This window comes from Patella vulgata, chromosome 8, assembly GCF_932274485.2.
Source record: "Patella vulgata chromosome 8, xgPatVulg1.2, whole genome shotgun sequence".
Classification (NCBI taxonomy): Eukaryota; Metazoa; Mollusca; class Gastropoda; family Patellidae; genus Patella; species Patella vulgata.
This window is the reverse complement of record NC_065886.2, coordinates 3,925,787-3,993,887: the sequence shown is the minus strand read 5'-3', so window position 1 is coordinate 3,993,887 and position 68,101 is coordinate 3,925,787. Positions and strand designations below refer to the sequence as shown.

At 37.7% G+C, this 68,101-nt stretch overlaps 4 protein-coding genes and 1 pseudogene across 4 annotated transcripts; 1 reads left to right on the top strand and 4 right to left on the bottom strand.

Moving 5' to 3' along the window:
* Positions 1 to 1,933: 1,933 nt before the first annotated feature.
* Positions 1,934 to 2,447, top strand: LOC126830590 (uncharacterized; annotated as a pseudogene).
* Positions 2,448 to 7,428: 4,981 nt separating this feature from the next.
* Positions 7,429 to 17,132, bottom strand: LOC126830134 (uncharacterized). Its single transcript, XM_050560396.2, has 4 exons — positions 16,957 to 17,132; positions 15,672 to 16,067; positions 14,089 to 14,454; positions 7,429 to 9,391 (listed from the first exon to the last, which is right to left on the bottom strand). The coding sequence occupies exons 1-4, from the start codon at positions 17,009 to 17,011 to the stop codon at positions 9,273 to 9,275; spliced, it is 936 nt and encodes a 311-aa protein (XP_050416353.1). The 5' UTR covers positions 17,012 to 17,132; the 3' UTR covers positions 7,429 to 9,272.
* A 7,138-nt stretch (positions 17,133 to 24,270) lies between these two features.
* LOC126831156 (uncharacterized) lies at positions 24,271 to 34,349 on the bottom strand. Its single transcript, XM_050561837.2, has 10 exons — positions 34,335 to 34,349; positions 31,630 to 31,936; positions 30,871 to 30,918; positions 30,438 to 30,649; positions 29,439 to 29,528; positions 28,304 to 28,631; positions 27,209 to 27,376; positions 26,418 to 26,546; positions 25,257 to 25,374; positions 24,271 to 24,566 (listed from the first exon to the last, which is right to left on the bottom strand). Exons 1-10 carry the CDS (start codon positions 34,347 to 34,349, stop codon positions 24,317 to 24,319), a joined length of 1,665 nt encoding a protein of 554 aa, XP_050417794.1. The 3' UTR covers positions 24,271 to 24,316.
* Positions 34,350 to 35,046: 697 nt separating this feature from the next.
* LOC126831157 (atrial natriuretic peptide receptor 1) lies at positions 35,047 to 55,061 on the bottom strand. Its single transcript, XM_050561838.2, has 10 exons — positions 54,774 to 55,061; positions 53,938 to 54,355; positions 52,806 to 53,183; positions 49,940 to 50,051; positions 48,849 to 49,041; positions 39,171 to 39,306; positions 38,379 to 38,470; positions 37,355 to 37,514; positions 36,479 to 36,526; positions 35,047 to 36,103 (listed from the first exon to the last, which is right to left on the bottom strand). The coding sequence occupies exons 2-10, from the start codon at positions 54,266 to 54,268 to the stop codon at positions 36,096 to 36,098; spliced, it is 1,458 nt and encodes a 485-aa protein (XP_050417795.1). The 5' UTR covers positions 54,269 to 54,355; positions 54,774 to 55,061; the 3' UTR covers positions 35,047 to 36,095.
* Positions 55,062 to 58,670: 3,609 nt separating this feature from the next.
* LOC126831158 (uncharacterized) lies at positions 58,671 to 65,309 on the bottom strand. The gene is made up of 9 exons (XM_050561839.2): positions 64,850 to 65,309; positions 63,885 to 63,932; positions 63,465 to 63,676; positions 62,870 to 62,959; positions 62,417 to 62,744; positions 62,024 to 62,191; positions 61,207 to 61,335; positions 59,526 to 59,643; positions 58,671 to 58,920 (listed from the first exon to the last, which is right to left on the bottom strand). Exons 1-9 carry the CDS (start codon positions 65,184 to 65,186, stop codon positions 58,671 to 58,673), a joined length of 1,680 nt encoding a protein of 559 aa, XP_050417796.2. The 5' UTR covers positions 65,187 to 65,309.
* Positions 65,310 to 68,101: the final 2,792 nt, after the last annotated feature.

Here is a 68,101-nt window from a genome sequence, read left to right as displayed (position 1 = left end):
TTCTGACGGATTCTTTTCAAATTTGATGTGAAGCGTCATGAGTGGATGAACTCTAGCAATATGTCGTCACCCTGTCCGTCTGTCCGTCAACAATTGGCTTATGAACGCGATAGGAACTACAGTTTTTGGATTGATTCTTTTCAGATTGGATGTGAAGCATCATGGTCATGAGGGGATAAACCCTAGCAATATTCAACGTTCTGCGATTGTCCATTCCAGAGTTATCCTCCTACTGCCATAAACCACGTGAATGCGATCGAGGCGTCAGGCTGATTTACCCAATGCTACCCAATATCTATTCAATACTACCAAATACTACCATATACCTTATTATTGTCCAAAACTGGGGGAATTCTGCAATTATTTCAATATTAATGTCCATTTATAGTATCAGTGATAAATGAAACGGCTAAACATTGAATGAATAATATATTTTTAACAAATAATTGTACTATTGTCTCATGTTTTGGTAATATTTTCCCATTATGTTACAGAAATTGAATGATTTCTCATAATATCGGTTAATATTTGTTATTTTTGGGTGGTTAATGGAGCTGACTGGAACATCGAGACATTGGCCTTAAACTTTTAGCCTACAAGTTTGCAAATTCTCCACTTGTTTTATATATAATTAAAGTATTCTGTTATTTTTTCACAATGCTGATGTAGTATGTGGTGGTATTTGGTAGTATTTGATGGTATTTGATAGTATTTAGTTAGTATTTGATGGTATTTAGTTAGTGCGTGATGGTATTTGATAGTATTTAATGGTATTTGATAGTATTTAGTTAGTATGTAATGGCATTTGATAGTATTTAGTTAGTATGTAATGGTATTTGATAGTATTTAGTTAGTATTTGATGGTATTAAGTTAATAATTTCCTTAGAACTACTGACTGTAAATGATACTTTATGGAGTATATCTTGGTGCTTCTGCACATATTTAACGTGCGGCAACATTAGCAATTCATCAAAACCGACGCAAATTCCTGACCAAACTACGCAAGAACATTAACTAGTTTCGTGACCCATGAAAGTACCGCACTCGTATTCAGGGGAAAGATAATGGAAGGGCGTTGATGATCCCCCAATTTACGCGGTCCTCCAGGTTTTTGAACATGTTTTCAGATGGAACAATGTGGGTTGTGGTGCTGTATTAAAAAATCATTGGTTTTCACTTCCAGCTTCTAATAACTGGTTGGATTACTCCATTACGTACAGAGAGTTGTTGCCTATAGTAATCGCAGTCCAGTTTTGGTCGTCAATTTTGCAAAACTCCAGAATTTGTTTTCATTGGGATAATTTAGCAGTGGTGCACCTGCTTAATAAGCAGACATCTAGAGAACCTAATATCACGAGACTTATTCGTTTGTTCGTTGTGAAAATTGTGGAATTTAATATTTTGTTTACTGCCCGTCATGTTCCTGGAGTGTGTAATATTCAATCTGGTTGCAGGTCAACGAAATTCAGCAAAGCTTTCCACACATGGATTCCACGCCTACAGTAGTTCCACAGTATCTATTACAGATCTGAACACTGTTGCAGGAAATTTAGTGACAGATTCGTTAACCCTCGGGTCAAGACGGTCTTATCGTTTAGCTTTCCGTCACTATAACGAATTTTGCGATCAGTTTTACCCTTCACGGGCAATTTTTCCAATATCAATAGCTATGTTGTGTAATTTCTAGCATATTGTTTCTCTAAACATTTGACTGCAAGCACAGTCAATTCTTATGTCTCCGACTTAAATTTTATTCAGAAATTAACTGGGGGTCCAGATGTTTCCCAGCATTTCGTATTGCGTAGATTAATTAGGGGTTATCAGAATAGAGCGGTATCCTATGATCGGCGTTTGCCTATTACACAATCCATTCTAGCTCAGTTGGTAACGGTTTTGGGTGGCCTAGGTTTGTCATTCTTCCTAACAAAATTATTTACAGCTATGTTTCTTCTGACATTTGCAGCATTTTTGCCGATTGGGGAAATGACAAACTCCCCGAACAACCTGCAAACGCAAAACATTGTCTTTCAAAAAGCCAGTGACACTGGTGAAATTTCATCCTTACAAATACATATGCAAAATTTTAGACACAAGAGGGGTAACAACTATCCAATTCTTTTCATCGAACGGAATTCTGACAATCCTAAACTATGCTCGGTACAAGCACTTTTGGACTACCTTGCTTTCCGAAGCCAATCAAGTTTGTGGTTGTTTACATTCATGAATTCGGCACCGATTTCACGGAATTTCTTTATGCGCCACCCCAATTTAGCTGTTCAAGCATGTGGTCTAAATTGCGAGCATTATAAACCTCATAGTTTCCGCATAGGTGCTGCTACGACAGCAGCTGCTAGGGGATTTTCCTTTTTCCCAAATTCGTCTTCTAGGTCGATGGCAGTCGGAAGCTTTCCAGAAATATATTAGGATTCCAGTGCTAAAAGTCTAGATCGATCCATTTGTCCCAAGATTCCATCGCAACTTCAACCGGTGACTGAATTTTGTACAATTTTTACTGAGAACATTGGGTTATCAGTAATTTAGTCACCAGTTGGTTTCTGAGAACACAGGGTTATCAAGGTTGCTCAATTAACAAAACTCCTGAAAGTTGTTTTTTCGTCTTTTTCTGGGAATATTTAAGTTTACAATTATTGTGTTTTATTTGTTTTTCACTATTGTACAGGTCATTACTGAGAACATTGGGTTATCAGTGATGGCTTTTTTAGTCACCAGCGTGTTTCTGAGAACACGGTTTAAGGTTAATAATTAATAATATACAGGTCATGGGATGGGAGGGAAATTATTGTTTGAAATCAACAATTTTTGTGGCCGAAGTAGATACCCCATCTTTTGCACAAGGGGACAGTTAATGCATGTTTAAATTGTATTGGTGCTATATTGAACCATTTTGATATTATTAATATATTTTATATTTTAGTATATTTTATTTCCATGTTGGAAAATATTTTGCTGTTTATTTTGCCGGGTATTTGTTATTATTCAATGATTGGTTTATGTAATTTATGAGGCAAATACATGACCATTTCAATTCAAACAAATCCTTTTTCGTATGTGCAAAAGATAGCCAGGGGGATATAAAGGATGTTAAAACGAGTTGCAAATTTCTGCATTGCTTGATTACTTTAATGATCATGCGCTATATCAAATGATAATTCGTATATTAGTTAACAGCTACAAAATACAATAACAAATATGGTTCCTTTTTATCCATTAAACAATTTATTGTCATTTCATGCAGAAAGTTATGGTGTTAAAATGTGTTTATATGACCTAAAATAATCATATAAATATTGTTAGTTCGAGGGTAAAGTGCTACAGGTGATAGGTAATATTTAAATGTTGTTTAAATGTGTATTTTCATAAACCTATTATGCAGATAGGTGTTTATATGGAAGGTCCACCTGGATACAAAATAATAAATAAGATTTTGTGTTTATACAAATAGGTTTACTGAAATCAAATATCCGGTTCTACAAATTTAGGAATATTTGTAGCCATCACGTGTCACGCGAGAATAACCACCTTGAAAGATAACTCCTATTTAGTTCGAGGTGTTAGACAACATTCAATTGAACCTGTGGTATTATTGTCTGCGACATCACTTCGGTGGAAGCGGGCGTTATATGAAGCTATTTCACACAGATACTATTGATCTAAATAATACCAGGGGCCGTGAGTGGTTCCAACTCTATTGGGGGTGGAGTGGGGTGGGGGCTCCGGAGGGGTTCTCTCCTTTAAATGATGCTTTCTCTGGAGTATATCTTGGTGTTTCTAACTTCTGAATATATTTAACGTATATCCATGACGCAAAAACATTAACTAATTTAGTGACCTTTTAAACTACATTCATTTTCAGTTCATCTCTGGAATTGATGCCACAGGGGCTGTAAACACGGATCGCATAACCATTACTGATCTAATATAAGGGCGCAAATTCTTAACATCTGGAAATATCGAAGATGGTGCAAAAAAGGGGTGTTCCCACTTTGCCGGCAGGCTTTGATGTCAAATTTTGCCGCCAATCCAGAGTTAATCCTAGAACAATGGTGTTATAAACTATAGTCCATATCTTTTTTAAGAATTAAACTGTATTGATTTTAACAAATTTAACATTTATCAAATAACATTAAATAATGTACACATATAAAAATGTATTGATTTTAACAAATTCAACATTTATTAAATAACATTAAAAAATTTACACATATAAAAACACCATTCTTTGTGTTTCCAGTAGCTGGACATGTTTTTGTTGAACATTTCCAATGGACGGCATTTGGTCTGCTTGACTTTATTCGGTACTTGTAACCATTGTGCATTAAGTTTCGGCCACCTCGATTATTGGAGATAAAGCGAATATTAACCTGCACGTTGGCCATTTGAAAAATAAATATAATTTCGACACAGATCGACCATCTATTTATATTAATATAGTGAATTGAATTCATGTTTGAAATCATAACGCCGGCATGAACTGTGTTCAAAATGTCATTAATTAGTTGGTTAATAAATTTTATAAAGAGGGGTTTTAATCTCTTAAAAGAGCACACTAACGCTGAACACTAGTGAACAGTTCTTGAGTGACTACTTTTAAACAGAGTATTTTATTTTAGATCAATTTAAGGATTAACAGTCTGCCGGCATGGTGGGAACACACCGCAAAGAATAAAGAATAATTGCACTAAAAACAAACAAATGCTAAACAGATGTTTAGATTTGTTAAATGTATATTAAAAACCAAAATAGAGTTCAGTAACCCCGAAAACCTTTTTAGATATATTTTAAAACATGAAAGAATCCCCATTATGCATTCTAGTTTAATGCCCTTTTAAATCTGAATAAAAATATTGTTTTTTTTTTTAAAAAACCCCAAAAAACAAACCACCATCTGGTTGCTTTTTTGGTGTCGGGAACTAGAACCCGGTAAACTCAGAAGAAAATGTGGATTAATAAAATAAATACGCCATTTTGGACCTGGATTTCGCAAAAAAAATAATTGAGATCAGAATTCAATGAAAAGACATCAAACACCACGTAAAAAACATATTCCAGTCATAACTGATTTAAAATGAAAGATATCGGATTCCATTTTGGCTGTCATTTTGAATTTCTTACATCATGGATTTTTAAAACCATATAAAAGACATAGTAAAAACCATATCTTACGCGATATTGACGGGTTTTATATGGGGACAATATCATTCTATTACCAAACATGGCACCATGCGCAAAATACATTTTTTTTTTATTGGTTTGGCCAAATTTGTTATTTTTTGAACATTTCTCCTCTATAACCACTTTGTTTTGTAAGATTTTAACAAAAATACACTTTTTGTCCCTGGTTAAGTGAGTAAGATGTGGGCTCGCTATTCTGATGAAGGTCGCGGGTTCGCTTCCGGTGTTGGCGGAGAAAGTTCATCGGGATTTTCCGGCGTGGTTTCGCCTTGTCAGTGTTACAGGAGGCATGACAAGGACAGCTGTCTAGTCGTTTTGATGGAACGAAAACCGAGGCTCCGTGTACACTTTTCTGTGCACGTAAAAGATCCCGAAGCAGCTGGAATCTGATGTAAGAGTAGGCAAATTTCTCTCATAGCACACGGTATACCCGTCTTCATTAGCCCAGTCATAGCAGAACAGTAGGACGTTAAACCCCATTTCATTCCTTTATTGTCCAGCCACTGAACAGTTTGATTAAAATACAGATCTATATTTCGTTTAGTTTTTTATATTCTTTCGATGGTCTACAATACATGAAGATCTGACCAGTTGTAGTGGAAGGACGCGTCAGAGGTCATACGAGCGACCTTTGACCCTGTGACGCCATACATTTGATTAACCAATCAGCGTTGATGTCTCTAGTGATTTACCCACAGTTCCGTGCACCCCGCGCCGTAACAGATTGTTTCATTAGCTTAAACGCTCAGATCATCCAAAATACGGGTTATATAACAACTTTCAGATCCTAGTTTAGTAAAAACAAGTAAAACGAAATTTTGAACGATAAAAAACGGAAGGAAATAGGAATTATGTTGATTACGTAATTTTGCCGACCGACTTCGGTCGAATATGAATGAACCAAACTGTACTGGTTTCCCTTTGCAGTTTGTTTGGGGCTACTCCACGTTTGAGGCTAACTGGTCCCGCCTACAACTAGCCCATTTTGAATATTACAGTACAATCAATTATTATATACTCTTCAAAAAAGTAGGGGATATTGAAATGGAAATACCTACGCAGGTTGTGATAATATGATAAATAGTCTTGGACACTTGACATGCTTTGAGAGTATGTTCAAAGATGATTTACTGTTTAGCGTATCTTTGCTTTAGTGTGTTACGTTTAATTTGCGCGATGAGACGTCGTCAACATGATGAACGTCTACATGCTATTGGCATGCTTCAAATGGGTTCTACACAACGAGCAGTAGCCAACATAATGTGTCACAGTCTGTGATCAGTAGACAGTGGAACCGGTACCAACAAACACATAATGTTGATGATAGACCTCGTTCAGGTCGCCCTAGAGCCACCACACAAGCCCAGGATCGATACATTCGTACACAGGTTCTGCGAAATCGAGAATACACGGCCAATCAGCTTTCTGTAAACTTATACCAAGTTACACCCCAAACTATTACAAATCGGCTACATGCAGCCCATTTGCATGCGCGACGACCGCGTGTTGTTCCTCCATTAACTCGCCAGCACATGGCAAACAGGCGTCAATGGTGTAGGCAGCGTAGAAATTGGGGTAATCCTCGATGGGCGCGTGCAATCTTCTCAGATGAGTCCAGATTTACTTTGGATTTCGACGATAGGCGTGCTCGCGTTTGGATGTGTGTAAATGAGCGTCATGCTAACGTTAACAAATCGCACTATGTTAAGTATCCTACAACAACAATAATACAATTATTGTTCCACAATATACAATTGTATGAGGGTACGGTTTTGTTACAGTAAGGACACTTAATGGTTACTGTAAGGAACTTGATTCCTTTTTGTCATATCTGTATCATTTGCTTGATAAAGACGAGAGAATTCTCGTCGAAACGTCGCTTAGTATCAAACTCAGTAATTGTGTATCCATCAAACTGTGCGGTATATCATATGTTCAATTACTAAATATCAATCAAAGAAGACTAACATGTCAACTAGAAGGTGACCCTACAGGGAATTACAGGCTTTTAAGGGCAGCGGACATTTTGCCGGGCAGTTTCGGTTCGATTTTCACGAAATTTGAACTCAAAAGTAATCATGGTGTGACTTTGATATAACTGAACGGTTACAAATTAAGGATACCACCCAAACGTGACAAGTTCTGAAACCTGTTTGATCTGACTCTAGAATTTGATCTAAAATTTGATATTTTAATTTTATCTGTAAAACCTGTTAACCATAGATCAAGAAGAATCAATTAATAACACTTTTATTATTCACATAAAAATTAGGTACATTGAAAATATTTCTAGTACAATTGATGTATTTTGAGGTTTCATTGAAATATTAAACATTATCAGGAGAAGCGTCAGTGGGGCTGACTATATAATTTCTCTCCTGAGCAAAAGAGCGTGGTCCTCCTGTGAACATACTGGAAAGCATGCAATAGAAACCTCGGCGGTTTGAAATCGAAAAATGGTAGGCGATAACATTGCTGTCAAGGAACAATTCTGCTCCCTAACCTTGCAAATGTTACAATATGATAGTCTCACAATTTCATGGCATCCGCGCCATTTTACGTCTTCCAGAATAAAACATAATACTACATATAGAAACCTGGACTTTGTCTATAATTTTTCAAACCAGACATTTGATGATAGGACTGACATAAGGTTTAACGTTCTATTGTTCTGCTAATGAAGATATGATATGTCATTCAAGTCTAAATATCTAATTTAAAATAAGAAACGGAATGGGGTTTTGTGGGTTGAAATAGGACAGGAAACTTATGCTAAAATATTTCAAGAGACCAGCGTTTAGATTGCACTCATGCTTCTTTAATTAAGAGAAAAGTACTGCGAATATGATTGCATGGTTCCAATCTTAAACAATTTAAAGGAGCCACACAAATTTTCCGGGGGGAGACCCCCGTACCGCCAGGGCTGCGCCAGCAAGCTGGCTACGGGCCTGGATGGACCACAATTCTGTATACCTACAGTACTTGATCAACATGGCTACAACATTACACGTAATCAGTTGAACAAATTTATAGATGATTTTCTAAACAGCATGACAATTTGAGCTGAAAAGTAAATGGACCATTTCTTAACATTTAGATATTTAAATTTAATACATAAAATCTGTGACAGCTCAGTAATTAATTTAATATAAAATCTGTGACAGCTCAGTAATTAATTTAATATAAAATCTGTGACAGCTCAGTAATTAATTTAATATAAAATCTGTGACAGCCACATAATCTGTGACAACACCATACAGCCACATATTCTTTTGAATATGTTATTGAATATGCATGCCAATACCCTTTTAATAAAATGGATTGAAAATTTCCTAATAGACCGACCGCAAAATGTTAAAGTCAACGAGTGCTATTCAAATATTATTAAGACAAACACGGGGGCACCTCAGGGATGTTTTCTGTCTCACTATCAAATTTGTAGACGATGCAGCAATTGTTAGTTCACTATACGACGCTAAATCTGACACTCATTACAGATGTGATGTTGCCAATTTTGCAGAATGATTTTAGGGTTAATAAATCATATATATGTCCCTTAACAATGGAAGACAAAACTATACAAATATCTAGGTACTATCATTGGTGTCAAATTATCATGGAACCAAAACACAAACGCAGTGTACAAAAAGTGTCAACAACTCCTCTATTTCATGCCCAAACTGAGATCTTTTCACGTTAACCAAACCATAATTTCACTGTTTTACACTTCATTTATACAAAGCATTCTTTGTTTTTCTATCCAGTGTTGGTACCCTTTCCTCACCGTACAAAACAAAGCTAAGTTAAACAAAATTGTTAACACGGTGTTAAGGCGGAGAGGTGTGACGACTTCTGTTAAGAAAGGATTATAGAGTACAATTTTAAAAGTACGGTCATCTGGTTAACGGTTAACTATGTTAATGAGTAAAATATGTGCTCAAAACTTTTATCAATATTATATCAATTATATAATTACAACAACAGTTACAGATTGATCGTATATTTAATATGAATATATGTCAGTAATTACAACAACAGTTACAGTTTGGTCGTATATTTAATATGAATATATATGTAACTAATTACAACAACAGTTACAGTTTGTTGTATTCTTTGATATTTGTTGTTTCAGTTTTTCTTGTTCTAACTTGATCCGTTCTGTGTCGGCAAGTAGCATTCTTTTCTTGACGTCATCAACTGAAAAATAAGAAAAACGCAATAATTAGATTTTTTTTTAAACCGACTTATTAAATGTTGTTTTATTTCAACACAGCTTATCTGTACCAGAATTTATATATTTGTTTTAAAAAACTGTATTTTAACAAATTGTCGTACATTTACAATATTCCTTGATAATTAGAATTCAAAACAAGAGTGGGTCGTAGCGACGTTGTCCTGTCAAAATAGTTACAAAACATTGGGTATATGCATAGTAATACATATGCCAAGTACCAATTGATTGACTGAATGTAGTTATATTTATGTATGTATTATATTGTAAATAGTGTACACATTTCTTTTGTCTTATTTCTCTCATGTTAAAATTTTGGGGTGAGGGATTATTTCTCAATCCTGAAATAAAATAAAATAATTTTTTTTAAAAAAAACAATATGCCACGTTCCAAAATGATCTTTTGGGGCATGCACCAAAATCGATAGTTGCCGCCCTTAGGCTATACTGAACACATATGCCAAGTTCCAAGATGGTCTATTCAGAATTGTGGCCTGTATAATTTAAGATAAACAGGAAAACTGGGTGTGGCTCCTCCTTGGGATTTGGCACATACACCAAAATCCATAGTGTGTCAGGTTCCAAGACGATCCATTAGGAATTGCTTTATGTAGGCAAGACACATAAAGATGGGTGTGACTCTGCCCCTGGGGGCTGGGCATTCACCCAAAACAATAGGGATCATCCTAGGGTATAATAAATAGGTATGCAAAGTTTCAAGAGGATCTGTTTATGTAATATTATATATACTGTAGAGCTTATTTAATTTCTATAAATGATGTTCTGTTTAATATACTATTCAAAAAAAGTAGGGGATATTTGATTTTTAAGTGTTATTAAAGTCACCTAATGAAACTGACGAAGAAAGAAATGACAAAATGAAATGAAGTTCACATTCATCGATTTATTCCAAATGATCGTTAGACTAAGTAAGGCACAGACTGACCATTATAAGGGTAAAATGATACCCGGGGTCAAACAGCAAAGTTACCACAGCATCACAACCAAGTCAGTAACGGGTAAATCCTCCTCTGTTTGCCAAACAAGCATTGATCCGACGTGGCATACTCCTAATGAGACGTCTAAGGTCATTTTGGTCCAGATTGTCCCATTCCTGTTGCAACGCAGCAGCAAGTTCTTGGACATTGGCAGGACGTTGTTGACGTTGACGTAACCTCTGTCCAAGCATGTCCCAGACATGCTCGATGGGGGAGAGGTCGGGACTCAGTGCTGGCCAAGGTAATGTGGTGATGTTCTGTTGTTGGAGGTAACCTGTAACGATCCTGGCCCTGTGACATCTTGCGTTGTCATCCTGGAAGATGAAACGGCGGCCATGACGTCGTGCGAACGGCACAACATGGACTGCCAAGATGTTGTCCCGGTAGTACTGGCCTGTAACACGCCCTGCAACAACATGTAAAGCCGTTCTTCCAGCAACAGTGATGCCTCCCCACACCATAACAGAACCACCCCCAAATCGATCATGTCTGATGACGTTAACGTCTTGGAAGCGCTCGTTTCGACGACGCCACACCCTCCTACGTCTGTCCAAAAAATCAACAGTGAACCTTGACTCATCTGAAAACATCACATTGCTCCAGCGTCGATTATCCCAGTGTTGACGATCCCTACACCAACGACGTCTTGCCTGAATGTGATGATCTCTCAAACAAGGGATCACGCGAGGACGTCGGGCGCGAAGGTGACCCCTATGCAGTCGATTCCGAATCGTCTGGCCACTCACTCTCACACCAGTGTCTGTTTGAAGACGAGCGCTGATCTGATTTGCTGTGATGACACGATTTCTCAAGGCCAAGGTACGGATAAATCGATCCTGGGCTTGAGTTGTCGCCCTTGGTCGACCTGAGCGTGGTCTGTCCTGTACAGATTGTGTATCACGGTATCTGGACCATAGCCTGCTTATGACAGACTGAGAAACATTCATCGTCCGCGCCACAACCGCCTGTGTTGTGCCGATCTGTAGCATGCCAAGTGCACGTAACCTTTCATTTTAGGTAAGCCGACGCATATCAAAATTTGTTTTCTGGTCACTAAAACAATTAAACTGATGTTTCCACCCTGGAATTCAATGCCACAATGAATTGTGCGTTTGGGCGTCACATGTAACTGGAAATGTTTCTTCTGTTAGGTTCTATAGTGACTTTTTTCGTAGTCATTTGCATATTTTAGTATTATGCCCCCAAAATCAAATATCCCCTACTTTTTTTGAATAGTATATATTGGAGTCGTTAGCTACAAGTGACTAATCCACTGATAGTCCTGTCGCTATCCATTTCTGGAGTGGGTTGCTATGGTCCAGGCATCTAATGCACGGATTAGTCCAATTAAATAGAATAACGTTGACGTAAAACGGTGCCCATACGAAACACCCCAAAACGGTAATTGCCCTGCCCTAATAGCTGACGCAGCTATACTTTTGTAGATATTATACTAATTGGGTGTGGCTTTATCCCTCGGATTCAAGCATGCACCAAAAATCACAGAGGTCATCCTTATGGTATAAGGAATAAGTATGCACAGTTTCGAGACAAGTGACGTCATTTTACCATTATGACGATTGAAGCCATGCAGTGACGCCATATTGGATAACCCAAAACATTAAAAATAATTGGTTGTGTGGAGTAAATATAAAACTTCTTTTCTTTTAAAACAAAATAACGTAATACCTAATTATCCCAGAGAGAATTTGTTTTACGCAGTGAAAGGCAACACATATACAGATATAAATAATAAATTATTAAGTTATAATAATAAATCATGTAATTTCTATGGAGTTTATAGAATTAGCCTATGTACAACAGGTTGTATAGGTTTATGAAAATTTAATTGGTTTCACACAATGAAAGGCAACACATATACAGTTGAAGTAAATAACGTTATAGAATATAAAATATTAGCTCAAACCGAGTGGCCACGGATTGTAAAGATTTATGAAATTGTAAATACACATCAACGGCCTATATTTCATATCTAATAAAATGAAATAAATGATTACTATATTAAGATAACGTGTTATTAGAATATTGTGTAAGAGAGGTTATACCATTGGCTTCACCAGAGGCGTGCTGGGTGGGTAGGCAGGGTAGTGATGTTTTCAAAAACAAAACAAAATGGAAATTGTTCACAATACTCGAAATTTCCAACCAGAGTATAGGGGTGGATATGGCCATGCGCACTCTGTTCTGAAAAAGCCCTCTACATGTATGTACATGCACCGTTAATCAGCCCTCCTTGTTCGTTGGCTTTAGTCCTCAGTGAGACTGGAAACCAGTTAACTAATTTCTTCTCATTTACATTTCGATATTAAAACGTTTGCAACCATTTATGATCACAAGTCTGCATTTATCCACGGATTAAAATTGTCAGGGGGCGGACTGGGTAGCTCTATGGACTCCGACCAACTGGTTTCGTTCGACGAGAAAACGAAACTAGTTTGATTCACTATTCCTTAACCTCACTCATATAGATCGTGTTTCTCCTAAGATTAAGGGCATTATTTTTTTCAGTGGATACAAAGATAATTTTAGTTAGTTTTCTTTAAAACATATATGTCATATTATGTTTTTTAAGTCTAGCAGTCCGACACGCCTCTGATAACAGATGAGTAGTAACTCTACATGTTGCCCTGGGTCAAAACGTGTAGGATTGTGGCACACATGGCTGGAGAAAATGACGGAGACAAATGTGGGAGATTTTTTATAGCCATTTCCACCAAGCCCAGATGAAGCGGGCTTTTGACCAGACTGCCAGTCAAGAGCCCCAATTTTATGTGAGCCCCCCCCCCCAATAGTTTTAAAAAATAATTTATGATTTGATGTATTATGTTGTGCCAAATAAATCTATCAACCATACTACCTATCTTAAGGACTTAATCATAATCCCTCAACCAATGGTAAAGGTATATATTGTATGTCATGGCTCAGATATAGGGCATTTAAGCATGTGCCGCCTCCGCCTCCCACTAAAGTGCCCTAAATGTGGTCTGTCTACCCTCGTAGGCCCCAGCACGCCTCTGGGCTTTATTATTTATTTATTACATAAAATGGAGAATTTATGTGACGTTTCACCCATGGCAAATTAAAGCAATCCGTTTTTTAAAGAAAAATATTAAATTACATTTGTTTCAATTAAAAACTGAGTGCGATTCCTAAGCTGCACGAATCATCGGCAAACTATTATGTGAAAGTTGAATCTTTAATATGAATACTAGTCCAAAATAACAAGACAGTCGGTGGATATGTTAGGGCTGTTAATTCAGTCTGTAAATACAGCAAACTGAAGGTGCTCAAATATAACAGATTGGTCAAGAGGTAATGGGATTTCGGGCAGTTTATTTTATTGTCTAAAAGGAAAAGTGATTTTTTTCACAAGAAATATTATATTTCTTATTTTTTTTTCATATTGTCTGTCTACCCGGAACAGCCCGGCATATTGTCAAAATAATTAGACAGGCACTTTTTTTGGTTAACTAATATGGCGTCGATGCTTAACCAATATGACGTCATGCCACCTCCACGTCATCACCAACAACTAATAACAACAAGTAAACACATCACGTTATCAAAATTAACAATAACAAGAGGTACCACGTCTTCATGAAAGAGGAAATATAATAATTTCTTGCACTGTAATATTTACTTACGTGTTAAGTAGATAGTCTTAATGGCACTATACAGTTCTGAGTTATCAACCATGCATCTGATTTTCAGTCCATCATCCTCCATACCTACTTCATGCTGCAATGTACTTCCAGTATTATATCCGCATTGAGTCGATGTGTGTTGATCAACCTGACTTTTTCTTATATTTTCTGTCCTTACGTCATATGTTGTATCATGGACCTTATAAAATTTAACGTCCGTGAGTGAATCACCAGATGGCTTGAATTCCCAGGTCCATGTTGGTTCAGGATTTTCAACACCTGTTTGACAGGTAATCTCAATCTTTTCACCAACATCATACTTCGGCTTTTCATGAAATATCTTCATTTCTACCTTACCAGGATTACCTATAAAATATATTAAATGTTAGTACAATGCCATCAAGATTAATACGTTTTGTGTTATTCTTTTTTCTCCTGAAATTGATATATATTAAGGCCAAATTGTATTTATATTTTGGTTCGAAAGCAATAAATTCATATTCACCGTTATTTTTGAAACAATCTCTTTAATATTTACACATGTAAAACATTACTAATTATTGTAAAAGTCACACCCATACTGTCACTGACACACCCATTCTGTCAATAGCACATCCACACTATCACTGGCACACCCACACTGTCACTGGCACAAAAATCATACCCAACACAACTTATACTACATATAATCCACACCCACACAACGCACAGATAAATGCTGTATATCCCAAAGATAGCCACACACAGTCGGTGAAAATCTCCCCCCCCCCCCCCACACACACACACACAACACCGATTATCAGTAGGGTTCAATCGCTGTGCTTCTTGTCAAATACTGCAGCCTCACTCGGGGTGGGATGATTTGCCAAATTCTACCCACTACTACGCATTACTACTAAATACTAACTAAATAATACCATTACATACTAACTAAACAGTTCAAAATACTACCAAACATTAAGTAAATACTAAGTAAATACTAACTAAATACTACCCAATACAATAGTCTTGTCTGTTGTTTTATAAATACTTTATCCTTATGTGATATGAGAGACGAATGGCAGTCGTGTGGAACAAATTAAAATGAAATAAAATGGGGTTTAACTTTTGAACACTGACTTGTCTAATACAGACGGAGTGGAACGAACTGGTAAATAACCCTTTGAAGGGTGGTAACTGAAGTTTATTTTATAAGTAGATTAATGTTATGTTTAATGTATCGTATGTACAAATATTTCAGTTTTATTGCTCTTTATTTCAAGCAAAGATAAAATGAAAGTTACATACATGTATATCTTCGAAACATGATACGAATCTTTAAAACACCACTTTTATTTTTCTGTAGTCGTAAGGCTGAGGAAGTGGGTGTTTTATAACAGACAATGTGCGTTTAAAAATTTTGAGGCCATTAATTTTCTAAATATTACATAAACCGAGCTAAAATAATAGCCTATTTTAAAACACTGTTGTAAAATCGTTTCAGTATTACGTTATCGGTGGTATTTAACATAGCCGATATCTAAATATTCGATTATTTTAAACATAGAAAGAGAATGCCAACATTATACATATAAAATACTTACTTTGAACTGTCACAGTCTTAGAGTCTTTCAAATAAACTGGATGAGATGATGTAGCAGTTTCTCCAGTTGTTTCACACGTATATTCAGCAGTATCGTGACAGTCGGGATTATTTATGTCAACTTGTACGTATTTGTCGATTAGTTGGGGGGCGTTTAACAAAAACAATATTTTATATTTAGGTTTTGTTATTCCTGCTCCTGGAGTATACGACCCAGTCGAATCAACTTTCACCAACAGCTTTTTTGGTGATACCATACTTTGTTTATATATCTCCATAGTGCGTAGTTTAGTATAACTTGAATTAGAATCAGGTGAACACTGTAATGCTAAATAATATGTAGAACCTGCCTGTATATTCTGGGATGGTTGTATTGTGAGTTTAGCAGCCTTGACATCTGAAAATATATATCAACTACAGTAATAGGTGTGAAATTATTAGAACACGTGTGTATATTCTGTGAAGGTGTTACATCTGGAAGAGATGATTTTATATTTGTATAACGTATATACAAATTAATTTAACTTTTCCCAGACCATGTTATAATCACGAAATGTTATTAAAATGACATTAAAATCCCATTAACCTTTAATGATTAGTTAGAGGAGAGAGAGAGAGGGGGAGAGAAAACGAGAGAGAGAGAGAGAGAGAGAGAGAGAGAGAGACAGACAGACAGAGACAGGGACATACATACACAGACACAGAGAGACAGAGATGGGGTTTAAAGTCCAGTCGACACAAACTAAGTCATTGTCGGACTATTGCATGGTTCAATTTTATTTCAATAATTCGCTTCCGCATGTGGGTGATTTAGCAGTGGGAGGAAATCGGACGCCACTTCTCCTTGTCAGTACAACCGGGAAATCGAAACCATGCCAGTTGACTCAATGACAGACCTTATGATACAGCGCGCACGTGCTAATCATTCGGCCAACCAATTCCCCAGATGAGTTACCAGGGTTGAACTTATTAAACTCTAATCCTATGGTAGCTGGTTGCCGTGGTAACTCAGTGAGTAACCTGGAGGTTCCATGTTCGATTCGGGACTTGGCCGGGAAAGTTTATTGGGATTTTCCCGCGGTGTTGTCGTGGGCCTGGCAAGAGACAACTATCTAGTCGTTTGGATAGGAAGAAAAACACATTAGCGTGCACGTAAAAGAACCCCTAACAGTTGGAATTCGATATAAGAGTAGATCGTAGCGCCGCTGTGGGAGTAAAATTTCCATTATAGCACACTATTAGCCCATGGAACTAATTAAACAATAAACCAATGGATGCAATCTTACCTTGAATTACAGCAGCATATATCAGTGCCATTAACAAAATACTTTTCCCGTCCATTATGTTGTATAATATCCACTGTTACACCTGTTGTTCTATAGTCTGTATGATTTACTTCTGTATGTATATATTCGTTTTATAATATACCCCTAACTGGCAGTAAACCTATATCCAATGTTACAGCTGTTGTCATATAGCTTATCTAGCACAGTGTACGTCTTGCATGAACGGCATTATATGTATATTATAAAGCCCTATCACACCAAACATCTTCTTTAAAACACCCCTACCCAATCCTAGAAAATCATCGTAAAACGAGTTGTGATCGGGTTAAAATATGTAAATAATGTCTATAATATGTAAATAATGTCTATAGTTCGTTCTTAAACAGTCCACAATACATCTATTTCGTCTGTACTAGTAACAATATATGATATACAATACGATAAAAAAAACAATCACCCATCCCCTCGAAATAAAACAGAATAAGTAAAGACTGGCTAATTGATGCTCGACCACGTAACCTTGTAACATGTTTCTAATATTCCCGTTCATAGTACGACAATACCTTTCATAGTACGTCCATCTTGTTTGAAGTACGTTGCCCCTCAGTCTAATTGCAGTTACTACTACGTTCACTCCACTCGCACACAGTTTGCGCCCGTTTGGCGACATTTTCCAGAACGTAGTGAGAACTAGTTTGGTGTGATGGGAGCTTGATCAACAGGCAGTGTGAAGGTCTATATCTGTAGTTATCAAGCCTCAATGATCTAGTTTAAATATATTTACTAGTTCGTTCCACTCCGCGTATAGTTATGGCGGGGTATCAGGTTCAAAATGCGATCTGCAGTAGAAAGTGGAAAATAAATATCAAAAGAGAAAATTCTTATCCAAAATGGACATTTTCGTGTGGGAAACATATACCGCTCGTGCTTTTCAACCTAATGCGTCCACCTTGTCAACTTTAAGTAGTAAATATTCTACTTTCAACAACAGAATTTCTACTTTCAACAACAGAATTTTCAACAACAGAATTTCTACTTTCAATAATCTACTTTTGACATTCGACTTTCAACTTCAGATTTTCTACTCGAGATTTTCTGCTCGAGATTTTCTCCATGCATATTACGGAAATAAATTTGATCACGTGACTATTCTGCATGTCATTAAAATACGGTATTTTTTCCATAAACGATCCAGGGAAAGATAACTCTAGTTGTAAGACTAAGATAAGATAAGATTTTATTGTACCGAAACATTCATTAATAAGGACAGCATACAATTTTACCATGTACATAAATAACGATCAATAGCAACATCACAAATGATGTATATATACATTTACAAATAAAAGAAATGATATTTTTTAATCTAGCCTACATTTACTAACAAGACAAACAGTAAATACATTTCATTTACCTCAAAAAGGCCAATAAATGACCATAAATATACAAGTGTATTTTTAAGTAATCAAACAACAATGAAAAGGGGAGGACAGTTCGACTATGACCACAGTACCCAGTTATAAAGTGATAAAATGTGCTCTGTAAAGATTAAGCATAACAATACCCTACTAGAATCAGTGATACAGAAAACATCGTTTTATTATTAGACTTAGATAAATCGCGTATTTATAATACAGCTAATATGTTAGAGAGTCGTCAGTTCTGTGATTTTTTAGAAATACATCATTGCATTGATGCCATTTACGGCCTTTTATCAGAAATAATGGTATTAGATATTAAGAATGCGTTTGCAAGAGAACCATGCAGGGACCGGGACATGGTGGGTGACCGATTTTCACCATTTTTTTTTATGTATGCTGAGTAACCCCTCCAAACCACACTGCTACAATTTTAGATCAGTCGAACCATTTTAAGAGCGTAGAAAAAAATTTGAAATTATAAGACCGAAAAAAGCCCAAAAATCATCATTTTCAGGCCACTTTTCAATTATTTCGCACAACTAAACTACGGCGAGTAGATTAATGGAACTTTATAGCGTAGCCGATATGGTTCGTGAGTATACATTCTGAAAGTTTGATGGATTTTTATTTAGCGGTTTTTGGTATAGGGACTTATTGCTGCAAGGTACCAAAATAGCTCAATTTAGGTATGTCATTTTATTCTATCTATATCTCACCCACTGCGGGTTTAAGTATTTTTTTGGAATGTTGATTGAAAAGGCAATGATCTATAGTATTAAGACCAAGAAAAAAATTGGGTGGCACTCGACCCGTTTAGTAGTAAATAATTTCCATTTTTATACAAAAATAACGATTTGCAACAAAAATGACGAAAAATAAACCGCTTTATTTACAAACTGAAAAGTGTAACATGGCACCTGAAACCAAATTAACGTGGTTTCCAGTTCCATTAAGAGCAAGCCATAATAAAAATAGAAATAAACAAATAAATATAAATGCAGATTATATACTTTCATCAAAAAATTCAAGTTTAAAAAATCTATCTATCTATCCAATAAGTATCTAATCACGAAAACTGAGCTCGCAATTACACCGTTAATTTACTGTAAATGCCAAAAGAGCTGTTCTTGGTCAATATATAAATCGTGCTGAATCGGGAAGATGGGGGGTCGGCAGATCGAGTTCATCTCGGGGGGATTTTATTGACTCCCCCTGACTACTTCACAGCCAGAAGGGCATATTTCAAAATTTTACCGTTATTGAGAAACAGCCTCTGGGTGATTTTTGGCCAATTTTGCCATTTTTCAGGTCATTTTTGGTCAATTTTCAGCCACTTATTGTGGCGAGTCTAGGGTTTGGATGGAAATGGTGGTGATTGGTGATGTTAGTTGGGGTCTTCCTGTGCCCCTGTGTGAAGACCATAAAGTCGCATCTATTCTCTGGAAGTAATGATCAGCAAAATTGTAACATATGGCGACTAAAACAGAAAATATACACCTGCGAAGATTAGCTCTATTTTCTATGATGTGGGGGTAGGTCAAAATATCGAAATGGTTTTATGCACAGCTCGACACCCTCTATCCATATAAAAAATTAAATATCTGTCACCTCTCTTCAATCAATGCGAAATCATAAGTCAAAGTTGGTGAATTTTCCCTATTGTAAATCTCTTATTCTCTAGGAAATGGCCAACCACTTTCATTCAGGGTAAGCCAGCTCTCTCCGTTTCTTCACCAAATCATTCGCCGCGCTCACTGGTAGCAGCTTGAAACCTCCTTGAGCAAAAATAGTCTTCTTGGTGAGGCTTGGTATCCAATCCAAGATGGCTGTGCCCGAAAGCGCACAAAATTGCATTTTTTTCTCATTTTTGGCAATTAAATGTGGAAATGGGCTGTCAAACGAACTAAGTTCCTACACCGCATCAGGGTAGTTCCTAAAATAAATAATATGGCATAGGGTCAAAACTTCAACTTCATCATATGATCATTTTCGGAGCCCAAAATGGATCTTGCTGAGCCTTTTAAAACTGAATTTGTACATGAAGACATTTCGTTCAGGGGCCACCTCTCAAAACATTCTTAATATCAACCCCAACGTATATGGGCAATTGAAAATTCTATTGTATCGAGTCTATGGATGGATCGGCTGGAAACTGGGACCAGGCCAGTTAATCAATCGTAGACTTGATTTCAGAAAATTTTACAAATTTTGCAAATACTTAGAAAATAAGTTTAGTAAATTATTTTATGTGGTTTGGTTGTTTCAGGTTACTGTTGGAACTGATGACATCTCCCCCACTGCTACATATTCTGCAGCCACTGGTAGTGCTGCTTACATCCATCACCATTCTACTGCTACTACGTCATCATTACCTGATCTAGGCCTATTATTGGTAGTTCTAAGCCATTTCTGTCACTGGTGTCGCTACCAATAGCTGTTACAGGAGGAGGCTGTATGTCAGTTCCGCTACCAATAGCTGTTACAGAAGGAGGAAGCAGTGTGGCAGTTCCACTACCCATAGCTGCAGACGACGTAGAAGCAGTAGATTGATGATGAATGTAAGCAGCACTACCAGTAGCTGCAGATGATGTAGCAGTGGGGGGGGGGGATGTCATCAGTTCCAACAGTAACCTGAAACAACCAAACCACATAAAATAATTTACTAAAATTATTTTCTATTTTAGTATTTGCAGGGGTCCCTGTTAGCAACCAGTCCATCAACAATATTTTGAGAGGTGGCCCCTGATAGAAATGTCCATCATATACAAATTCAGTTTTAAAGGGACTGGCCAGATCTATTTTGGGCTCTGAAAAAGATACTATGATGAAGTTGAATTTTTGACCCTATGTCATATCATTTATTTGAAGAACTAACCTGAGGCGGTGTAGGAACTTGACTCTTTTGACAGCCCATTTCCTCATTATGGGCAGCATATTGTTTACATCCATTTGGAATATTCCATTTGAGACCCAGGCGGTAGCGACTAGCAGCACATATCACCTTTCCATCTAAAATCGACGAATTAAGATCAAAAATCCCACTTCGTCAAGAAATCGGCCCCCATTCGGTTCTCAATTCACTTTTTGCTATGTAATGTGCTTAAGGATGGGCCTTAATGTCCTTAGTACACTCTTTCAGTCTATGAAGTCATTTTATTGCTCACATCCGGGATATGTACCACATTCTATGGCCAAAAATGAAGAAAAAACACAATTTTCTGCGGTCTCGGGCCCGGCCATCATGGATTGGATACCAATCCTCATCAAAGAGTTTAGTTTTGCTCGAGCGGGTTTCAAGCTGCTACCAGCGAGCGCGGGCGAATGATTTGGTGAAGAAATGGAGAAAGATGGCTTTTCCAGAATGAAAGTAGTTGGCCATTTCATACAGAATCGGATATTTCCAATAGGGAAAATTCACCAACTTTGACTTATGATTTCGCATTGATTGAAGAGAGGTGACAGATATTTAATTTTTTATATGGATAGAGGGTGTCGAGCTGTGCATAAAACCATTTCGATATTTTGACCTACCCCCACATCATAGAAAATAGAGCTAATCTTCGCAGGTGTATATTTTCTGTTATAGTCGCCATATGTTACAATTTTGCTGATCATTACTCCCAGAGAATAGATGCGACTTTATGGTCTTCACACAGGGGCATAGGAAGACCCCCACTAACATCACCAATCACCACCATTTCCATCCAAACCCTAGACTCGCTACAATAGGTGGCTAAAAATTGACCAAAAATGATCTGAAAAATGGCAAAATTGGCCAAAAATCACCCAGAGGCTGTTTCTCAATAACGGTGAAATTTTGAGATCGGCCCTCCTGGCTGTGAAGTAGTGTTGAGGAGTCCATAAAATCCCCCTCGAGATGAACTTGATCTGCCGACCCCCACCTTCCCACCTTCTGCATGGTTTTCTCGTGGAATGACTCTTGATCTCTCTTGACTATTTTTCAACACGTTATTAATTCGGCAATAGAACCCCATGATTTAGTAGAAGGATGATGCATTTTTGAAAAGCAAATCTTAAAAATTAAATAGTGTACTAGTCATATATATCTGTCTATACTTGACAAACGAACCAAGCGATATTTCAAAAAGACAAAAAACAAATTGTGTATGAGCGTAAGGTCACTATTTTAGCATACCCCCCGCAGTGTTTCGTTTAATTATTACGAATCACAATTACCAGTACAACAACTGACTTCCATTTTTCAGCCAAATTAATGTCAAATAAAGGGTACGATGGAGGTATTTGTACGGGAGGCCCTTTCAGAAGGACCTTGGTTCGACGTGACCCCGGTCGTTTTTACCTGAAATTGATTGTGCCACAGAAAGCTTATACAATTTGCTACCAGATCGCGCCATTAACTGTTGTTCGTAGAAAAAGTGACATAGATTTTTCTTCCCCGGGGCTCTTCATATGATATTGCTTAATAAATCAAGACATATATTGTATATTTTATAAATGCATATAATAGTTGTAGATGGTGATAAAGGTTATAATATTCAAATACCTGGGTTTATTTACAAGAACGTTTTACCAATATCATATCACAAAAAATATACTTTTTGTGCCAGCTTTTCGGTCGTGAGATTTTGTTGTTGTTTTTGACGACATTATAACGGCAGAGGCCACGGAGTGAGCGTGTGTATCAAATGAGCAGGGGACCGGTTTTGTGTGTACACCACACAATTGGAGTTTATACTTGAAATTCAAGACTTAAAATAAAACCCAAAACCCCCACGATTTTACAACCCGAAGCTACAATTAATACTATCTTGGATAACGGTTTGTATTCATTTCATATTATGAATAATATTTTGTTCATATCTAAATTCACATATCTTTATACGAAATGGAGCCGAAAATAAAAGTTGATAGCAATTTAGGAAGACATTTTGATTGCCTGTTTAAATTTACACCATCTTGGCTAAGTTTTTGGCTAGAAACTAAACTCATGAACCTCAAAACCCTTACATAAGACATATTACAAGCCATACCCAATGGAAACAAATGACGATTAAACAAAATTCCGCCATTTTGGATTTCATTTTGAATGTCTGCCGTCATGGATTACCGAAATTGATTTTTTAGATCAGAATTGAACCCAGCGACATCGACAACCACGTAAATGATGTGTTTAACTTGAAATCTGCCAGTTTTGAGTCCATTTTGAATTGCTGCCATGTTGGATTTTCGAAATTTATCTTTCAATTTAGAGACATCGAAAACCATATAATAGACATAGTAAAGGTCATACCTAACGATATTTTTGCTGGTTTTATGGAGAAAATACTATTTTATTACGATTAATTCCGCCATTTTGGCGACAATCTCTACCATCATGGATTCTCTAAACTCATGTTACAAGTCATATCAACAGGAATAAACGACGATTAACTTAAAATCCGCCATTTTGTATTCCAATTTTGCTGCCATTGACACAATTTAGATTTTTATACCTGATCTGAGATCTTCAATAAGAAACAAAACACGTGATTCGGTGAGGCTTAATGACCGCTTCAACCTAATTTGGGTTTTCTTCTTCTACGAGTGTTTAACGTCCGCTTCCACCGGTGCTGATATAAAAGATGTCTTATTTCATTATACTTAGTGGGAGGAAACCGGAGAACCCGGGTTAAACCCACGAGGTAGAGAAGGCGCCCCTATCCCCAAGCCACATACGCTCACACCAGGTATCGAAACCACGACGCGCTAGACCACTTGGTCATCCCAACCCCCTGTTTAACTTTTTTATTTATCTATCCAATAAAAAGACGCCGTTTTATTTCTTCATCCAATGAAAAAAGATTAGTTTACTGTTCAATAAAGGAACGTTATTTTATTTATCCAATGGAAGAACATTATTTTATCTATCCAATAGAAGTACATTATTTTACTGTCCAATGAAATGCGACTATTTCATTTTATCCGATGAGTTTGGTGCCAGACTTATAATAGTAACAGAAGTGTAGTTTGTGGTCATGACGACCGCCATCATCGTAGGGATGGGCGCCACCAGCTTTATCATGGTTGAACCAATTTGTATCATCCCAACCGAAATACTCTTCTCTCACCGACATACCATGGACACGCTGACATTCTCTGGTATATTTAAACAGAACAAATGGTTTCTCTGTTGGTAGGAAGATGTCATGGGTTGGTAGACTGTCATCACTGTAATAGATACAGGTAGGTGTAGTAGCTTAGATCGTAGACCGCTAACGTAGTTTGGGTAGGGGTCGCACACATTAGATCTCTAACGTAGGTTGGGTAGGGTCGCACACATTAGATCGCTAACGTAGTTTGGGTATGAGTCGCACACATTAGACCACTAACGTAGTTTGGGTAGGGGTCGCACACATTAGACCGCTAACGTAGGTTGGGTAGGGATCGCACACATTAGACCGCTAACGTAGGTTGGGTAGGGATCGCTAGCGTAGGTAGAGTAGGGGTCGCACACATTAGGTTGCTAACGTAGGTTAGGTATGGGTCGCACACATTAGATCGCTAGCGTAGGTTGAGTAGGGATCACACATTAGAGCGCTAGTGTGGCTTGTGTTGGGTTCGCACACATTTCTGAATGGAATATTACCTGGTTAGTGATAAACCGTATGTCGCCAGACAGGTGCAAGCATTGTCCTTTTATTATGGCTACCTACCGACTTTATGTGTATTATATTACATTATTATGGCTACCTACCGACCATGTGTGTATTATATTACATTATTATGACTACCTACCGACCATGTGCGTATTACATCACATTACTATGGTAACTTACCGATCATCTGTGTAATATATTACATTACTATGGCTACCTACCGACTATATGTGTATTATATTACATTACTATGGCTACTTACCGACAACAGAAGTCTATCCGGGTATCTCTACCAAACTGTCCATTTGGCAGGGAACCGGAGGAATGATCTTTGTTGCGGAAGTTTGAATCGTCCCAGTAAATGTATCCCGAGGAAAATCCTAAAATATAAATGATGTAATCATTAATTTCACATCGAATCATTCCAGGTGCAAGTAGTCCTTATAGAATCATTCCAGGTGCAAGTAGTCCTTATATAATCGTTACAGTAGCAAGTAGTCCTTAGATAATCGTTACAGTAGCAAGTAGTCCTTATATAATCGTTACAGTAGCAAGTAGTCCTTATATAATCGTTACAGTAGCAAGTGGTCCTTATATAATCGTTACAGTAGCAAGTAGTCCTTATATAATCGTTACAGTAGCAAGTAGTCCTTATAGAATCGTTACAGTAGCAAGTAGTCATTTCTGTAGTATGTTGATGTCCGTCTAGCTTACATGACCAACACGTTGTTTTGTACTAACCGGACCTGACCGTACGTATTGTTAAATACATGGTATTGAGTTTACCGGTATGACCAGCATACAGCATGACTGGTTTCACAGACAATAAAATTATGAAATTAACCGAAATCGTATCGATTTGAAATGGTATAAAATTGTTCAGCAATAAAGTGGTATATGTATGGTTTAATGGTCGAGAGCGAGACATTAAGTAATATATTGATACCGCACGAGTCGTTAGGCAGTATGTATAATACTGCCTAACAAAATTTCTATATTCATTATTTATACCCCCCCCCCCCCCATATCGTAATATACCTACCGTGTGGATAGTTACTACATCGTCCTATTACGTAGACTGTTACCAAATCGTAATATATGTACCATGTGGATAGTTACTATATCGTAATCTACCTATCACGTGGATATATCGTAATATACCTATTACGTAGACTGTTACCATATCGTAATATATGTAACACGTGGATAGTTACTATATCGTAGTATACCTATCACGTGGATATATCATAATATACCTACCACGTAGACAGTTACCATATCGTTATATATGTACCATGTGGATAGTTACTATATCGTAATATACCTATCACGTGGATATATCGTAATATACCTATTACGTAGACTGTTACTAAATCGTAATATATGTTTCACATGGGTAGTTACTATATCGTAATATACATACCACCAGGACAGTTTCCATATTTCAGAATGCAATAATCTCCAGCCGGCCAATCAGCATCAAATTCACTGATTCTGGTATCACCTTTCATACAGAATTCCCACGTCATGTCTTTATTTCGAGTAAACAATCCTACAAATAACATAGTCATGGTTTGGGGTAAATGTCCTTCCAATACCCTTATCGCCCTTTGGCTCATGGTTTGGGTTAGATGTCCTACCAATACCCATATCACCCTTTAGCTCATGGTTTGGGGTAATTGTTCTGTGAGACTAACCTCCTCGCCCGTCCGTCAGCTCGTGCCTGGGGCAAATGTCCTGCCGCGACCCATCTCGCCCATCAACTCCTGCGCCAGGGCAATATCATGATTACGGGGCAGGATTCGACCAGTAAGGAGCGAAGGGTAGGAAAGCAAACTGAACTGGGAGTGGCGCTACAGGCTACTCGTATTTCCATTTCTCCTACATCCCATCCAAACCAACAGACGCTATCTTCAGTCTTTTGCCACTGACAAAGGTAAAACTGGCCCGAACATTCAGGGGAATCTTTTGAGCCAATACCCGGTTCATGAGTCAACACCGCACTCACCTGACCACCCTTGTGAAGGAAGCTATGTAACACTAACGTTATGGCTATCTACTAAAACACTATCAAATTATAGTAATACAGCAGATTAAAGCGATTCCCGGAATCTTCCACCCATCTGTCCTAATTCTATTTACATCTCGCGACCTTGACGAAATCTGCAGGTGACTACATCAGTAATTAATATATGTATGGAACAGAAGAAATACCTGCAATATGTAACGGATTGGACCAGGAATTTTTATTAAATATATTATTTGTATCCTGGTGCCTTGACCCTTGATGCCAATTGACTCTACCAGCAGGACAACCTGAGGTTGTTTTAACTAAACCATATGTTCCAGATGGCCAGGTGATGGGTATTTTTAGTTCGGGATCTGAAACAAATAAAGTTTTATTTAAATCACATGTGCTATTAATATGACGATTACTATCCGTAGAAACTGCGCGGGGGGGGGGGGGGGGGTAGCTGTAGCATATCCCATCTCGTGCACGACACGCGTCACTGCCTAGTACTAGTTTCGACATAGATTTCAGAAGCTGGATCTAATATTTGAATTAGATATAACAAATTTCAAATTAATACCAATAATTTGGTATTACATAGATAGCGACTAAAAACAAGAAACCCGACATCGATGTTGAGAATCTTTTATTTGGAAGTTTTCATGATAAATCGTTCGTTCCGTAAAGCTTTATGTCCACTTCCTCTTTGGGTGATATCGCAGACAAAACATGATTAATAATTTGTCCGTACTTTCGTATTAAAACATCGGTGCGGATAACCCCACCTGTGACTATTGTCCTGTGGTTGTTTAAAGTAGTTCAAGCTTCTGAATTTCAAATCCAAACACCAACATCGATCCCAAGGCATTATTTATCCTATATTTTCGGTTTAATCGTTTAATTATGTAAAGTAAGACTTGCCACGAGGTTAATTTTTGTTAAGGATAAATAATGAAACAGTTCATTGTCCTTCTTTAGCTGAGTGGCTTCGATTCCCCGGTTGTACGTGAGAAGGTTGACAAGGAATAGGGTCGCCTGCCCAACCTCGTGAGTTTTCTCCGGCTCCCCCGGTCTCATCTCACTGCTAAAGACCCCTACGCGTAAGCGATTTATTGAAATAAAATTGAACCTTATGTTAGTCCCGAAATAACCTAGTTTGTGTCGAGTGGACGTTAACACACCCCCCTCAGCTGTTGCCATGCTGTTGATATCATCTCTCCCGCATTCAGGAATTGATAATCAATACAAAAATAAATAAACATGCTCCAATTTAACTGTGCGTTTGTATGAACACTGACCTGTTACAACTGGTGCCAACTTGAAGGAAGCATAACCTTCTAAAGCTTTCAGGAAGTTAGTACTCTTTGAGGTTATCTGAGTTTTCATAGTCGGACATGCTGATCTCACTACCGGTGACGTCCAATACATAGGGTCCAAGGCTGTTACGATGGTTTTGATCTTTAAACCGATTGGTTCCGGTAAAGCGATAGTACCAGAATGAAGAGTTGTCTGCCGCTGACCAATCTTCAGTTTGTATTTGTCGCTTTGTTTGAACTGTTGGAAGTTTATTCCAAGCGATGCACCAAATCCCATGTACGATCCGCCGAATGAAAAACCAAATCCTCCCTGTCAAGTAAAATATTCTGATACAAATTTAGTCGTCCATAACCTACAGATTCCCGAAACCAGACCTGTCATATATCTGAATGGTAGGAGCCACCGTGATTCAGTGAGTAAAGCACCGACTCCCTAGCCAAGAAGACCTGGGTTTGACCCGGGTGTTGGCAGCGAAAGGTCATTGGTATTTTTCAGTGTGGTTTCCCTTGTCAATTATGCTGGATGGCGTATACCCTTCTTCATTATATCAGTTTGTGTAAAAAAAGTAGGTCGTTAAATACCTTTTCAATACATCCTACTATCATAGGATATATATTAATTAGAAATGAAATGAAATGAAAAGAAATGGGGTTTAACTTCCTGCTGTTCTGCTACTAAACTGGGCTAATAAAGACGGGCATACGTCATACAGTGTGCTTAAAGGGAAATTTTGCCCGGGCAGCGGCACTACGGTCTACTCTTATATCGAATTCCAACTGTCAAAAGGATATATATTAATTGGAACAAAGGAATCTGACGATAAGTGAGTGTCAAATATGCCACTTGTTGGCCATATTGAATAGAAGCAATAGATAATGTTACGTATCTATATTTCAATATATTGATTCAGCCTTAGTTTTCCCTTGTAGGACATACAGAATATCCCATACATAAAAATAGCAATAAATATTGTTACCTATCGATATTTCAATACATTGTTTCAGTGTTTTAGTTTTCATAGATTTAAATGGCTGACCACTCTGCCACATACCCTTTTTTCTACACAAATGTAATCCTTGGTTAAGACGACGTGTGGCACATTTACTTTTAACTTACGTTTTTCTGCACATGTTGAAAAAACTCCGCTAGCGATGCCTGATACCTGGTAATATTTTTGGTACCGAAATTAACTTGAACTGTTACGTGCTGTAAAAAGAAAATATATAGATAATATTGGTGAATTCCACATCACCTACTAAAGGTATATTGGTGAATTCCAAATCACCTGCTACAGGTACAAAAACGTATTAAAAAACCACGCCTAACCCCGGAGAATGCTATGTAAAATCGTTTTATGAATCTGGTTGAAATCGAATAAGGGCAATTATCTGCCAAAGGTAAGTTGTTTTAATTAACTAATCAATAATCATTTTAGCGTGGATTAATCTGTGAAATATTGTACCATCCGTACCTAAGGTTTTTTTAAACCTTGGGCAAAGGATGCAATCTGATTAAAACACAGATCCGATTTCGTTTCGTTTTTAATAGTTCAATGTTTCGTTTTACTTGTCTTTACCACATAAGGATCTGGAAGAGTTGTTATATAAACCGCGTTCTGGATGATGTGAGGGATTAGCCAATGAAACGGTCTGTTACGGCGAGCTTTTGGCGTGCGGTGCGCCGAACTGTGGGTCACCCATCGAAACATCAACGCTGATTGGTTAATCAATTTTCTGACGACTAGGGCCAAAGCTGCTCGAGACCTCCACTACAACCGGTGAGACTTTCACGTAACTGGGGCCATCGAAAGTATAAAAAACGAAACGAAATATAGATCTGTATTTTAATCAGATTGCAAAGAATGCAGCATATGAATTAAGGTACGTCTGGACACAACACCCAAGGAATGGGTCCTGGGTGGGTCCTGAATGATTGGGTGGGTGTGGGAGCATGTGTAATCTAAAAATATATCAGGACTCTGCCAAAACCGTACCTACCGTGTCCCAGTCGTCACGGACAGAAGGAAATAATTAGAGAAAGTCAATATTGCACCTACCGTGCCCCAGTCGTCACGGACAGAAGGAAATTGTTGGAGATTGTCAATATTGTACCTACCGTGCCCCAGTCGTCAAGGAATTGCATATAACTTTTAACATCATAATGAACAGGTAGCTTACAAACAGCCGAGGCGAAGTTCCTCGTCACCGAAAAACCATCGTTGTCGGCTAATTCCTCGGCATAACGAGCACTTCCCAAATTACAGATGCTTTGATCATCTTGGAACACTCGTCTATTTTGCTTCGTTTCACTGCTTTCTTTTTCGAACCCTTGAAATATTAAAAACAAGCACAATTGGTTCGAACCCCTAACAAATTGTTCACGAATAACTCCGTATAAAATTATTTTCAAGACGCACATTGTGATTTGTAAATAGTAACTGCCATGTGGCTACATCGACAAGGAAAGCCAAATAGGCTTCACACCTTGCATCGTACATAGAACAGTTGATAAATGTTTATCGAATTTAGAATGATGAATATTTACTTACGAGGACTCAAGCTGAAAGAGAAGGCAGCGATTCCGCCATTCCCCTTTCCTGTAATGTATAACCATGTAGATGAATAAAAAGAGAAATTCAGGAAAGTGGTAAAAAAAATTTGCTATGAATTCAATTTGAAAATCATCTGTACTCTACTTCAGTCTGTAAATATATCTAGTCTCCTTTTTTGACGTCACGTCCGGAGTCTTCAAATCTTTGTTAAGGGTTGATCAACCGTATCAATATGTATATTTGAAATCTATTTGATTACATGTATTTTTATGAAATCTGTGAACGACTGGACACGTCACTAGATTGATAAGGTGTCTGCTGAGAAATGAAATGAAATGAAATGGGACTTAACGTCCTACTGTTCTGCTTCAACTTGGCTAATGAAGACGGGCATACGCCATACAGTGTGCTTTGAGGGACAGCGGCACTACGGCCTACTCTTATATTGAATTCCAACTGTCAAGGGATCTCAATGTATTACGGGACCTAGGTTTTCAGTCCCATTCGAACGACTAGGCAGCTGTACTTGTCAGGCACTCCGTCCTGCACCACTGACAAGGTGGAAACCACGTCGGAAAATCCCGATTAACTTTCTCGGCCAATGCAGGGATCGAGCACGCGACCTACAGGCTAGAGAGCCTGCGCCTTACCCACTTAGCCACCGTGGCTCCGAGAGGAAATGCCGTAACATCTGGCAAGTTGTTTAAATATTAATAAAGAAAGCAGAACACACACTTGATAAAACACCAACCATACCTGAAGCGTCGACGTTTGTACCCAATTTACTTTGATAAGACTTAGCACCGTAAAATATATCAATTGTTTTAACGTCAAGACAACTCTGTCTTTTCTCATAAACAACTTCCTGTGGTACGTCTCCTGATGACAACTGGAATATATGTCTCAAGGTGTTGAGACCGGGATCAACTCCTCCCTGATTACCTTCTCCCCCATCGGGATTACCCTTTAATAGATTATACCCGATTCCGATGAAGTTGATTCCATGAGTTACGGCACCATGTATGGAGCTTGTGACCAACACAAACAGTGATAATCCTAAGATCTGAAAACATACACGATCATGTTTTATGTCATCCCTGATTCTCATCTCTTGTTAAAGAAAGAAGAATTGATTTGTTGTTATTCTCGAGGAAATGGCCATTGATGACTAATCACTGCAATAATCCCATTCTGTCACCCAATGCAATATTTGCCGGCTATCATAATGTGCATTGTTAAAAGAAGGCTTTCGCTTCATATCTGTCAAACGATTTGGTTAATATACTTTTATATTATTATGAGAATTTTTTTAGCGCAATCTGATGTGAATGACATCTTTCTTTAGAATAGATAATAAATGTCCTTTTCTATAGAGTCAAAAACTTCACAAAACTTGTGCTCGTAGCGCTTGACAAATTCTGCATAATGAGCCTTTACATAACTAGCCTGAGACAGATGCGTTTTTTAACGTTTCTTGGATGAGGTGCATTGAAGTAGGTTAATATGTAATGAGTTCCACCTTCTAGCAGTTGCTCTTCAAACAAACGATAACATAAAGTTGTAACTCTGTGACTTGGTATATGATCAGTTGATTGAGAGATTTCGATCGCAGATTTTGTGACGGGATGTAAGACTGAACAATTTTACAAAGACAATTTGGAGCAGTGATTTAAACCAAGAAAATGAAATGAAATGGGGTTTAAGGTTCTACTGTTCTGCTCCGACTGGGCCAATGTATACGCCATACAGGCTATGAGGGAAATTTTGCCCGGACAGCGGCACTACGGCCTACTCTTATACCGAATTCCAATCAGCCAAGAGATCTTTTACGTGCGCGGCAATTTGTACACGGGACCTCGGGTTTTATGTCATCCGAACGACTAGACAGCTGTCCGTGTCAGGTCCCCCGATAAACCAAGAAAAGGCTAATCATAATTTAAGTACTTATAAACTAAAATAAAGAATTCAAAAGTAGCGGTTGGAGGAGGCGATAAGATAAGACTTCGACGATTAACATGGATTTCAACACACAAAAAACTAATACACATTTACAAAATCTTAATAAATGTTTGTTACGGTGGAATTTGGGATCACGGCATATTCTACTCATATTATCTTTTAACAAATTTATGACTTCTACCGTCCGAAAATAACAGTTTTAACCATTAAAAGAAAATGCCAAGAATATCGTTCGACGATCACCAAACACACATTTCTCTAAACGGCAGAGTAAAATTAGAATCTTGATATATGTTGCGTCTAGCCGTTAGGATGGGTTGAAAACCGGGCTCTGGTGTACGCATTTCAGTGAGCCCTTGACGTGAGAGTAGAGCATGTAGCCGCTATTCGGGCAAACTGTTCCTTATAGCGGTCACATCTAAATATTAAGGCCATTTGCAGATTTCGTCAAGATTACGAGATGTAAACAGTGTTCTTGGACGTGTGATTGTTGCCGAGAATTGTGGGTTAGGGCTAGGTCTAGGGTTAAGGTTAGGTTAGCGCTAGCCCTGTTTTCATCTCGTGACCTTGAGGAAATCTGCAGGTATTTAGACCTAACCCCTTAGAGTACAGTACATCTGTTGTAGTTAGAGAATTATGACGGTAAACCCCATTTCAATTCTACCATTTTCTCTCTCTAGACAAAAGTAATAATAATACCGTACAAGCCTGTCCATTATATTTAAAGATGGGTTCCCAGAAAAGTATTTATCGGGTGGTTATTTCCAATAAAAATATGGCAATTTTGGTATATATGGAAAGTAGAGATATCCAATCTTACTAGAAAAATACTGGATTCCCCGAAAAACACTCATGGAGCGTATACAGGACAAAAATGTAAGGGTCCCCCTAATCAACAGCCCGACGATTATGACCTTCTGCACGCACGATGTCAAAGGTCACAAGCGACGATTGAGCGCTTGATGTACAAGTTGATAAACTTTATGAAGAGTTAGACGTACAATACTTTCTGAGATAAAAATGACGGAAAAAGACGCTGGTAGTGGATAATCCGAGAATATAATTAGGATTCGATATTTGTAATAAATAGTAAGCGATTAAAGACAACATCGTCTTATGTATGCAATGATTTCTCCTCTGACTCCCAAGACGTGACGTAAACATGACCTGGTTTGATCGAATTTTAATAGCAGGGCATTCCTTCGCAATTACAATGTTTGAGAAGGATTTGAAGCATAATTATGACAAATTAATTAGTTTGAATATGTTTTTGGTCCATATATACCATTAAATCACCCAGTTTGTACGCGGGAACCCATCTTTAACATGATAATATTGTTATTCTCAGATGTCCTAAATTAAATTACAACAGTTTTCACATTACTATAGAAAATGTTTGGGTTTTTTTACGTAAAAGATCTACCTTGTTCCTCTAAATCAAATTAATTTATAGAAGATATATTCGAATTTTAAGTAGATGTATAAAATAAAGTAGAACTTACTATCAGACGAGTCATTATGTCAACTAACAATAATCTCTCATAATCTTATCTTCGTTTTTCTTTCATTGTATCTTTTATCACGAGTTGTATTTTAGATCATGATGTCATGGCGTGGACGACCAACCATCTTATTGTGTATCTCCAACCGAACCATAGGATCCAATCGACGCCAAGTCCATCCCTCCGATTCCACTTACCTAGCAGGGCCCTCAGAAGGGCTTACGACCTCTCGAAAGAATGGTATTCCGGAGCTTTGTTTTGAGTAAGGAATAGAACTGTCGATTTTAATGGATTTTAGATGGTTATTTGTAATGTTTACAAGGTCACGTGTATATTCGTTACATTTTGAAAATTGTTCTTTCAACATTGAACGGATCGTTATTTATCTAAAGGGAGATAACCGAGGAACAACGTCTATTTGATAGGTTTGGATTAAAAGCCATTACACGTTAAAGAACCATGGAATATAAGATAAAATAGTTGACCGTAGCGAACTGCACACCACATGCCCCCTTCATTCACCCACCTAATCGGTTCCATTTAGCCTTCGTTTTCCATGAATAAAAGACCAGCTGTAACTATTTTAAGCGGTAAAGATAACACATTATATTGTGAAATAGTTGAATGTGGGTCTCATCCCCTATTCCATGAATATGTCAGCCAAAATGTAATTCTTCTTTGAAATCCATAATACAATAAAAAAAAACAAAGCAAAGAGAATTATGGTATTTATTAACGATAAACTGTATAGAATTCTCGGGGTATTCGTTAATACAGACGTTAGGCAATGCATTTGTTCAATGATAATAAAGGATGTTTCATAATTACTGGCTATATTAAAAGATAAACTCTCCTATTAAATATCACTAAAATACCCAATAAGTCACATTTTCATTCTGATTCAAATACAGATCTTTATTTCGTTTCCTTTTTATTAAACTTTCGATGGCCTCTACTACGTGAAGATCTGGCCGGTTGGTCGCGTCAGGGTTCATACGGGCGGCTTTTGACCCTATGACGTCAGACATTTATTAATCAATCAGCGTTCACGTTTCTAGTCGTTTACCCACGGTTCCGTGCACAGCACGCCAAGAACTTACCTAACAGACCGTTTCATTTGCTAATCCCTAACATCAATCAGAACGCGGGTTATATAACAACTCTTCCAGATCCTAGTGTTGTAAAGACAAGTTAAACCAAACTTTGAACTGTATTTTAATCAAATTGTGACAATTTACAAATACAATGATTATACACATTCAAAAATACAAAAAATAAAAATAGACAAATCCATGACACATGATAGGGAATTTTGACACACAATAAAAACTGGCAACGATTAAAATATAACCATTAAAGTAGAGAGAGAGAGAGAGAGAGAGAGAGAGAGAGGAGGAAGGGAGAGGGGGTTAACGCCCACTCGATACAAACTAGGTCATTTCGGGACAATCACATAGTTCTATTTTATTTCAATAATTCGCTTGACTCAATGACAGACCTTATGATTCAGCACGCATGTACTAATCATTTGCTCTCTCCCCCTTCCCTGTAAAGTAGGAGTTACCCACCCTTTACTTATAGAATATAATAGCCGTTTCATAATAAATATAATAACCATAAATATTCCCATGCATATTTTCTAGATAGGAATTGAACAATACTCCGATAACTAGTTTTATTGGGTAGAAATTGATTATCAATTAGAAATCCAAATAAGATTTTAGTTTTGTGAATCATCGTCTTGTATGTTGCCTTTCTTCATCAAATGGCTGAAATATGAAAACAACCAAGAAACAATTAGCAGTTGTTATTATATTCAGTAGCAGTGTGTAAATTGGTCTCCAATTGTTTATTTCATATAATGGCGGTTGGACAGGGATGTGGTGGTAACGTCAACTCGACACAAACTGAGTCATTTCGGGATTAAAAAAATAGAGAGAGGGAAACACCGGTTCCACTTCAGAGAGAAAGAGAGAGGGTGAAAGAGGGAGAGAAAGAGTGTGGGAGGAGAGAGAGAGAGAGGGGGAGAGAGAGAGAGAAAGAGTGTGGGAGGAGGGAGAGAGAGAGAGAGAGGGAGAGAGAGAGGGGGGAGGTGGTGGTAAATATATTAGTGAAATTGTTTAGAATCTTATACACGTATTTACCTGATATCATCACGAATATCACCATAGCAACCAGATAATATGGTAGACCTGCAATAAACATAGAGTTATTTAGAAGTGGAGCAACATGATGAATCAAGTCCAGGCTGTTATAAAACAAGTTGTATGTGAAAACAAGTAACTAATGTGTATACGTAACCAATACGATCTCACTTGATTCCATGCACCAGCAACTGAGTCGAGTCCTTTTAGAATTTAACAAATAATTAAGTTCTCATCCAGATATTCTACATTATGTGTATTGAAGTACATAAACAAAAGCGACACTAACATTGTTTTCGAAACGTTGTTTTAATCATATCTGACGACGAAAACAGTGTTAGTGTCTTTTTTATTTATGTACTTTAATATTTATCTAGTGAAGGACACTTCCGTATCTCATCCTTCGATCCATTGTTTTCATATTCCTGTTGGACGCGGGTTCTACACAAGTTATGTGTATTGCCTAGATTCATCAAATATCTCTTCTCATTAGTTTCGACTTTATTGTCACGTGATTCATCAAATGTCACGTGATGCTGGACATGAACTGGTTCCAAGTTCTCAGACTTTATTAACTCAAAATTGTTCGCCTTATTGTAACTAAAATATAGCCCTTTATAAACTTTTATTGTTTTAAAGTATCAAATACAACAATAAGAAACTATGTGCAAATTTTTGTGTTTGTGGATCAAAGATATTTTTCATAAACAGTGATTGAAAGTTGAGTAAATTCTTAATTTAAGACAAGTCTAATCACGTCGCCTTCTTGGGTTCAATTAAGGATGGCGTTTTGTAGCAGGTGGGTACTTGATGAAACTTGTAACGCGATTTCTAATTTTTATAACATTGCCACGAAAAAAAACCCTGCACACTAACCATTATAAAGACGTAACGAACCACCATGTTGACATTTAGAACCGTCAAACCCAGATTTAGGAGGATGAGTGGGTGGACCAGTCCGACCTCCAGCCCAATGAATCATCCGTCCATCTACAGCTTCATAACGTTTTCTATTACCATAATAATTAGCAACTACCTACAAATAGACAGTAGAATACACCATAACACCGTATCACACACAAACAATTACACAAGACAAACCCACGGACAGGACACACTTACACAAACAACAAACGCACCACAAATTATATGCTGTACACAATTACAGCTAGCCGTAAGCGTCCATTGTACTCTACAGTCTCGAGCATGTAATGATACGACTTCACTCGAAATGAAAAAGAAACTAAAAGTAGGGGAAGCATAACTCATCCGTTAGATAACATCAACATAACTATATATACTAGTTAATTAGTTAATGTTAATATCCCCTGTTTAAAACGGGTTTACAAATATACTGACTAGGAAGATTTACAAGAGGGGTGGGGGGTCATTTCGGGGGACTAACACTAAATGAATTAAAATGAAATGAAATGGGGTTTAACGTCCTACTGTTCTTCTCCTAATCTGGGCAAATGAAGACGGGCATGCCCCATACAGTATGCTATGAGGGAAATTTTGCCCGGGCAGAGGCGCTACGGCCTACTCTTATATCGAATTCCAACTGCCAAGGGATTTTTTACGTGCACGCCAATGTGTACGCGGGACCTCGGTTTTTCGTCCCATCCGAACGACTAGACAGCTGTCCTTGTCAGGCCCTCCGGGGGGACTAACACATGGTTCAATTATATATCAATAATTCGGTAGCGCATAGGGGTCTTTAGCAGTGGGAGGAAACCGGAGGACCCAGAGAAAACCCACGAGGTTGGACAGGCGAGACTACTCCTTGCCGTGTACAAACGGGAATCGAAACCACGCCACTAGACTCAATGACAGACCTGGTGATCAAGCTCGCACGCCTTAACCATTCAGCCACCTAACCCCCAAGTGTAACAGGGTGTACCTCAAATAAACCTGACGTCGGGTTCAGATCTAGAAGTGAATAATCACCATCTCTATCTCCATTCTCATCAATTCTTACAGCACCAGTTATACCTACAATTAGAGATACAGGAAGTGGTATCAGATGTTCTACAATATAATCAGTTTGAAAGATAACATCATGATAGCATCATAATGGGTACAAAACGCACATGTACTGTCTAATCTGTATGGTTCAGGAAGGAGGGCCTTACACGGACAGCTGTCTAGTCGTTCGGCCGAAAACCGAGGTCCCGTGTACATATTGGCGTGCATGTAAAAGATCCCGTGTATAGATTGGCGTGCATGTAAAAGATCCCTTGGGAGACGGAATTCGATATAAGAATAGGCGATAGTGCCGCTGTCCTGGCAAAATTTTCCTCATAGCACACTGTATGGCGTATGCCCGTCTTCATTAGCCCAGTCGGAGCAGAACAGTAGGGCGTTAAACGCCATTTCGTTTCATTTCATTTCTATGATAGCAGCATACTAGCCCATACGTTCATCGACTCTTTTCTTACTTTGTCTAATCTGCAGTTCGAAACATTGACATCAGTAAACTAGATTCCTACTTCTAAATTACATAACGTGTCCATGTGTCACGATCAGTTGCAGTAAATATACAAAGTTCATTCTCAAGAATCTATTGAACCCCTTCACCTTATTTTCTATATTAAAGCGAAAATTTGCAATTTCCGCTTTAATAGACCATGCTCATAGACCATGTTTATAGACCATGTCTATAGTATAATTATAAAATACCAGTCGTACTCACCTTGAAATGTTCTATTCCACATTCTTGCTGTAATAGCCCGACCATCTGATATGGAACCTTTAGCTTCTAATGTTTCATTTAATGCCATAGCATATAATAACACAGCATCGTGAAACGCCCCAACAAACAGATTTACCTAATAACATTAAAACACCTTGATATCAGTAAAATATAACATTAAAACACATTGGTATCTGTTAAATATGACATTGAAACACCTTAATATCAATTAAATATAACATTAAAACACAATGGTATCTGTTAAATATGACATTAAAACACCTTGGTATCGGTTAAATATAACATTAAAACACCTTGGTATCGGTTAAGTATGCCATGACATTAAAACACATTGGTATCGGTTGAGTATAAAATTAAAACACCTTGGTATCGGTTAAGTATAACATTAAAAGAATCCAACATAGCCTACTTTTGAAACTAATCAAGAACAACAATCAGTAAAGTAGTTATCAGAAATAATTAAAAGTTTATTGGCCACTAGAGGGTCCATAAGTAATCGGTGATATTATATATCAATATACAACTACAATTGAAGGTTGTTATTTAATTAATGACACTAGGGGAGACATTTATATTATTATACAAATTTTAACCCTTATCCTTGGATTATCAAGGAACTATTTTGGTAAGACCTTAACATATTATCTGTTGTTTTTTAAAATATTACTGTTGGTTTTTAATATATTACCTGTTGGTTTTTAAAATATTACCCTAAACATAATTATCTGTTGGTTCTTAACATATTACCTCTTGGGTTTTAACATATTACCTCTTGGGTTTTAACATATTACCTCTTGGGTTTTAACATATTTGTATGGGTTTTTGTACAGTATTAGTAAATGGCACCGTGCGCTGTAAGGAGCGGTGCATATTGTTTGTTGGCTTGGTTACGTCACTTGCTTCACGGGCGGAAGTGAGCAGACGACAGTGAGGCCGGTGTTTTGAAATGTATTTCGATGTGATGTAATTGTAAGTTCTTAAACTCGATTAAACCGTTGTCACGGTTATGCCGTTGATAAGGAGTTTTAATTATCTCAAACCCGAGCATACTGTACTGCCGTATATTTCGTTTAATCAAGGTTTATAATGACTATTTAATTATGTCAGAAGCCGGTAAATCTGACGGGCGAGCTATCAAAGATAATGTTATCCTTGACCAAGATGGCGCCTTGAATGAAAGAATCGAGGTTCTCAAGCGCAGGAAAAGGGGGCATATAGGACACTTGACTAAGATTTACACTGAGTTAGAAGAATTGAGAGAAAATCCTGAGAACTATGAAGAGGTATTGAAGAAGATGAATGAATTGAATTTTTCTTTTGTCAATTTCCAAAAGGTTCATAGAGACATAGTTGAAGTTGTGGTAGACAGGAATAGTATAGAAGAAAATCAGACAGCTTATGATGAACAGGTGAACCGAAGATTTCGTATTGAAGATGAAATTAAAGAGTGGCTTCTCGCTGTGGAACACATGAAGGGTGTAAAGCCAAAGGATTCTGTTAGTCAGATAGGTTTGAAATCAAATAATGGTTCAAATATTTCTGCACATTCTAGTAAAAACTCTTTAATTAAAGCCATAGTAAATCGGTGATATATGGTGTGTTCCCACTTAGCCGGCAGACTGTTAATCCTTTGATTGATCTTAAAACTATAGTCTGTTTAAAAGTAGTCACTCAAGAACTGTTCACTAGTGTTCAGCGTTAATGAGCTCTTAATCCCTCTTAATAAAATTTATTAACCAACTAATTAATGACATTTTGAACACAGTTAAGAAATATCGACAACTTGATACAAGAATTGAACATTTGGAAACACAGTTATTAAATGGCTCTTTAAGTGTAAATCGGTATGGAACAAATATTTCCTATTTAGTGGGGCTGTAAAATGATTGTTATGTTGTAAGGCATTTATTTATAAATTATATAATGCTAGTTAATAAAAAAAAGTTAAATGTGTAAATTGTAATGCATTTTTATATGTGTAAATCATTTAATGTTATTTAATAAATATTAAATTTGTTAAAATCATTATATTTTTATATGTGTAAGCTATTTAATGTTATTTAATAAAAGTTAAATTTGTTAAAATCAATACAGTTTTAGTCTTAAAAAAAGATATGGACTAGTTTATAACACCATTGTTCTAGGATTAACTCTGGATTAGCGGCAAAATTTGACATCAAAGCCTGCTGGCTAAGTGGGAACACCCCAGTAAATCATGCTGTTGCTAGGCTTAGGTTAGAACAAATACAAAAGGAACAGTTGATTTTGAAAGAAGAATTGAACATTAAAAATCAAATGGAGATGATGAAAATCAAAAATGAAATAGAAAAATCTGCATTAGAATGTGAAATTATGAAGAAGCCGATAGACAGGAAGATAAAGAATATAAAGAATTTAAGTCAATGTTTAAAAAATCAGAAGAGACTTGTGTCAACTCAGTGTATGAAAATCAGCAAGTTCCACTAATTAATCCAGAGTTAATTGATAAAACCGAAGCAAAGACTGATATTAAAACTAAAAGGCCAGCAAATGTGGAATTTTCTAGCACATTTGAAAATAAACAATAGACACCAAATGTTAATGCAAGGCCATTTTGTCCGGTCTCCAGCAGTAATATTGAAGATTTAAGTAATAGTTTGTTTACCTCAAGTCATGCTCCCACACAGCCACCTTTACAAGCTGGTAATACAGAACAGTTCCAGACTTCTGTACTCAAGGATCTCGGTACTGCTATGATGAGTATGGCAGATTCCTTGCGTTATGGTCTTTCAAAACCCTCACCAGAACTTCTTTATTTTGATGGAAAGTCGACCGAATTTTCCAAATTCATTCAACAGTGTACGAGAGGTCAAGAACACAAATTGATACAGAACTGCACAACCTTACCTCCAGAGTATGGGTTTAGGAAAGCTAAACATTTGCTGCGAGAAAGATATGGTCAGCCTTACATGATTGCTACAGCCTACTTAGATCAATTGATAAATGGTCCAACATTGAAACTAACAGATAAGAAAGGACTGCTAGAGTTATCCGATTAAATGATTGACTGTTATGATACATTAAATTATCTTGGATTTGCATCTGATATGAATGCCTGTGACAATATTGTGAAGATAGTCAAACGTTTACCATATCAGTGGAAAAGCCAGTGGGTAATGAAGTTCAGTAAAAGATTTAGTGAAGAAGATTTTGATCAAGAATCAAATATTGAAGATGTTGCATATAATTTTGTGGAACCAAAATTTAAAGATGTAATGAATTTCATTAGACAGAAGACTGAAGCTCTTAACCAGCCGGTTTATAGTAAGATTATGGAGGACAGCGCTTCAACAAAACCAAAGGGTACATTCAATGGCAGCGAAAGTTATGGTACTGGTACCAGACCTCATGCTACCATGATGAATACTTCAGTACAAGGTTCAGCAGAGGATAAACCCAAACCTCAAAAGTGTAGATATTTTTTCAAATTTCATAAGTTATTTGAATGTCCTGCTTTCAAATCCAAATCAGTTGAGACTATATATATTTTTGTTAGAAGACAAGGACTTTGTCTTAATTGTCTTATATCGACAGACCACATGTCCCGATATTGCCAGTTGGATCCAGTTTCAAAGTCAGAAGACTGCAGATACAAAAGTAAACACCATACATTGCTTCATCCTTTACCTCAACGATTTTCTAGATATGGTACCTACACAACAGACAGGAAATCACACACGCCTGAGTTTCCAGATGGGGCTGGGCATCCAACAGAGAATTCTTCTTCAGAGACAACAGCCTGCAGGAACTAATTAATACAACACTGTTACGAAGTACAAGTATATTTCTTCAAATAGTTGCTGTTAGGGTATGGAATATTGAACAGAACTCTGTAATACAAACATTTGCCTTATTGGATTCTGGTTCATCTGCATGTCTTTGTGAATATCGTCTGATGGAAAGATTAGGTATTAGGACATCAAACACAGAGAAGTTATCTTTGACTACAGTTTGTGGATCAGAAACCAAAGATGCTCTAAAGATAAAGCTACATTTAAGTTCTGTCGAAGCAGAAGACTTGGTCGAACTATCAGATGTATGGGTAGTTCAGAACTCTAATATTGCCAAAACACATTGTCCAGTGAAGGGTGAACTTTTAAAGTGGAGTCATCTTAAAGACCTTCCTATGGCAGAAGTAGACATTAATGAAGTTACACTTTTGATTGGTAGCAACGCAAGTGAATGTTTCATCCAGTATGATAATCGAATTGGCGAAAAACATGCACCGATTGCGGTAAAGACTATTTTAGGTTGGAGTTTGATAGGTGGTAGACAAAGACCTGAATCTTCGGAACAGATTAACTTTACGCACATGGAGAATGAGAAACTCTCAAAGCAAGTTGAGAAGTTTTGGCAGATGGACTCTATTGGTGCAGTTAGAAGTACTAAATCGGGGATGTCCGTGGAAGATAAAAGAGCCCTTTCAATTATGAAAACCTCTATTCAGATAAAAGAAGGTTATTATCAACTTGATATCCCATGGAAGTCATCAACCATAAGTTTACCAAACAACCGTGAAGTAGCCGAAAAACGTCTTCAGATGATGATGTATAAATTTCGTAAAAATGAAGATTACTACCTATCATACCAAGCAGCCATTAATGAATATATTGACAGTGGTTACGCGCTTAGAGTGCCAGAACATAGACTCAGTAATCCAAGCAGAGTATGCTGGTATTTACCTCATCATGGTGTGAGACATCCTCGCAAACCAGGTAAACTGCGAGTAGTGTTTGACGGATCGGCGAAATTTAAAGATACTTCCCTAAACGACCAAGTTCTCCAGGGTCCAGATTTAACCAGTAGTCTGTTGGGAGTACTACTTCGTTTCCGACAGGAGATTATCGCGTTTACTGGAGATATTCAAGGCATGTTCAACCAGGTTCATGTCAGCCCCAAGGACTATGATGCCCTGAGATTCTTGTGGATTCCAGGAGATGATCCCAGTCAAGAATTTGTCGAGTTTCATATGAAAGTTCATCTGTTTGGTGGAGTTTGGTCGCCGTCATGTTGTAATTTCTCCCTGCAACAGACAGCAACTGATAATCAAGAAAATTTTGATGCAGATGTTATCCAAAGTATTTCCAGAAACTTCTATGTTGATGATCTGTTAAAATCTGTTAAAGATGAGAAAACTGCAATACACATGATCAAATCATTTTGTGAGTTACTCCAGAAGGGTGGTTTTAGACTTACAAAGTTCTTAAGTAATAGTCGTAAAGTCTTGGAATCAGTGCCTGAAAATGACCGTGCCAAGAATGCTGTAAATTTGGATCTTAAAGAAATACCCATGGAGAGAGCCCTTGGAGTCCTGTGGAATACAGAATTAGACACATTTGACTTTAAGCATGAAATTCAAGATAAGATGTATACGCGTAGAGGTATACTATCAATAATAGCATCGATCTACGATCCGCTAGGACATTTAGCCGTTATAACCCTACAACCTAAGAGAATTCTTAAAGAACTCTGTAGACTTAAACTGGGATGGGATGAAAAGATTCCAGAGTAATTAGAAAAGGAGTGGAGAACATGGTTGTCAACCCTGTCATACTTACAAGATATGAGGATACCTCGCTGTTACTACCCACCGGAATTTGGTAGAACTGTGTCTGTCCAAATGCATCATTTCTCAGATGCGAGTCAGTATGGAATGGGTACAGCTTCTTATCTACGATTCAGAAACCAGAACGACGAATTCTATTGTTGTCTTGTCCTTGGTAAATCTCGTGTAACACCGATGAAGGCACAATCAATACCAAGATTAGAACTCAACTCAGCAGTTATGGCGGTAAGAATAAATCAAGTTAGTAATCCAACATGTATTCTACTGGACAGACTCGACGACTGTGCTTAAGTACATACGAAACGAATCGAGAAGATTCCAAGTGTACGTCTCAAACAAGGTTTCTGAAATACATGATGGTTCAAATCCGGAACAATGGTTTTATGTTGATACCAAACTTAATCCAAGCGATGATGCGTCACGTGGTATACCTGTTTCTTCATTGTGCTGTGAACATCGCTGGTTCAAGGGCCCCTACTTCCTTTGGTTGTCAGACAGTGAATGGCCAAAACAACCAGAGATAGTGAAGACAGTTTCAACTGATGATCCTGAATTGAGAAAGCCGAAGTCTGTAATGGTAAATTTAACTGAACAAGATACTTTAATAAACATTTTGTTCAAATGGTATTCCTCTTGGAGAAAGTTGAAAACCAATGTGGCTTGGCTACGCAGATATATTGAATATTTGAGTCAGAAGAGTAAGAACAACAACCTGTTTTCTGTTAGAAAGGATAACTTGACGGTCACCGATATGAGAGGAGCTGAACAAAAGATAATAGAAGTAGTCCAAAGTGAAAGCTTCCCGGATGAAATAAGAAGTTGTCAAGGTAAAGAGAACGTGAGTCAAAGGAGCTCACTCTACAAACTGAAACCTATCATAGATGAAGGAGGTTTGCTCTGTGTAGGAGGCAGACTTGAAAAATCTGAACTATCATATCATCAACGTCATCAAGTAATACTTCCCAATAAACATCCAGTGACAGATCTGATAATTCATGAGATGCACCAGACATATGGACATTCAGGTCGTAATCATATATTGTCAATTATTGGTCAAAGATTCTGGATTGTGAAGGGAAAATCTGCGGTTAAAAAGGTTCTTGCAGATTGTATGATGTGTAAAAGAGCTTATGCAAAGAGAGGAGTTCAGTTGATGGCTGACGTACCTTTGTGTAGAATTAAGTCAGAAGTCTCACCGTTTTCTAGAATCGGCATTGATCTATTTGGTCCTTTTTACGTTAAACAAGGTCGTAGCATCGTGAAGCGCTATGTATGCATCTTTACCTGTTTACAGATAAGAGCAGTACATTTTGAGGTTCTGCATTCCTTGGAGTCATCCTCATTTATCGAAGGATTCAGACGATTTATCAGTAGACGAGGCAAGCCACTTGAAATTAGAAGTGATCGAGGAACGAACTTCATAGGAAGTAATAAGGAGCTTCGTCAGAGTAGAGCTGAATGGAATCAACAGACTATCGATCAATTTCTTCTTCAAAATCAGATTAAATGGAAGTTCAACCCCGCTGCAGCGAGTCATCACGGAGGCGTGTGGGAGCGGCTAATTCGCTCTACTCGCAACGTATTACGTCAAACTCTTAAGGAGCAACTAGTGAACGATGAAACATTCCTGACTGTAATAGCTGAAGCAGAGTCCATTTTGAATAGCAGACCACTTGACCAGTGTAGTGATGACCCTGATGATTTGGAGCCGCTTAGTCCAAATCATCTGTTGTTGTTGCGCCCCAACGACAGCCTACCTCCGGGTGTTTTTAGCAAAGACGATTCAGTTTCAAAGCGGAAGTGGAGACAAGCCCAGTATCTATCAAATTTCTTCTGGAAGAGATGATCTAGAGAGTATATCCCCCTACTGCAGGAAAGGCAGAAATGGTTAAAAGAGACTGTCAATTTTAAAGTTGGTGATTTGTGTTTGATTGCGGACAATAATATTGCTAGGGGTATGTGGCCTCTTGCGCAAGTTATAAAAGTAGAGCCTGGTCATGACGGACTTGTGCGTTCTGTAATTGTTAAAACAAGTAATGGTGAATATTCAAGACCAATTAATAAGTTGTGTTAACTAGGACATTAAGATGTATTCATTGAACATTTACGAACACATATCTAGTAGTTTTATATGTTGCTTGTGTTTATGTTTCAGGTTAAAGTGATGGACACTAAATTGATGAATTCGTTACTTTTTAGGACTCATTCATGGGGCTGGGTGTATTGTTTTTTGTACAGTATTAGTAAATGGCACAGTGCGCTGTAAGGAGCGGTGCATATTGTTTGTTGGCTTGGTTACGTCACTTGCTTCACGGGCGGAAGTGAGCAGACGACAGTGAGGCCGGTGTTTTGAAATGTATTTCGATGTGATGTAATTGTAAGTTCTTAAACTTGATTAAACCGTTGTCACGGTTATGCCGTTGATAAGGAGTTTTAATTATCTCAAACCCGAGCATAATGTACTGCCGTATAATATTACCTACTGAGCGCCATGGAAAACGCATCACTTTTTGTCCCAAATATTTTATTACTAGGTGGTTTTGTATGTATAATACTATGCAATACTATGAACTATTGTTTCACACAATGTTCCCAAACGCAAAAAATATCGGCCCGTGCACACAAAAAAAAATTGCACGAGATGCACATGAAAAACCCAATATTCACGTGCAGCATTTTGTGTGAGCTCTTTAAAAGCATGTTTTCTACTTGAAATATTGAAAAAAAACAAAAAAAACCCGTAATGTGCAGTACATGAACTGTGAAACGTCAATCTGTCGTAATTTGTTGTTGGACGTGTGAAGGAATCGAGCTAGAGATGCCGAGACTTACTTAAATTAACGGAATGAAGCCATGGGAATGTCCATGGCTGGCATGTCTACACTACACGTGCTATTGCCAGACACTTCAATTGTCATCAGTCCACTATTGTAAGGTTGGTGGAACGTGTTCAAGTTACTGGATCAACACGTGACCGTCAACGTCCTGGTCCACAACGCGTTACAACCCAGGCTCAAGACCGCTACATCCGGGTCACTCATCTGCGTGACAGATTCCGCCCAGTGACTTGAACAGGTGCAGCAGTCGTCGGAAGACAAGGACCAGTAAGTGCCAACACCGTAAGACGTCGTCTAAGAGAAGTAGGAATCCGTGCACGACGACCTTATGTTGGATCCTCAGGGATCATCACCGTCAGCGGCGTTTGATATGGGCTCAAGGACACCAGACATGGAGAAGAGTAGACTGGCAAAGTGTGCATTTCAGTGATGAGAGTCGCTTTCATCTTTATCACGCTGATGGCCGTCAACGTGTGTGGAGACGTCTTGGGGAACGTCTTGCAGACTGCTGCGTCTTCGAAACGAATCGATGGGGTGGGGGAAGTGTAATGGTGTGGGGAGGCTTCACATTTCATCACCGGACCGCCCTACACATTTGCAGGGGTCGCGTTAATGCTGTAGCCTCTAGTGATGATGTCTTGCAATCAATTGTTGTTCCGATGTTTCGAGCGCACCCACAACTTCAGCACTTCCAACAGGATAATGCACGTCCGCATACCGTCCGTTTTAGTATGGACTACCTGGCTGCTAACAACATCAATGTCTTGGACTGGCCAGCCATGTCTCCGGACATGGCACCGATAGAACATGTCTGGGATGAGATTGGACGCCGTCTGTATCGGAGACCACAGATGCACACCATTGCTGCTTTAGAAGCTGCTCTTGTCCAAGAATGGAACAATTTGCCCCAGGCCTTCTCTCAAACATTGGTAAATTCCATGCGACGTCGTTGCTCAGCCTGCGTAAGAGCCCGTGGAGGACACACGCGCTACTGACATCTGTGTCGTACTTTTGGTTTTGACCCCTCTGATTTTGTACCGTTGATTACAGATTAAACATCCATAAGTGTACAAATGTGTTCCCATTTGAATATTGTTCACAATAAGAAGCAAAATAAATAAGATATGTTTACGGGATCATTTTGTTAAACGAAAAACTAAGTGATGCGTTTTCCATGGCGCTCAGTATATTACCTGTTAGTTTTTAACATAGTACCTGTTCCTCTGGATTCATAATGGACTTAGATACTCTTCGTTTGATTTCTCTCGTAAATGCTTTGTATTCAGTTGATGTCGGTGTGTACACGGTAAAAATCATTAAGGCTTCGTAGGCTTTCCTAGCTGCTTCATTCCTTTCCTGTGTATCATTCTCTCTGTACCACGGCTTCTCATTTACCAGTTCATCTAAACTGTATAGTACAGATAGAGAGAGACAGAGAGAGAAATAAGGTTTAACGTCCACTCGACACAAACTAGGCCAGCCATCACGCCCCCCCCCCCCAACCCCGGTAGAGAGTACACATAATTAGTTAATCTTACACTCATCCCAAAGTGGCTTGTGAAACAGAATCAAATACAGACCAGTAAAACCGGTTGACTTCCATGTGTGAGTATATTGTTGTCACCCTTGTCCGTTGGTCCGTCTATTCCAGTCTACCCACCCGTTTGTAATTATTTTAAACGCTTCACAGCCTAGGTAAGTGTATTTAAAAGCAACGATGGTTTCAAGTACCATGTAATTGTTCGGGGGGCACAGTGGCTAAGTGGGTAAGACGCTAGCCTGGGGGTCGAGTGTTTGATCCCTGCATTGGCCGTGAAAGTTCATCCAGATTTTCCGGCGTGGTTCCCCCTTGTCAGCGATACAGGAGGGGGGCCTGACAAGTGACAAGGGAAGCTGTCTAGTCGTTCGGATGGAAAAACCGAGGCTCTTGTACACATTGGCGTGCACGTAACAGATCCCTTGACAATTGGATAGGCCGTAGTGCCGCTGTCTGGGCACAATTTCCCTCATAACACACTGTATGGCGTATGTCCGTCTTCATTAGCCCAGTTCGGAGTAGAGCTGAACAGTAGGACGTTAAACTCCATTTCATTTTTGGAATTGTTCAGCTAATAACAAGGATAAAACCGATCAAAGTGCAGCGTTGCACATCGATTTTTCTTTGAGGATGATGTTTACTTTGCTGTTGATTTTAGACATAAGTCACTTGAATTACAGTCTACAAAGTGTCTAAACTACATTCAGATATCACAGTGACTGGAGAAATGAACGTACGAACGGACTACTTCACACAAATGGTAATTTACCTTCTGGCGATATCAATTTTGAAGAAAACATAATCCCCATTATCTAGATCTAACTCGTGAGCTGCAAGCATTATTTCTCTGATAGAATCGGGAGATCCACACAGTATGATGACTGAAAGATGTAGAAATTAGACGATTTAATAAATAAAAAAAATATGCCCATGGACCTAGAGCCTAGCATGACGTCATATCAATTGAGAAGAATTGTTTTTAGTGTCGTGCAGGGGTTTGATAATGCCTGGGACCAAAGCCCAAAGACATGAGTATCGGTTCTAATCACGCTACATCACAGCGTACCGTGGTCGGTGTGCCCCCACTATGCCCACTTTTGAAAAATAAGGGATTAAGTACAATTAATTCTTAATTGGATTAGTGTATTAAGCGGATTAGTATATTAAGCAGATTAGGATTAGTTGATAGTGGGCACTTGGAAGGAAAAAAAATATAGATATTACTGTATAAAGTTTTATTTTTATTTTTCTGTTTGATATATCATACATCACATTTTACAATTCAATAAAAATATAACATACCTATAATAACAGTTACAACAAGATAAATATGAATTGGTTAAAATTATAATCATAATAGTAAAACATAAACAATAAAAATAAATATCATAATAGTAAAACATAAACAGTAAAAAATCAAAAATCATTCATGTCATTTACAAAGCAGTTAAATGGGCTACGCAATCGGCATATTCAAATAAGGTCTTTATACCGTTTTGAAGATCAGTTTTCAGGGTTTGAAGTCGGGTTTCAAGTTGCCGGTACTTCCTTCTCTTAGGCCGTAATTTGCCGTTGGCACCCAACTGTAGTATGGTGGCCTCAGAGTACGCTTGCTCATTGTCCGGATGTGGTCTTGGTGTAGGTGTCTGGAAGCTGGATGTCGTTGCGGGTCTGAGGAAGTGCTGGAAGGATCTTTGCTCGGGCTCTATACAGGGAAGAACTGCAACTGTAGAGTGTTGGTACCTCACTAATTATCTCAGTTGAGTCAGGGTCAGATCGAAGGGCTGTACACAAAAAAAGAGAAAAAGAAAAAAATATTCATTAATCCTCGATAAGACGCTCGATTGATTTGTTTAGAAAAAAATGTTCATTATGCTTTCACATTGAAGCCTTTAAATCATCAACACTCAAGATTACAGATTTACAAATGAATTCTAAATGCATTTAGATAAATACATACCTGATACTTCCTCTTGATAAATGGCAAAGACTGGTTTGGTTTCTTCTTGCACCTTGGTTTTCATGGCAGCAAGAAATTTGTCAACTGCCACCTTGTGTGGGTTAGCAGCATGGCTGTGGTTTCTGGAATATTTGGTGATGAGGCCATGATGGGTGTTCAGGGTTGCTGGACAACCTCGTATACAACATCTCCACCCGTTCTTCCTTCCTATTCTTCACACAGAATTTATATCCTCCATAGACTAAGTTTTCTCCTCCCCGAGAATTTGGGATGTACTGGATGTCTACTTGAACGTTTGTCATGATGAAATATGGCAGTATGACTTCTGTGTGTCCTTATAAAGACAGTGTAATGTGTGCTGAACATTATTCATATTATATTCAAGTGTAATCATGTTACTGATAAGGACAGCTGTCTAGTCCTTCGGATGAGACGAAAAACCGAGGTCCCGTGTATACATCGGAATGCACGTAAAAGATCCCTTGGCAGTTGGAATTCGATATAAGAGTAGGCGATAGTGCCGCTGCCCGGGCAAAATTTCCCTCATAGCACACTGTATGGCGTATGCCCGTCTTCATTAGCCCAGTATAGGAGCAGAACAGTAGGACGTTAAACCCCATTTCATTTCATTTCATTTCAGTAATCATGTTATCATAAAATTCATCAATTTAACGATTAGAGTGAGTTCATCTCGTCAATCATAAGACTGAATATTTAGTCACTTCCAGTTTACTTCTGCAAATGCAGGTGAACTGTAGTTCATATATCAGGAGATATGTGCTAAGTACTGACCACACTAATTAATCCCTTGTTAATCTCTCTATTGTTCCCTCATTAACGCCTTTTAATCCCTCTATTGTTCCTCGCCTGAGTGAAACTTGTTTTTATTAAAAAAGTGGGCATAGTGGCATGCGACCCCGTGGTCTATGCCCCATCTAAACGTACAAGATAGCTCCGTATCAACATACGTTTATACGTAAACCATAAACAAGGTTTACATTAAAGATACATTATTGGATATTCGATAAGGTGTTGACAGTTCTCACTATAAAAGTTAAAAGCTTAATAATGTAAAGGCAATTTGCTGAAAATTTCATTAAAATTGGTCCACTATGAACCGATTATCCATTTAATCGTTAAATTAAAGTTATGCAGTAAATCGGCTCATAATTCACTAAAGATCGCAGGCTAGCGATGTCATCTAGAGTTGATTATGGTCTGGATAAGTTAATTAATGTCTTATTAATAATTTAGATAACATTTCAGGCCTAAAGAAAGACATGCAATAGACAGATTTAGCTCTTGCATAATGTATGTTTAAGAAAAGGGGGTGACGGTGGCTAAGTGGGTTAGACGCTTGCTCGCTAGCCTGGAGGTCGGGTGTTTGATCCCTTCATTGGCAGAGAAGCAGGACGGATGGGCTTGACAAGGACAGCTGTCTAGTCGTTCGAATGGGACGATAAACCGAGGTCCCGTGTACACATTGGCGTGCACATAAAATATCCCTTGACAGTTGGAATTCGATATAAGAGTAGGCCGTAGTGCCGCTGTCCGGGCAAAATTTCCCTCATAGCACACTGAATGGCATATGCCCGTCTTCATTAGCCCAGTTCGGAGGAGAACAGTAGAACGTTAAACCCCATTTCATTTCATTTCACATTAAGAAAACAATTACCTCGTGCATGATTTGAAATGTCCATCAGCTTTTGCTTGAATGCTTCTAGTTTGTCACTTGGATGAAATTGTTGATATCGGGGCTTGCTATTGGTGACACTGGCGCGGTAAATGGCTTCCATGGTAAAAAAACACTCAGATTTCCCAGTTCCCTCAACTAAATTGGAATATAATAGTGCCACTACAGACAAATCATATTTATTTAACGTCTGTTTCAGAAAATGTCCTAAATTGGAATAAGAATCCATTACTCGTGTTAAAAGTTTGTATTGCGATTTGTCTCGGAATGCCGTAACCAATCCACCAGCCGTGATTACAGGAATATTCCAACTACTAGAATATCTGGCTACAGGAGCCAAAGCATAATTACATGCAGGACCTAAAATTGATAAATTAATAAATGAATAGCTTATAAAATCAATCAATAAATGAATAACTTATAAAATCAATCAATAAATCATGAACTTATTAAATCAATCAATAAATCATGAACATATAAAATCAATCAATAAATCACGAACTTATAAAATCAATCAATAAATCATGAACTTATAAAATCAATCAATAAATCATGAACTTATAAAATCAATCAATAATTTAATCAATAATTTAATCAATAATTTAATCAATAATTTAATCAATAATTTAATCAATAATTTAATCAATAATTTATTAAATGAATCAAAAACTTATTAAATCACAAGTAATAACTTATTAAATCACAAGTAATAACTTATTAAATCACAAGTAATAACTTATTAAATCACAAGTAATAAACCAATAACCTATTAAATCAAGTAATAACCTATTAAACCAAGTAATACAGCAATAACCTATTAAATCAAGTAGTAAATTAAATCAATAACTTACCAAATCGAGTAATAACTTATTAAATTATTAACCTATTAATTCAAGTCAAGTAATACTGCAATACCCTCTTAAATCAAGTAATACACCAATAAATCAAGTAGTAAATTAAATCAATAACTTATCAAATCAAGTAATGAATCAATCAATAATTTAATTGGTGTCCTAATGGTTGACCACGTTTTGCTCTTCTTCGATTTCTTGGGCAAGAATTTAGGCAACCGATTACTTTGTTTATCAGTTGTAGCACGATAATATTTACTTACCCAGAAAAACATCGGCAGTTTTATTCAAATGCATTTCGATGGCTCTTAAAGGGCCATTAGTTTCGCTACATCCGGAATCGGCGTAAGTAACTTGTATTTTACGGCCATTAAGAAGATTGGTATTGGTCATAACTCGCTCAACAGCAAGTTCTATAGCAGGCATTACTTTGTGTAAACTAAATACAGAGCTTTCATTCATTGGTAGAATAACCCCGATTTTAACAGTCGCTAGTCTTTTAGCGGTACTGAGGGTAAAAAGGAGAATTAAGAAAAACATTTCGCTGTATTTCAAATAGAATTTCTTTCTCCAAGCAGCAAAGTTCCACATCATCGTTTCGGTAGATTTCTAGTGTCAGGTAATCGAATTGTAGATAGATATCTATGAAATGTTGACCATCCTTAATAGAAAATCTGTACACTGTAAATATAAAGGATACAGTGCATTATGTAACAGGGCGCAATTCTATGGAATGTGATTTCATTTCCTACTGTGATTTTCCAACCTCGTGAGTTTTCTCCGGGTCCTCCGGTTTCCTCCCACTGCTACAGACCGAGTTATTTAAATAAAATTGAACCATGTGTTAGTCCCGAAATGATGTCGTTTGTGGACAATAAATCCAATTTATCTCTCTGTCTTTAATAACTCAGGTAAATAAGCTAGTGCGGAGGGCTTGTTGATAAAATTGATCCTGTGTTTAATAGGTATCAACAGTGTAGATCTTTTACTTTGAATTATTTTTTTTGTAGTTGATCGACTAGGTATTTTAGCAGAGAGTATAATAACGAGTTACAGTAATCAAGAGACGGTGTAACAAATGCATTAATCAGTCACTTACCGAAAAATTGCCCTCGAACTTAAAATTTCCATGCGAAGAAAGTTGGTTGTCTTTAATTCACCATCTTTGCATTCACTGTTGTTATGACCCTTCTTTGTATCCCAAGCACACCAAATTATAACCGATACTGTCAGTATCTTCTTTTATTTTGCCGTTGTACTAATTGCATTCTATGAGGGTATATGTAATCATTTTGCCAATGTCTCCACCAATGGTTACCGAATGTAGTTCCCTCTATTCATAGGCTTTCTCTTCGTGCCAAATATACCATGGCGACTTGGATAACTAAGCCTCCGTGCCTAACGTAACATAATATTGTGACTTGAATACCCAGTCCTTCGTGTCTAGCATAAGATTGTGCAATATCAAGTTCCGAAACTAAGGAATGTTTCATGTGCGTCTAATGTTTCAGTGTAAGAAACAAGCTACTCAATTTTCCCAGGCACCATAATAAGCTATTGGAATATTCACCCGACTAGACCATACAAATGGAATGAAATGGGGTTTAACGTCCTACTTTTCTGCACTGACTGGGGTAATTAAGACTATGCGGTAAATATTGAAAAAGATAGCGGCGGTACGGTCTACTCTAATATAGAATTCCAACTGTCAAGGGGTTTTTACGTGCACGCCTATGTGTACATGAGACCGCGGTTATTCGTCCCATCCGATCGACTACACAGGGTTTCTTGTCAGTCCATATAGAAAAGTGAAATACATGTGTTGACTACAGCAGATGGTATATTATTACAGCACATGGCGGTTATCAGGTATTTATATCAGTCAACATGCTGTGGTTAAAGCAGGAAAAAAAGCATATACGGTAATGTATGGAAGCCTGCTGCGGCCAAATTATATTCTCGATTTCTAGTCGCAAGATGTCGAGAAAACGATCACTGGGGAAGCCGCTTTGAAAGTTCAATTTATACGCATGTCCACTTATTACCGCATCGATCATTTACATTGAGACGCGGCAGTTTAATTTACCAGCAATTTTCCCACGTCTACCTAAATCAACTCATACAACACTATGAGTGGTTGCAGGTTATCCAGTCCATGTACTCCTTGCTATATCAGAATAGACATCGAAATACTAAGCACCGACTCCTGCAAGAAATAGAGGCATCACATCTGGAACTTAATCATTTAGTTACTACAGAGGATTTTAATTCCATCCGCAAGACTTCCGCCAACCAAGCTAGCGAAGAAGGAATTAAACAACGACACTTCAAAAAGTTTGAACAACTAATTACCTTGTTGTGCTTGTTGTTTTTGTTAAATATCCTTTACCTCTTATATTATTTTTGTTACTGTTATTTTAATCCATGTTGATGGTTTCACTATGAATTTTGTATATATTGACCTCAGGTTTACTAAATGTCATTGTGCTTGATGACGATAAGAGGATACTTGTGGAAATGTCGTGCTTTTTAGAATAAAACTAGTGATTGTATCCCATAAAAACTGTGTTCTGTTAATGTGTTTCCGATCGCTAAATGCCACTTAAAGATTATAGGAATAGACATAGTGTAATTTCCGGAAACACCACCTTCATGAGTATGAGGGTGGGGGTATCCGAATGGCGGCCAGATTTAGGTTAATTAGGTAGTCTGCAAATATATTTAGGCAGTAACTTCATAATGTCTGCTGATCCAAATATGGCACCCGTCGGTCGTCCCTTCCCCTTCAGATTCGATATAAGGGTAGTATTTCTGCAGATGACCAATCAATATGAAAATACGCCTCGCTAATTTGGAGGGCCAACCTTTAAAAGAGCTACGCAGGCTATAAGGAAGCATGTCATCATGCAGCGTTCCTAGAGAAGAGACGCACCAATAGCCATCTTTGCCAAAGAAGTCGAGACAGAGATGATGTACATTTAACAAGAATCGTGCGGCTCTCCCCACCTGTGGGATTCAATACTATAAATATATATGTATTATCATAGCTGTCTGTAGCTGTTGTTGTTTGGACAAGGACATCTGTCTAGTCGTTCGGATGGGACGAAAAACCGAGGTTCCGTGTATAAATTGGTATGCAAGTAAAAGATTCCTGGACAGTTGGAATTCGATGTAAGAGTAGGCCATAGTGCCGCTGCCCGGGGTTAATTGACTATTAAAGGGATATTATGTAAGCTTTACACAGAGAGCTTAATGTTAGTTCCCACTATACTATTTTAAAAATAGATAATGCAAAATGATTATAATGAAAATTTCATTCAAATTACATTATTTTCATCAAAGTTATCAAGGGTTGTAGTTTTGACAACATGTGTGCATTGATCGTCCCACTGGTAACTTGCGCCTCCATTTTTAGTTGGGTGGCCGAATGGTTAGCACGTTCGCGCTGTATCATAAGGCCTGTCATTGAGTCAACTGGCGTGGTTTCGAATCCCCGGTTGTAGGGTCGCCTGTCCAATCTCGTGGGTTTTCTCCGGGTCCTCCTTTTTCCTCCTACTGCTCTAGACCCCTACGCGCAAGCGAATTATTGAAATAAAATTAAACCATATGCTAGTCCCGAAATGACCTAGTTTGTGTCGAGTGGACGTTAAACCCCATTTCTCTCTCTCTCTCTCTCTCTCTCTCTCTCTCTCTCTCTCCATTTTTAGATTCAATCATTAAACGGCCGAACCGTTCTAATCTACTTAAAACTCGAAGCCATACCATGGCACCGAGAGTTGTTTATGGTCTTTTTGTGTTAATAAATGGTGAATTAATAATTTATATAACATTTAAGGCCGAAAGAAAGATCTCCAATATGCAAATTGAGCTTCTACATAATGTCTTTATAAATAAATAGAAATCACAATAGTGGGAGTCGTGATAAACGACCATGACACGAGGGAGAGGTGGTAGTATTATACTCAAAGGTACCTATACTCTATTTCGAATCACAATAATTATCATCACGTATACTTATTTGAACTGTCTTGGTGAGAAATATATTTATGCCATAATATTTTGTAAAAAATTTTTTTTTTCATGAACGAAAAGTCTGGGTTTTATACACAATATTAAACTAGGATAACTTTGCCATAGCTCATAAAATGTTGCTATTGAGTTGGAAACCATTCGTCTTATATGGAATTTCCACTTGTGAACTTGTGATTAACATTCATTTTAAAATATCAAGTCAAAGATACATACCGGATGACAACATTAAGATGGATTATGGTGATGCTTAAGCTCTGTAGACACTTAATCAATCTTATAGCAACACCCGTTTCAATAATTTTGCCCAATCGATTGCTGAGCTTCGAGCATTTGAATATGTGCGGCCACGCCCACTTTAATCAAAATCACCAAATCAAGCTGCAATTTGGAATAGAAAGAGAGAGAGAGAGAGAGAGAGAGAGAGAGAGGTTTAACGTCCACTCGACACAAACTAGGTCATTTCGGGACTAACATATGGTTTAATTTTTTATTTCAGTAATTCGCTTGCGCGTAGGGGTCTTTAGCAGTGGGAGGAAACCGGAGGACCCGGAGAAAACCCACGAGTTTGGACAAGCGACCCTACTCCTTGTCATGTACAACCGGGAATTCGAAACCACGCCAGTTGACTAAATGACAGACCTTATGACACAGCGCGCACGTGCTAACCATTCGGCCATCCAACCCCCCTGAAATTTGAAATACCAGGGTATGGTTCACCAAAACCGAAATATAGAACGGTGTGGTTAAGCGAGATTACCAATCGAACGACTCTATTACCATTCGACTGAAACCAAATTCCAGCAGTGGGGATCGATTTTATGTCTTTCATTATAATTTGTATCTATCGATTTTCTGGCATTGATCGATAAATGATATTTATCGATTTGTTAGAAATTAAGATGAAAATATTGTTTTTAAAAGGAATGGAAATAAAACAAACACCTGTGATATAAATTCAATGTATTTATCCGATAATCGAATTGCCAGATTTGTAATAATAGCAGAAATGCAGTTTATGATTTTTGCTTCCACCATCATCATATGGATGAGCTCCACTGTTTCTATCACGGTTGGCGAAGTCATCATCATCCCAGGCCAGATATTCTTCTCTCACTGACATACCATGTACTAACTGGCATTCTCTGTTATATTTGAAGAGAAAGAAGGGTTTCTCGGTTGGTAGGAAGATTTTGTGGGTTGGTAAACTGTCACCTCTAAAATAGATACGAAATTATTTAGTTAAACATACATTATACAAGAGCTAAATCTGCCTATTGCAGTTGTTTCGTTAGGCCTGAAATGTTATGTAAATTATTAATTACACATTAATTCACTGATCCAGACCATCCCTAGCCTGCGATATCTACTTGTTTGGAATCTGCTGCTTAAAGCTTATTGATGATTAAATCAAAAATGGATAATCGAGACTATGTTTTTTATCGTACCGACTTTAGTAATGATGATCGAGGCTAGGTTTTAAATTGAATCGCTAAATTCTAGGTTCAGAGTGGATCAATTTGACTGAAAATTTCAGCAAATTCCCTTTACATTATCTAGCTTTTAACTATTATAGTCAGAACTACCAGCTCTATATCTAATCTTCCATAATGTATCTTTAAGGCCCCTCGCACCAAGAACGATTTGCTGGCAGACCAATGCGCCATTAGTGACAATCTCCAACGGAAACCATCCAGGTCTCAGAATTTCACATTTACCTATCCCTGTTTTTGTATGTGTTATTTATCGTCAAATTGGTAAGGCCGCTTTGCTCCGGATAGCCCTTTTGATGGTCCACATAACATTATATAACATGACTTACCGACAACAGAAATCTATACGTGTGTTTTTATCATATTCTCCATTAGGTAGTGAACCAGACTGATAATTATGGTTGTGGAAATCTTCATCATCCCAGTAGATAGATCCAGAAGCGAACCCTAAAATATTTGTTTCTACCCTTCAGATAACTGTATTATAAATAAGAGTCGACATTTTTAATTGTATTACAAATAACAGCCGTTGTTTTTAGTTTATAAGAGACAGCCGTTGTTTTTAATTTTTGAGACAGTTGTAGTCTTTAGTTTTTAAGAAACAGTCGCTGTTTTTAATTTTTAAGAGACGGTCGTTGTTTTTTAGTTTTTAAGAGACAGCCGTTGTTTTTAATTGATAAGAGACAGCCGTTGATTTTGGACAGTCGTTGTTTTTTATTTATAAGAGACAGTCGTTGTTTTTTATTTATAAGAGACAGTCGTTGTTTTTTATTTATAGGAGACAGTCGTTGTTTTTTATTTATAAGAGACAGTCGTTGTTTTTTTTTATTTATAAGAGACAGTTTTATTTATAAGAGACAGTCGTTGTTTTTTATTTATAAGAGACAGTCGTTGTTTTTTATTTATAAGAGACAGTCGTTGTTTTTTTTTATTTATAAGAGACAGTTTTATTTATAAGAGACAGTCGTTGTTTTTTATTTATAAGAGACAGTCGTTGTTTTTTTTATTTATAAGAGACAGTCGTTGTTTTTTTTATTTATAAGAGACAGTCGTTGTTTTTTATTTATAAGAGCCGTTGTTTTTAATTTATAAGAGACATCCGTTGTTCTTTTATTTATAAGAGACTACGAACTTGGAACTTATAATATATGCAACAAATGCCCTAAATCTTTCTATTACTTTCAATAAATTTCTCAAGTTTCTACACGTGTCACAATTAGGTAAATAAAATACTAAATAACTAATTCGAATACGGGTCATAAACAGCTTGAATACAGGTCATACACGGTTTGAATAAAAGACATACACGGGTCGAATAAAAGTCATACACAGTTTGGATGCAGATCACACACAGTTCATTGTATCATACAACCCAGACAATCGTTATCTTAGAGATGTGTTGGCGGATTCTAGGATGGGAGTTAATCTTGTTGTCAGTATCTTTATTGTTGCACAGTGTGGATAAATCAAGTTTGTCAGCGACCCCATTACAAAAAATAAAACAGAGAGAGAGAGAGAGAGAGAGAGAGAGACAGGGGGGGGGGAGATAGGGGGGTAACGTCCACTCGACAAAAAGTAGTCGCTAAAATTAGCCTTTTCGGAATTCGTGAGAAAAAGTCGGTCGAATTAGAATAAACATATTAGATTTGAGAGAGGGAAAGAGAGAGAAAGAGAGAGAGAGAGAGAGAAAGAGAGAGAGAGAGAGAGGGGGAGGGAGATGGGGTTTAACGTCCACTCGACACAAACTAAATCATTTCGGGACTAACACATGGTTCAATATTATTTCAATAATTCGTTTGCGCGCAGGGGTCTTTAGCAGTGGGTGGAAACCGGAGGACCCGAAAAAACCCCACGAGGTTGGACAGGCGACCCTACTCCTTGTCAAGAACAACCGGAATATGAAACCCCGCCAGTTGACTCAATGACAGGCCGTATGATACAGCCCGCATGTGCTAACCATTCGGACATCCCCCCCCCACAATATAAAACAATAAATTTGTTAAACAATACCTGTTGGACAGTTTCCATATTTTAATATACAGTAATCTCCTGCTGGCCAATTTACATCAAAAACATTGATAGTCACATCACCTTTCATACAGAAATTCATTGTCATATCTTCTTTATGACTAAACCGACCTAAACACAAATATAAATTATATTATTTTCCTTAACTGTTTTCACCACTTGCTTTTATTGATCGGGTTTATTAACCAAAATGATTGGATTGCTACAGACGAGTAAGCAAAATAGATAGGTGTAAATGATACTTGAATCTTTTCAGACCGAAAGATGTAAACTAAGCAACTCCTGTAGGACATTCTGATTTAAAGTAGCCATCTATATTCGTATGTCTTCAACATCCCATACAAACAATACAATATAAACCGAAGAGTACAGATGGTTACCGTAACAGGTCATGTCCTTGTTGTGCTTTACTACATTGAACAAAGTGAGGAAACACTGTCCGAAGAGTCGATAAGAGTATGATCAAATGGTCTATTTGATAAAATAAAACCAAGTACGAACAATCCAAACCATTAGACAAAATTCGAAGTCCTAAAAAAAACGGTATAGGCAAAATAGTGTAATCAGGCAAAATAGTGTAATCAGCATATGGACTGTTCACCGTGAACAAAATACACGACAAACAGTGGTAACAGGTGTCCGGAAGAGTAAGCCTTCCCTGTCTGGGACCAGGTGTAATTCGCTCCAGAGAGGGTCTATATCTACTGCATACTCCTATAGAAAGGTAAATATATGTATATGATTGGACGAGGAATTTCTACTGTTTGTATCTTCGGTACACATGTATATAACTGGTCACCTGAAATATGTATAGGACTCGACCAGGAGTTCTTATTGCGTGTATCTTCTGTATCTTGATGTCTTGATCCTTCATGCCACGTGACTCTACCAGAAGGACAGCCTGATGTTGATTTAACTAAACCATATGTTCCAGCTGGCCAGGTGATTGGAATCTTTAGTTCCGGATCTGACAACAAAAGAAAGTACAATGAAACCATATATTCCGACTGATTAAATTTCTGGATTTTAAGAAAAGGAATGTCATCGCAATAAAACATGAAGACAGCTATTGACGGAACTCTTAATGACCCATTACCGACAGATAATGACCGCCGATAAATGCAGGCATGTAAATAATTTCACCGTCTTGTGACATTTGTCACCATTTAGGAATGTAAAGTGTTTTACTAACCTGTAGCACGTGGTGCCATTTTAAAAGCAGCATAACCCTCTAAAGCTTTAAGCAGGTTATTTGTCTTTGATGTCATCTGAGTCTTCATAGTTGGACATGCTGACATGACATCTGGTGACCTCCAGTATATTGGGTTCAAGGCTGTTACTATGGTTTTGACCTTCAATGCAATCGGTTCCGGAAGTGTTGCATTGCCAGAGTGTAGAGTTGTTTGATGCTGTCCAAAACGTAGCTCATACTTATCACTCTGTTTGAATGTTTCGAAATTAACCCCAAGTGATGCACCAAATCCCATGTAGGATCCCCCAACAGAAAACCCAGTCCCTCCCTAAAATGTAAAATAAATTACAATGATTTTATTGCCCATATAGCTTTTGATATAGTGTCTCCCTTCCGGATTAATTCTAAATACCACTAAAATTGGGAAATATAAGAATAAACTTTATTACTTACACTTTTCTGTACATGTTGTATAAATTCTACCAATGAAGCCTGGTTTCTAACAATATTCTTAGTACCAAATTTAACTTGTATTGTAACATGCTACCAAATGATAAACAATTTATAAGATGTATTCAGTGCTGTCTATAAAACCAACAATTATAACCGAATCAAGTAACAAAGTAACAAGCGTGGAACATTTGTAATTTAATCTATTATATCGATTTGATTAAAAAGCAAAAAAAAAACAAAAAAAAAACCCAACAAAAACAACCCTATGACACGAAAGGAAAAGAAATGGTGTCCAGCGTCCTTAGTTTCTTCACCAGCCAGGCTAATGAAAACGGCAAATAACTATAAATGTAATAAACTCAAACCCATAAGCAAAGCAATACCATTTGGACTGTTGATTGCAACAGTTCCTTTTTATTGGTAAATGATATCAATATTACAAATGCACATACGCCACACAGCTGGTGATTTGCAGGAACTCTGAGCATCACAGCTAGCAGTATCAATTCGCATTAGTAAGCCCAGTCTAGTCGATATTTATTTAGGGTTTTTTTCTTCAAATTAATATATTTTACTGTTTTTTAAAAAGACTTACCGTACCCCACTCGTCAAGAAATTGCATATAACTTTTAACATTATAGTTAAGCGGAAGTTGGCAAAAAGCCGCTGCAAAGTTTCTAGTAACGGAATATCCATCAGCCATTGCCAGTTCCTCAGCAAATCGAGCACTTCCCAAATTACAGATGGTTTCATCGTCTTGTAATACTTGTCTGTTTTTGTTTATTTCGCTGTTTATTTGTTGGAATTCTTCAAATATGCAAGAACACGAAAATAAATATTGATTCTGATGCATGACAGGCTAATGCAGTATAATCTGTCCACAAAGGCACAACCAAATACTGGATCCAAAATATAATTAAATATATTGTCGAGGTGGCATACTCGATAAACGAGCGCACAAAGACAACAAATTTGTATTGCACTTTTGTATAAAGCAGATACTTAAAATACTTACGATGACTCAAACTGAATGAAAATTTTACCAGGTCAATATTACCATTTCCTGTAAGAGAGAGTTAAATGTGGTTTAACATCAACTTAATACAACAGGACTAACATATGGTGTCTTCGTCAATAATTCATTTTTGCGAATGTTTTTACTGGTATATTTACAAGGGTACTTAATAAGCTGGCCAATATTAAAATCACACATTGATTATAGAATTATTATGTTAAGACTGAATGCTAAATAGGGTTGAAGGTATATTGTTACATACTGTTTTAAAGAGAGAGAGAGAGAGAGAGAGAGAGAAATGGGGTTTAACGTCCACTCGACACAACCGGGTCATTTCGGGACTAACATATGGTTTAATTTTATTTCAATAATTCGCTTGCGCATAGGGGTCTTTAGTAGTGGGAGGAAACTGGAGGACCCGGAGAAAACCCACGAGGTTGGACAGGCGACCATACTCCTTGTCACGTACAACCGGGGATTCGAAACACATTCTGTTTTAAGATCCAATCTGTAATGTATTGACAATTGTTTTAGGGACATATTGTTGTATGTGATTAAGGAGGGCGTGTGGGCATTACTTGACATTATGAATCTTTAAGTTAAAATAACTCATTTCTAATATTGCTATCAACATTATGAATCTTAGAATAGCCCATTTTTAATAGTGCTATCGACATTATGAATCTAAAAATAACTCGTTTCTAATAGTGCTATCAACGTGATGAATTTCATACTGACAGCGCTATCAGAAATGTGTTATTTTAACATGCATGTTGTCTAGCAGTGCCTTTCCTTAAAATAATAAACAAGATATAATTTAATGAGATACCCACCGGAAGACTCTACTCCGGAACTTAGTTTAGTTTGGTATGATTTGGCAGTTAGGGGTTACTCTGGGGTTGAAATAACTTTATAATGGGTATTGTCGGGCAGTATTTAATTTCAGTATTTAATGAGATACCCACCTGAAGACTCTACTCCGGAACTTAGTTTAGTTTGATAAGATTTAGCACCATAAAATATATCTACAGATTGGCTCCGCAAGCAACTCAAACTTAACTTGTACAACACCTCTTTTGGAACGGGTGTTGAAGGTACCGTTGTCAGCTGGAATATCTGCCTTAGGGTGTTTAGACCGGGATCGACTCCTCCTCCACTTCCCCCATCCGGATTCCCTGTCAACAGATTATACCCGATTCCGACAAAGTCAATGCCGTGGTATACGACACCACTTGACAATTGGCCGACCAGTAATAGCAGCAGTAGCTCCAGTATCTGAAACATATATGTTCTAAATGGCATTTCGAAAGAAAAGTTGCATTTTTCTTTTTGATACAAATAGTTGTAACTTCAACAACTGAGACACGCACGTTTCAAATTATTACAGTAGCTTCAGTTTCTGAAACATACATGTTCCAAATGGGATTTCGAAAGAAAAGCGTTAGAGTTGTTACTTGTGCACAAAGTCAGCATCACGGTTTTCGATAAAAATAGGTGTAGTTCATCTGGATTTTCCAGCGTGGTTCCCTCTTGTCAGTGGTGCAGAACAGAGGGCCTGATAATGGACACCACATAGTTCTTCAGATGGGACGAAACACCGAGGTACTGTGTACACATATGCGTGCATGTAAAAGAACCCATGGCAGATGGAATTGATGTAAGACTAGGCCATGGCGCCGCTGTCCGGGCAAATGTCAATCATAACACACTGTATGACGTGTGCCCGTCTTCATTAGCTTCATTAGCCAAGTCGGGAGCATTGCCAACACCCCTCTCTCCCTTCTCCCCCCCCCCCCTCTCTCTGTCTCTCTCTCTCTCAAATCCTAAATGTTAATGGCACACTGTTCTTGCCATCTTTTAATATTTAATAATAATAATATTATAGAACATGACATACCTTTAGATCAGCCATTGTGGTAAATAGAAGTGTGTTCAGATTGAATAATGCAACACGTGTTTATCATGGCCCACATTTTAAAATAAACAAAAATAAAAGATAAAAATTTACTTTACAATGTTCTACACTATCTGTCTAAACCAAAATAACGCAAACAAGATAACGATAAAAGAAATTGTTAAATGTCTTGGATATAAGTTAAACTATTGGTTAAAATAAATACCTCACAATTTCAGAGGGGATCACGTGGCTAAGTGGGTAAGACGCTGGCTCGCTAGCTTGGAGGTCAGGTGTTCGATCCCTGCATTGGCCGAGAAAGTTCATCAAGATTTTCTGGCGTGGTTCCCCCTTGTCAGTGATGCAGGACTGACGGCCTGACAAGGACAGCTGTGTAGTCCTTCGGATGAGACGAAAAACCGAGCTCCCGTGTATACATTTGAATGCACGTAAAACATCCCTTGGCAGTTGGAATTCGATATAAGAGTAGGCGATAGTGCCGCTGCCCGGGCAAAATTTCCCTCATAGCACACTGTATGGCGTATGCGCAGCATAGGAGCAGAACACTAGGACGTTAAACCCCATTTCATTTCATTTCATTTCACAATTTCAGTGACGTTGTTCAACATTTCTTGATTGACACTAACTGACGATTTACTTTTTACTTGTGGTCTAGTTTATTGAAAGAACCGGATTTTAAATATTAGAAATGCGAAACGGTCCTTAGGTGTACTCGCATTTACATATTTATACTCAGAAACAAAGCACATGGGTTAAGAGCGTAAAATGCCCTACTAATGCTAAATAATTGGAACTAATTATTGAACGTAAATATCTTTGGTTTCCTGACTTGGTTTACTAGATTTTATGCGTTGTTTCAGCTATGACCTCTATGGTGTTGTTACAGTAATGGACTCTATGGCGTTGGTACAGTAATGGACTCTATGACGTTGTTTCAGCTATGGACTCTGTGACGCTGTTTCAGCTATGGACTCTATGGACTATATGGCACTAATTAATCAAAGTAACCCTTATGTAGCAAGTAACACGAGGACAACATTACAGGCTCTTAAGCCACGGATTCTGGTTCTTAATGGTATGTATGGAAAGTATACAAATTGTGGATGGACATTGAATTTTAACTCTAACCAAACTTAGGAGCTTTCGGAAAGGGGGGGGGGGCTCTTAGACACACAAACCTTCCGACTGGCCTTTCCAAAATGATCTTAGGGCACAATATGTTTTGATTAAATCTCACTGGGCTTCCGATTACTAATAAAAGAGATGAAAACCACAGTCAGTTTTACAAATAGACTCTCCTTTGCTGAATGAGGAGGTGGTAAAAGCAGGTCTGACAAAACTCGTCAATATTTTTATTTTAAATCCCGAAGGAACGGAATAATAAATGCATTTAGGGATCTGTGATTAGATAAATGGACATGTTAGTTACTTTTATAAACCTGGTGTGATGACGAAATACACCTTTATTCATTTTTTAAGTACCTTTTTGGGGTCCACACAAGGCGTTAAAAAGGATGACGATTTCAAAAGCTGAAATCCTATAAAGTGGGAGTTAATCGATGATTTTCCAAAACATCAAATACGGAAAGGGAATCGCAACAAAATGTAACTTAATATTAGATTTTTATGGATTGAGTGTTATTTCGCCATGGTTTATTTGGTGGATTAAGTGTTATTTCGCTAAGATTTATTTGGTGGATTAAGTGTTATTTCGCTAAGATTTATTTGGTTCGTCCTGGAATTGAATTGATGATCATTAATGTCATACCACTCTTTAATCCTGGCATATATTGTACTCCCCAGTTAAAACTTGTAATTGTGTGACAGTATTGAGTCTTTGAATCAGATTCTTGACGACAAGATGGCACGAAGCGTCTATAACATCTGTCGCAATGTAACAATTGTCCGGTCATTTCACCACATAAATATCTTGATAGTAATAGAAATAGATGATATACGTATTGTGATTATCCATTCCCTACCAGTATTTCTTGGACCAGGTCCCCAACCACAACTCAGCTTCTTCTCGGGGGGAGGAGGGGAGGCGACGCTCTTAAAAAAATGCCTAGTTGTGCCCCGATTGATCGACATGACACGACAATTCCAAGATGGCTGCTATTCTCAGTTTCTGGTCCCTACTACGGTGGCACTTGTTTACATAACTAAAATAAATGAGGCAATTATTTCGCATTTCTCATTTTTGGGTGCACTTTGAAGAATGGATAGTGTAACATGAAGCTAAAATCAGTTTATCTTTATATATGTTTCGACTAGGGACCTTGGGGTCCATGTTTAATTGAAA

Bases quoted from the DNA above. Each gene is read 5' to 3' on its own strand.
- LOC126830134 (XM_050560396.2), bottom strand. From the start codon at position 17,011: ATGGACGGGAAAAGTATTTTGTTAATGGCACTGATATATGCTGCTGTA. The intron at 14,455-15,671 runs GTAAGTATTTTA...TATATTTTATAG, and splicing joins TAAGACTGTGACAGTTCAAA to GTAATCCTGGTAAGGTAGAA. The intron at 9,392-14,088 runs GTAAGTAAATAT...CTTATTTTTCAG, and splicing joins TAAGACTATCTACTTAACAC to TTGATGACGTCAAGAAAAGA.
- LOC126831156 (XM_050561837.2), bottom strand. The intron at 28,632-29,438 runs GTAAGTTAAAAG...TTTACTTGACAG, and splicing joins TTCAACATGTGCAGAAAAAC to GGAGGATTTGGTTTTTCATT. The intron at 26,547-27,208 runs GTATTTCTTCTG...TGTTATTTGTAG, and splicing joins CAATCCGTTACATATTGCAG to GATTGTTTACTCGAAATAAA.
- LOC126831157 (XM_050561838.2), bottom strand. From the start codon at position 54,268: ATGATGTGGAACTTTGCTGCTTGGAGAAAGAAATTCTATTTGAAATAC. The intron at 39,307-48,848 runs GTACTATGTTAA...TAATGTTATTAG, and splicing joins TTATGAATCCAGAGGAACAG to GTAAATCTGTTTGTTGGGGC. The intron at 36,527-37,354 runs GTTAGTGTGCAG...TGTTTATTGCAG, and splicing joins TTCGTTACGTCTTTATAATG to GTCTACCATATTATCTGGTT.
- LOC126831158 (XM_050561839.2), bottom strand. From the start codon at position 65,186: ATGCCATTTAGAACATATATGTTTCAGATACTGGAGCTACTGCTGCTA. The intron at 62,745-62,869 runs GTAAGTAATAAA...TTTACATTTTAG, and splicing joins TACAACATGTACAGAAAAGT to GGAGGGACTGGGTTTTCTGT. The intron at 62,192-62,416 runs GTTAGTAAAACA...TTTTGTTGTCAG, and splicing joins AATGGCACCACGTGCTACAG to ATCCGGAACTAAAGATTCCA.